The sequence below is a fragment of the Piliocolobus tephrosceles genome, chromosome 8, assembly GCF_002776525.5.
Source record: "Piliocolobus tephrosceles isolate RC106 chromosome 8, ASM277652v3, whole genome shotgun sequence".
NCBI lineage: Eukaryota > Metazoa > Chordata > Mammalia > Primates > Cercopithecidae > Piliocolobus > Piliocolobus tephrosceles.
Genome location: NC_045441.1, coordinates 113182006 through 113254094, shown reverse-complemented (window position 1 = coordinate 113254094; position 72089 = coordinate 113182006). Strand labels below are relative to the sequence as shown.

General features: G+C 37.3%; 1 protein-coding gene across 3 annotated transcripts; it reads right to left on the bottom strand.

Annotated features, from left to right (window-relative positions):
• Positions 1 to 17160: 17160 nt before the first annotated feature.
• Positions 17161 to 67108, bottom strand: SPAM1 (sperm adhesion molecule 1). 3 transcript variants are annotated; one of them, XM_023223534.1, is made up of 7 exons: positions 66988 to 67108; positions 39280 to 39390; positions 34721 to 35880; positions 34160 to 34249; positions 28973 to 29416; positions 18272 to 18370; positions 17161 to 17560 (listed from the first exon to the last, which is right to left on the bottom strand). In XM_023223534.1, exons 3-6 carry the CDS (start codon positions 35672 to 35674, stop codon positions 18320 to 18322), a joined length of 1539 nt encoding a protein of 512 aa, XP_023079302.1. In that variant the 5' UTR covers positions 35675 to 35880; positions 39280 to 39390; positions 66988 to 67108; the 3' UTR covers positions 17161 to 17560; positions 18272 to 18319. The 3 variants fall into 3 exon arrangements, with proteins under 3 accessions (XP_023079302.1, XP_023079304.1, XP_023079303.1); XM_023223536.1 differs by lacking the exons at positions 17161 to 17560; positions 18272 to 18370; positions 66988 to 67108 and adding exons at positions 42034 to 42118; positions 66246 to 66459 and having other exon boundaries at positions 28851 to 29416; XM_023223535.1 differs by lacking the exons at positions 17161 to 17560; positions 18272 to 18370; positions 66988 to 67108 and adding an exon at positions 66246 to 66459 and having other exon boundaries at positions 28851 to 29416.
• Between the last annotated feature and the right edge of the window lie 4981 nt (positions 67109 to 72089).

Below are 72089 nucleotides of genomic sequence, written 5' to 3'. Positions count from 1 at the left end.
CAACATAGCAAAAACCTGTCTCTCCAAAAATACAAAACTTAGAGGACGTGGTGGCACATGATGTAATCCCAGCTACTCAGGAGGCTGAGGCATGAGAATTGCTTGAGCCAAAAGGTAGCGGCTGCAGTGAGCTGACACCATGCCGCTGCACTCCAGCCTGGGTGACAGAGTGAGACCTTGTCTCAAAAAAAAAAAAAAAAGGAACAACTTAAACAGTTAATAAAGGGTTGTTAATAAATAAATTATTCATAATGAAATAAATAAATACATTCCTGGAGAAGTGTTATAAACAATTGTTCTAGAAATACTGCAGGTAACTCATTTTTTTTTTAAGTTGAAATGATCTGTGATACATAAACCTGATTGGACTGAAGCCATGGACCCCAAAGAGCAAGACTCCACTGAAGAAAACAGTCCCTACAACTTTACATGATATAAGCAAATCAAGAATCTTTACAGAACTTTTAAAAATCTGTGTCTCTAAGGGAATTTTAAAATGTAACAGTGTACCAAAGGAAATTGCAAAGCAATTTGTAAATATTATTCTATTTTTGGTGAGCTAAATAAAATTATATATGTTTATTTATATGCTTAAAATGTAGTCCAAAAGAATTTTTTGATTTACTTATGTACTTCTACCCTGCTTACATTTTTTTCAGTATCTACTATTTTCATACTTAATTTTTAAATTAATGTTAAATCAAATTTAAGTTAGTCATATACAAGCATCAAATGGTAAATTGTTTTTATAACAGCATAAACTTATCTGTTTTAATATCTACTCTGTATTTCTAGTAAATAAAATTTTAAGCCATAGCACACAACCGGAGAAGCCCAACAATTCAATCTTTTCCTTATCTGAATTTTGTATTAATAGACTCTTTCTTATCTACAAAGAATGCCAGATGCATTAAAAAACAGCTAAGATTAGAATCGCAAAACATTAGTGTTTGAAAAGAACTAACACCACTGAGCAATTATTGTTTAGTATTTACCATCCGTTGTTCTAAGAATTTTTAAATTATAAGTTATTTTGTCCCTAAAAATCTTATTGTTATCTCAGTTTTACAGTTAAAGAAACTGAGAAACACAGTTTGAAAAACATAACCAAGGTCACAACTTCACAGTGGTGGAGCTAAGATTTGAACCAAGCAGATACAGTACTATTAACCACTCACCTACCAGCATTCATTCCAGGGTAATTTTTAGAGAGTTTAAACAATGGACAGAAATCATAACAGGGTCTATTTTATAGCGGTAGTTCTAGGTATTTGATGGTTGTTGGTTTTAATCATATTGAGTCAAAGTCCGCTTCCCTGTAATTTATACTAACTGGTCTTAGTACTTTCATCTAGAAAAAATATAACAAGTCAGAGAATCAGTAAACAATGAGCTGAAAAAAAACCTTAACAGTTACATTGTCCAAGTATCAAGTGCTCCCTCATCTAAATGGAATTTGAGGAGAGCTATCATAAGCTTCTTTTTTCTTTTTTCTTTTTTTTTTTTTTTTTTTTTTTTTTGAGACAGAGTCTCACTCTTTTGTCACCCAGCCTAGAGTGCAGTGGCATGATCTTGGCTCACTGCAAACTCTGCCTGCCGGGTTCAAGCAATTCTCCTCCCTCAGCCTCCCAAGTAGCTGGGATTACAGGTGTGTGCCACTATTAATTTTTTGTACTTTCAGTAGAGACAGGGTTTCACCATGCTGGCCAGACTGGTCTCAAGCTCCTGACCTTGTGATCTACCCACCTTGGCCTCCCAAAATGCTGGGATTACAGGTGTGAGCCACTATGCCTGGCTGCTCTCTTTTCTAATTTTTTCAATCTGGCTCTTTGGGAACCAGATTGGGAACCACAGTTAAGATGTACTTTGGGAACCACAGCAGTTTGTCAAAGTTTCTCCTGGGTTTTGATATGCAGAATTGAATATAACATTTTAGTATAAAATTTGTATACCACAGAATGAGAGATATTATATTATATGTAATATATAATGAAATTATAATGTGTTGATGATATGGTTTGAAGGAGAAGACATCCCTGCTCTGCCCACATTTGTATAACTCATGCTAATGTTAGACTATTGCATTATGACACAGTTGTCCTAAGGAGGCCACAGTGTATTGTAATGCCAATCGTATGAGTAGAAATTGGGTCTCACTGTAATGAAGTAGTCACTCCCAGTGCCAGTTATCCATGGAAAAGATAAATCCTGGGAATCGAATTATAATTTGGAAGAGAGTCTACAGTGAGGAAAAAAAAAAATGAATCATGTTCTTCACTCTATCTGAGTCTTCAGAAGTGTTTGGAGGGCTCTTGGGTGATGGGGAAAACCATCACCCCATCAAACCAGGTAGTTAACAAGGAGATACAACCCTCTCACCAGGCAGGGGTCACACCCACAGTGGACTCAGAGGACTGCTAGGGTTCTGTTCTTAAAAAAAGCCATTCCCAGAGGCCAATTGTATATGATGATCCTTATGTAGAATTCTCTCCAGTTTCCTGAAGGTTTTAGTTAAATTACAGTCATAAGACCATCCTATCTGCTTATATTATGATGACTGTGCCAGAGTAAGAATATACAAGGTGCAATTTGTTGGTGCCCATGAAGTTTCTTAAAAGATAAGAGAAGAGCTGTGAGGTCCAGCTGCCCCTCCCTATCTGGATACTCTCTGTCCATGACCAAGCCTGGAGAATTGGAAAATTATTCTATTAAGGGAGCTGGCTAGTTTCCTTGTAGCATGCTAATATGTTTAGCTTTTCAACAATCACATTACACCTTATAATTACAGTAAACTTTAAATCAACTAAAATGCTCAAGATATTGTCAGATATCTTAACTGTACATGTACCATACACTTCGAATTATTATTATTATTATTACTTTTTTTCTTTTTTTTTTTTTTTTTAGGTGGAGTCTCGCTCTGTCGCCCAGGCTGGAGTGCAGTGGGGCGATCTCGGCTCACTGCAAGCCCCGCCTCCCGGGTTTACGCCATTCTCCTGCCTCAGCCTCTCGAGTAGCTGGGACAAGCACTCGTCACCACTCCTGTCTAATTTTTTGTACTTTTAGTAGAGACGGGATTTAACCGTGTTAGCCAGGATGGACTCGATTTCCTGACCTCGTGATTTGCCCGCCTCGGCCTCCCAAAGTGCCGGGATTACAGGCATGAGCCACTGCCCCCGGCCTCGAATTATATTTTTAACATAAATATGAGACTTCATAGTTTTCAATTACATAGGGTTTGTTTTTGCCCTAATATCCCAGCATGTCAAGATCATATAGTCAAACTCCGTTTGGATTGTTTTAGTACTAGTGAGCCCTCCCAGCCTTGGCCATATTCAAGTTGGATAAACATGTGTTATTAATAAATAAGGCCAAGGATGTAACCTTCCTTTATTTATTTGCCCAGCCTTGAAAGTTGAAATTGCTTACTATTAACTAGTACATATTTCATCATCAAGTACTCAAGGATATCACAGGAGGCTTGTCAAATGCCTTGCAGCACTTAAAATACGCTATATTTATATCATCCCTGGATAACTTAGTGACTTTACCTGCAAAATAAAAACAAATAATTGTTTAATTTAGCTGTTATCAAATCTATCTTATGGTTCTTGCAATTAACTTATTCTTTTTTAAAATACCAAACTATCTGCTTAATACTTTCTTTATGCTTTTTGCCAAGAATCAATTTCAGCATTAATAGAATTCACATTTCCAATTTTTAAAAAATATGAAAAGCATTATTCCATCAATCCATTTTCTCCTTATGCAAGATTTAAAAAGCAGCATACCAGGTATCTCTTCTGCTAACTTCCCCTTTTGCTGGTTCTAGGTATTAGGCAACAGAGGCAGAGCAATAGAGATGTAAAGCCAATTATCAGGGACGGGCTTCCTCTGTTCCAATAGTTTTCAAATATGAGTGACCATCAGAACTAAGTGAGAAATGTTTTTTCAATTGTCGGCTGGCTTATTTTCATATACATTCCTTGGACCCATCCCCCAGTATTCTGACACAACAAGTAAGAGGAACCCAGAAACTCCCAGGTGGTTCTGTTTAAGAGCCAGGTTTGGGGACTACCATGCTCATATCTATATTTTTTTCTTGGATATGATGGAACAAATTATTTTGATAGAGAAATAATTATTACTGTATTTCATAGATTCCAAGACACTTTTTATGCATTTTAATACTTTCTAAATGGGGACGTATTTTACAATTGGTAGTGGTACAGTTTAATTGAGAGCATCTTCTTTTGCTGTGCTTAAAATGTGGTTTATCTTACAGTTGATGGCATATTTGATTCAATGACATATGGTTGGTACAAGTTGTCAATTAATTTCACTATGTTTTATAGTCACACCTTATCTTTAACCTTTAATCACGTGGCAGATAAATACAAGCCTTTGGTCACGAGGTGGAATTAGTTGAGAATGCCTAGGGAAAACTACACATTTCCTTAGGACTGCTAGAAAAGTCAGCAATCATCTCTGTGTTGCAAGAAAAGCTAATAATATCTAGGTCTTTTTGGTAACAAAAATTGAGGGGGAAAAAAAGAAGACTCATGAGGAGTTATAGACAATTCTAAGCTCTCAGCTTAATGTGGCCAAGAGAAAACTTTTAGGAGTGATAACTTGCCTGTAATCTCAGCACTTTGGGAGACTGAGGCAGGCGGAAGGTCAGGAGTTCAAGACCAACCTGGCCTTCATGGTGAAATCCCGTCTCTACTAAAAATACAAAAATTAGCCGGGCATGGTGATGGGCACCTTTAATCTCAGGTACTTGGGAGGCTGAGGCAGGAGAATCACTTGAAACCAGAAGGCAGAGGTTGCAGTGAGCCAAGATTGCACCACAGCACTCCAGCCTGGGCAACAGAGGGAGACACCATCTCAAAAAAATGTTATTAATCAATTAGAGAGAATAGCACTGCATTGCTACATAGGAGCCTTTTATTGTCTTGCTTTCAGGAAAGCTTCTTTGAGATAGAGGTAAAGCTGGAAATGAAACTAATAAATAGGGGTCAGACTGTGATCCATGCCAGCACATAGGGGTAGGCTGCATGATGAACCATGTGTGACAGTCATAGCAGGAAAAGAATTCAGGACTATAGATCTGGCCCAATTAATTTTAAAAAATAAGAAAATGAAGAAGAGTTGCAAAGCTGTTTAGTGACAGAACAGGAAGAGGAACCCAGGAGCATGGCTCTGAGTCCAGTGTTCTTCACATTATGTTACATCTCTTGACATGTAAGCAGAGTGTACAATTTCCATGAACCTTAGAAGTCAACACTTTAAAAAATATGTTTATATTATTTCAATAATCTATGAAACTTAAGTATCTTCCAAATATATGTTGCTAACTACATTTTGGTGACTAGACTGCTTCTTTTTTCTTTATATAGAAGTCCAGACTTTTTCAACGAAAATATACTCTATCTTAGGAAAAATATTTGACCTTAAGCATTTATCCATTTTATTTCTTGACAATTACTCAAAAAGAAAGAAAAGCAAAACAAAAATCAATAAAAGTCACTTTCTCAAAACCATAGTCAGACCTTGCTGTCATCTTGGTTTAAGAATCATTAAAATTTAAGACTGATTAGTCTGCATTAGAAGAAAATAAAAACTTTAGAGAAATCTTTTACCATAGATTTCAGATACATAAGCAAAAAGATACAGTATAAGTGATGAAAAAGAACATTTTTCTCAGCTTTTACTTCCTGTGGTAGTGTTATTTAAAACCAGTTGATTAAGATGATACTGAAGAACAATGGTCTTATCAGTAAGTGGCGCTGATTAAATTGGATATCCATATAGGAAAATAAATTAATTTCCACTGTATATTCCATGATAAAAAACAAAAATTCTAGGTATATTCCAGGTATAAACATGAGAGGTAAAACAATAAAGTTTCTTGAGAATAGCATAGTGATATGGTTTGGCTGTGTCCCCATCCAAATCTCATCTTGAATTCTCATGTTTTGTGGAAAGGACCTAGTGGGAGGTAATTGAGTCATGGGGGCAGGTCTTTCCTGTGCTGTTCTTGTGGTAGTGAATAAGTCACAATGAGATCTGATGGTTTTATAAGGAGGAGTTTCCCTGCATAGCACTCTCTCTCTGTTTGCCTGCTGCCATCCATGTAAGACATAACTTGCTCCTCCTTGCCTTCCACCGTGATTGTGAGGCCTCCTCAGCCATGTGGAACTATAACTCCATTAAATCTCTTTCTTTTGTAAGTTACCCAGTCTCAGGTATGTCTTTATCAGAAACATGAAAATGGACTAATACACATAGATATCCTCTAGATAGTATTAATGGCTTTGGTTTAAACAAAGATTTCTTAAGCAGGACATAAATATACTATCCTTACAGAAAAAACGCTGTTAAATCAGGCAACACTGACATTAAGAACTTCTCTTCCTTTCTTTTTAGGAAAAAAGAGGGGGATCTTCCTGTGTTGCCTAGGCTGATCTTAAACTCCTGGCCTCAAGTGATCCTCCTGCCTCAGACCCCAAGTAGCTGGAATACAAGCACGTACCACTGCATATGGCAGAACTTTTGTTCTTTAACATAGACTATTAAGAGATAAAAAGGCAAGCTGCCAGAATGGGAGAAAATGTTGAGTAGACATTTAAGTTGGACTAGTGTTGCTATGGACACTCTTAAACCTCTTCTTTGGTGCACATTCTAAACATTTCTCTTAGGTATAGCCTAGGAGTGGTTTATTATATAAATCATATATGTGTGTGTGTGTGTGTGTGTGTGTGTGTATTTGTACGCAATCAAATACTAAACAACAATGAAGAGGAACAAACTACCATCACAACAGCATGAATGAACTTCACAAAAATAAGTCGAAGGGGGAAAGGCAGGCCCAAAGGGCTGTATACTATTACGATTTTATTTATATCAATTTATAAAACAAAAAATCTAGGGTAATAGAAGTCAGACAGTAACTGCCTTTGACGGGGAGGGTGGTAACTGGGAAAGAACACAAAAAGATTTCAATGTAAAAATGCTTGACCCTGCAGATGTGTAATCTGTATACCTTATGTATGCTATACTTCAATAAGACTATTGTTATAAAAAGAATAAAATAAAAACATAGTAATCATTATGAATTGTAGAACTGATTGTGAATTAATAGAGTTGTGAACCTCAAATGATCCAAAACAATCAATAAATTTTAGCTAAAACAATTACTGAAGGTGACTGTACACATTTCTGGTTACAGAGGATATTTATTAGTATGTTAATCTTATTCTAGAAAAAAATTGTTTTATTTTGAAGTAATGAATAAGTTTATCGGTGATATTTTTAATTTTTTAAATTTATTATTATTATTTTTCTTTTTTGAGATAGGGTCTTGTTCTATCACCCAGGCTGGAGTGCAGTGGTGCAATCACGGCTCCCTGCAACCTTGACCTTCCAGGCTCAAGTGATCCTCCCACCTCAGCCTCCTGAATAGCTGGGACCACAAGTGTGTGCCACCATACCTGGCCAATTTTTTTAATTTTTTCTAAAAATTAAGTCTTGCCATGTTGCCCGGGCTAGTCTGAAACTTCTGGGCTTAAGTGATCCTCCCACCTTGGCCTCCCAAACTGCTGTGATTACAGGTATGAGTCACTGCACCTGGCCTATCATTCTTATTTTTATTTAGTTTTCTTCTGTAACGTAGATTAATCTGGAGCAATTTGATGCATTGCAAATTTTCTTCAGAGTTGCTTTTTTCCTGGTAAATTCTCTAATATTAGGCTTTCAATAGAAATTACATTCTGTAGTTTTCTCTGATCATAAAGATAAAAAATTCAGTAGTTCCTATGTTTAACAGACTATGGAACCTTTTAATCTCATTGTTCTAGAGAATACATACTTGCTATGGTCTGTGTATTTCTGTCCTCGCAAAATTCATATGTTGAAGTCCTAATCCCCAAGGTGAAAGTAGACTTTTGGGGCACTTCTCTCATGAACAGAATTAATGTCTTTATGAAAGAGCTCCCAGAGAGCTGCCTTGCCCCCTTCTTCCATGTGAGGACACAACTAGAAGGTGCTGTCTATGAACCAAAAGGGGACCCTCTCCAGGATAGCACAGTGATATGGTTTGGCTGTATCCCCACCCAAGTCTCAAGACACCTTGATCTTGGACTTCCCAGCCTCCAAAACTGAGACATAAATTTCTGTTGTTTAAAAGCTACCCCAATTTATGGTATGTTGTCAGAGCAGCCTGAATAGACCAAAACACACTACTATATCTACTTGACTTTGACAGGCAAAGAAAGAAAACAAAAGTCTTCAAAATAGAAGTACTAGAGGCGTGGAGACCAGATAGGAGGCTGTGGCAGTCAACCAGGCCGGAGAGCATAGTGACTCACACTAGGTTAGAAGCAGCAGAGGTGGTGAGAAGTGGTCAGATTCTGGACATATCTTGAAGACAGAGCCAACAGGACTTCTGATAAATTGAATGTGTGGTGTCAGAGACATGTCAGGAGTGACTTCAAGGACTCAGGCCTGAGCAATCAGAGGAGTTGCCATCAACTATGTGGGGAGAAAAAGTATGTGAATAGAAGGAGGATCAGGATATCAGTGCTCCAGGAAGCCTACAAGGAACCCACCTTTGTGGAGTGTTCTATTAATCTCAGACAAAAGAAGGGATCAATGAATAAACTATCAAATTAGAAATGATCACTGAGAAAGAAACACATCTGTCATCAAGACTGTTCCTCCTGTGGAGTAATTTTCTCAATTTTCTCGGGGGTTAGAATGTGGTTAGCAGCTTCCTAAATATGGATGACATTCTCATCAAAATTTAGAAGGTGGGTTGCAACTTCTTCTACCCTCTGGAGACTGAGGCCTAAGAAAAATGAGTATCTTATCTAATAATAGTCAATAGTAATTTCCAGGTATACTACTAACCCTAAAATAAACACATCTTTAATCTTAAAACACTTATTTTTTGTCCAATGAGAATAGCAAGCCAGACACAGGAAATTTGATTCGAAAAGATTTTTAGCAATGATAAAGCAGAAGTTATATGTAAACTAAATTGGAAATTATCGGTTGCAATATTCCCAGTAATAATAATAAATTCAATAATTAGTAATTTATCATTATTATTATGAAATACTTCTTCTCTGCAAGGCATCACACTAAGTTCTTTTATGCTTTATCTCATGTAAACATCATTACAATTTCCTGATTGTACAAATGAAAAAACCTTAGAGATGTGTTCACAGCTCAGAAGCGTGCATCCAGATCTTAAATCTACACCTATCTGATTCCACAAACAATGCTAGTTAGTTACACTGCAAGAATAAGTCTAACAATTTAGAATTAGGTATGTCTCTATCTCTTCTTCTCATATTGCTTCATTTTCCATAAACACATCTTAAAATAGAAAGCGTTAATTTGAGTTGGCGTGGTCACTTTTCCAGTATCATGTGATAGCTACCAAAGGGCTGCTTTATCTTGAGCAGAGCCTCCTCATGACAGAATAGGGTAGAGGAGGGGACTTTCTGGGAGACCTTGAGGTCCTATTCCAGAAAGTGACATTCTTTCATTCTTAAGTTATTTTCTCATCTAGTATTCATTATCTTAATTTGTCCTTACAATAATTACATGTGTTAGATAAGACTTTTATTAGCAATCTCATGTTAGAGAAGAAAATTGTTGCCATAAATATTGAGGTGATTTGCCTAGGGTCTGAGAGCATGTTGGTTCTCTCTCTGGGACTAGAACAGTTAGATTTATTTCTTAAGTGAACTGTGCATTATTTTTCTCCTTAAAAGTAGATTTATTAAGTTTTATTTTACAGGTAAGAAAATTCATCCATTCTAAATGTATAATTCAATGAGTTTTGTTAAATGTGTACGGCTATGTGACCATCACTAAAATTAAGAAACAAAACAGCTCCTTCTTACCCTCTATAGTCAATTTCCCCTCCTGACTCCCAACACCTGGAAACCACTCATCTACTTTCTGTCACTAGAGTTATGTGTTTTCTAGAATTTCATATAACTACAATCCCATATTCTATAATTTTTTGTGTCTGCCTTCCTTTGATTGCCATAATGGTTTGGATATTTACCCATGTTATTACATATATCAGAAGTTTGTTCTTTCTTATGCTGAAGAGTATTCCGTTGTGTGGATGTACCACAACTTGTTTATACATTAATCAGTTAATGGACATCTGGGTTGTTTAGAGTTGTTTGCTGTTATGCATAAAGCGTAACATAACACAAATTAATATGAACATTCACAACAAGTCTTTGTGGGGACATGTTTTTTCACTTTTTCCTCAGGAAATGCCTAGGAGTGGAAAGGCTGAATTGTATGGTAGGTATATGTTCAACTTCATAAGAAACTGCCAGTTTTCTAAAGTGATGGTAGCGTTTTTAATTCTCACCAACAGTGTGTGAGAGTTCTAGTTTTTCTATCCTTTCACCATCATTTGGTATTTTGGCCATTATAGACAAGTTACTTAGTGCTCTCTAGGCCTGGTTTCCTCAGCTTTAAATTGCAGCTGATAATAATACCAACCTCATAGGATGGTTGTGAGGATTAAATAAGTTAAGCATAGTCATATGTCACATGACTGCATTTCAGTTAATGAAAGACTGCGTATACGATGAGGTTCCACAAAATTATAATGGAGCATATATAGAAACCTGATATACAGCACTTGATATTGGCATTGCAGACCAAGGTGTGGAAATGACTGACATTCAGAAGTGGCATTGGAACATTTGGTTTTTTATATGAAAAAAACATGTAAGTACAAATATGAGCCGGGTGCAAAGGCTCGTACCTGTAAGCTTAGAGCCTTGGAAGGCAGAGGCAAAAAGATCACTTGAGGCCAGGAGTATAAGACCAGTCTGGGCAAAATAGCAAGTCCCTGTCTCTAGCCAGGGTTGGTGGCACACACCTGTAGTCCTAGCTACTTCGGAGGCTAAAGCAGGAGGATCACTTGAGCCCAAGAGTTCAAGGCTTCAGTGAGCTATGATTGTGCCACTGCACACCAGCCTGGGTGACATAGCAAGGTCTTGTCTCTAAATAAGTAAATGCAAATATACATATCATCTAGGTTTGTGTAAGTACATCCTATGATGTTCACACAATGACGAAATCTCCTAATGATGCATTTCTTAAAATGTATTCCCATTGTTGAGTGACTCATGACTGTATATGCAACACTTAGAACAATTTCTGAGGCTTGGTAAATGTTTAATAAAGATTAGTTGGTTTTTTTGTTATTGTTCTTACTATTATTATCATCTTAACTCAAAAAGGAATTGAAAACTTTTGCTATGTGGTCACACTGTAAATAATCTTCCTGGAGATGTGAAACTTGTTGCAACTGTTTTATAGCACTAGTGGGGAGAGTGTAATAAAGAATGGTTTGGGAGCATGTCCACTTCTTCCATCCCCACATACCCCAGATACCAAATCCATTGGCAAGAAGCAAGATGGTGGTTTACCTGGTTTCCATATGAAGAATGGGGAACTCATTTAACAATTCACACATAAAGGCAATACAATATTGGGATTGGAGTTTAAGATAAAAGACAGAGAAGGAGGAGAAAAGCACTTCAAGATAGATGCTCCAAGGACAAGAGGGGAAGGAAGACTTAGGGAGTAGAACCAAGTCAGTCAGTACAGGCAGATATCCGAGGTAAAGCCTGGGGCAGGCTAAAGAGGCTTCGTGGACAGCTCTGGGAATGATGGTTAGAAAGAGGAGAAGACAGGTAGGATGGAGAGGATTTCACAAGCAAGATCTAGACCCAACTAAAGAGAAGATCAAATTGGTGCTAGAGAATTAAATCAGATTTGAGAAGGGGTAAAGTGGTAGTTTTTGTAGGCTGAAGATAGAATCTTTCTATAGTTTCTCCACACTGAGAATTATAAACTCCATTATACCCCCAAGAAAGCCAGTAAATATTTCTACAGACAAAATAGCAAAACCCTCATGATAGATAGAGCACATCTACATCAGGGAAAGGATGTGAGTTCAAGTCTTTGGCGAATAACTTCCCACTCCTACCCTTGGCATGGTAGTCTCAAAGCATCATAGTCTGGATGATCTTAAGCCACATACCTACCCACTTCAACCTTTCTACCTTGACTCCTAAGCCAATCAAATCTCTTCTACCACCTTTCTAGATCTATTTCTGATGGATTTTTCTATCCCACTCTCCCCATCCTCATCACGTCTACATTCAGCTTCAGTTTCTCTCTCTACCTGCTGCTTATCCTGACACAAGGACTTTTGATCTCTGCTTTTTCCTCTTCACCTACACTGGCCCATCCTCATCCTACCCCGTTCTCTGAGTCTCTTCAGTCTAAGGAAAGGCACAAGGCATACATTTAGCATCCTTGTCTGCTTAATTGTAATACCATTACTGTGAAAAACACCAACTGCACTGCCAAGTCCCCTTGTGCTCATCTCCTTGACTTTGTTGAGCTAACAGAGCTAGGCTTCGCATCAGGCTCAGTTCTCGTTTTGGTCTTCTCTGGCACTTCCCCTCTCTCTCTGTGACCTTAAGTCAAATAGATGTTTTACGGCTTGCTTGGAGGCAGGTAAAAAATGTCCTACTTCATGGGAGAGTTGTGAGGACAAATTAAAAGCTCCTGAGGTCTTTTGAGAACTTGCTTCATTCTTAGGAAACCTAAGTTCTTGACAGCCTGGCTGCCGGGCTCCTTGTAAACATGTCTGGCTTTTAGGAGCAACTTCCTCAAGGTAGGAATGGACTAAAATGAAACTGCAATGTGACCAGCCATCACTTCAAATGCAACCCTAATGCAAGTATCCATTTGCATAGCACCCCTTTTTGTGTTCAAAGTGATTCAGATATAAATATTTTCTTTATTCTGATTTCCTCATTTAGAAGCTTTCATGTGGGAGACCCAATGGTTAATACATGCAAGAATATGTAGTAATACTTTTTTATGGTAAAGAAGGTAATCTTGGAGAGAGGTTTCAGGCCAAAGTTTCTCTTATGTTACTTGACTGAATGAAATCCCTTGCTAATTTATATCTACAAATATGCCTTTGAGGTGACAACAATCTAGCTCAAAATATATTGTATAATCAAAATGTGGGTGAGGGATACTAAGAGAAGCAGATGATGCCACCCAGAAAGTCCATCTGTGTGACTTTCAACGTAACTATCTTAAGCAGGAGGAAGGATTCTATCCACTGTGGCAGAAAGCCTCAGACATTGTTTTAGAATGAGAATCAGAATCAGAAAGCAGTCCAGGGGATTTATAGGGCTGTGGACAGCTGCACCCTTAGCCCTAATCTTCCTGAGAGTAATAGAGTCGGGGGCAAGCCCCATTTTCTGCTCTGTCCCAGTTTACTCTTTACCATGCTACTTCACAGAATTGACCTAAATAAATAAAAATGGCAGAAATCAACACTCCCTTTCTATAACCTTAAGCCAGATGGATAATTTTACAGGAAAAGATATGAAGGAGGAAATTCAAAAATATAAACAACAGATAAATGAAGCTCGATCCAGCTGGAATAATTTCCCCCAGGCAGAACAGGCTCCTCCGTTGATTGTAGCCTGACAGAATTTCTCAGAAGAAATGAAAAGGAACAGCATGTGTTTGTATGGACCCCAGAAAAGAACCATGCCCCGATGCTATGAGCCTCTTTTAAAAGAATTTGTTTTATTATTTGGTGTTCTTTTTCTTTCCTCTCTGGGTTTTGTTTCCTGATCATACATGTGAAATCCAAGGCAGTTACAATACACTTTCATGCCACACAGACCTATCAGGGGTACTACTGGATTTGTGCAAAAGTTACTGTGGTTTTGGTCATTACTTTCAATGGCCAAAAGTATTTTACTCAGGCCTGACAATAGCTCACTAGTCCCTCAAATTCCTTCTCCCAGACAAGCAGGGTCTTACACCCCTGGGCTATAGCTGAAGCTGTTTCCCTCAATTTCAGGTCAAGTGGGGGCATGTGTTACCTGCACTCAGACTGAGGTGTGGGCAGCCAGCAGGAGAGGATGATCTGAGAAGCATGGAAAGAAGCCAATCAGATGTGAGCAGACCATCCAAGGGAGGCATCAACCTGAGGGGCAGAGCATGAAGTTCACGGAATACAATGGAAAATCAGCCACCAGAGGAAATTTAAAACACAGCAGAGAGGAAAAAATCTGATTTCAGCCCCAGCTCTCTCACTGCTATCTGTGTAATTGTGGCTATGTCCCTTAGCATATCTAAGTCTTAATTTCCTCATCATGGACATAATGACAGCTTCTATCTCAAGTATTATGAGGAACAGATGTGAGGATACATGCAAAGCACTAATTAGAATACGTGGCATAAGGTAGAGGTTCCTTGTATTTCATCTACTAGAATTACTACTATTATTGTTATTGTTGCTCACCCTTAACAAAGAGGAGAGTTGGCTGTGTCCATATTCATAGGGCATTCATGCATTTAGTGTGGCAACGAGGGATTAAAGAAATCCTACCTGGGCAAACACAAGATGCCTAGCACATGTTGACCCCAACTGCTCTCCCATATCAAAAATGAGAAAACAGAGGCAAAAAAGAAATTAAATAATTTTTCCAGGGTCAAAAAAATAAATAGCAGAGTTAAAATTCAAGCCTGAGCAGTCAGCTGTGTCTCGATATCTAAACATTCCCACATAACCTTTTAGTTTCTTAGCATCATCCACACTCCCCGACATTTCCCAGATTACGACATCTCCCTTTTTAGTTTCTGCCTGGAATATCCTTTCTCCTCTTCTCGACCTAATAAACTTGTAACCAACCTTGAAGTTGCAGCTCAAATGTTATCTACAGGGTCCTTGTGAAGCCTTTTCTAAGGCCACCAGGAAAGGGGGTTTCTCCTTTCATTGGGCTCGCATGGCTTTTTGTCATCACATTTAATTTGGGGTCAGTTGAAGGGGCTGTCCACTCCTTTACAGCAGGGATCTTAGCCTGATGTCTGCAGAAAGCATCGAAGGGATGTCTGTAAATCAGGCATGTGGATATGTACCTGCATGCACACATACAGTCACAAACAGAAATGCACACAGATATGCAGTAGAGATTTTTATTTTATTTTGTCAAATCATCTTGCTGTACATGTTATTTTCATGTCTATTAAGGGTTGCTCCTGTAGACAAGCACTGTATACTCATCAGTGTTGTCATGATATGTCACAACAGCTTCCCACTGGTAGGAATTAGTGAATCAGTGTCCTGTGATGATTATCATGAGCATCTATCTTTACTTTAGGACTGGCTTAAGTTAGAAAAATGTCAAAAAAATAAAATAAAATAAACCTAACAAAAAATATCAAATATGCTTTGCCTTTGCTTTCTACTATGTATGATAGAACACCAAAGCCCAAGTGCTTTGTTTATGACAACATTCTTGCTAATGGAAGGAGCATCAAGCCAAAAATGCTGAAGTGTCATCTCATACTTTTTCTTCCAAAAATATATCAGCATAGATCTGTTTTAAGAAGGGAAGGCTGGAGTTGAAAAGGAAAAACTTCGCCAAAATTTGATCTGACTTGACACTAGGCAGCAGCACAGTGTCAAAATAGAAACAAGGTAATTGGTAAAAGTCATGTACCCAAGAAATAATTTACTGTGTGGTTTGAAGCAGAAGAAGCAGGTAAAAGTAGTGCTTATTTAAAATGAAATTATCGGCCAAGCATGGTGGCTCACTCCTGTAATCCCAACACTTTGGGAGGCCGAGGCACAAGGGTCACTTGAGGTTAGGAGTTCAAGACCAGCCTAGGCAACATGGTGATATCCCATCTCTACCAAACATACAAAGAGTTACCTGGGTATGGTGGCACGTGCCTGTGGTCTCAACTCCTCCGCATAGGCTGAGATGGGAGGATCCTTTGAGCTCAGGAGGCAGAGGTTGCAGTGAGCCAAGATCATGACACTGCACTCCAGCCTGGGTACAGATTGAGACCCCATCTCAAAAAATAAATAAAATAAAATAATTACATGACAACTGACGTTTTAAAATTAATATTTTGAGACATGTGATGGAGGAATTAGAAGATTCTTTATGCAGCCGGCTAACACCTTCAAAGATGATTTCCTATTTAACAAGCCCTTTTTGAAATTTAAAATCCATCAACATCTTCGGAATGTTGATAAGTTTCTGTTACACATAAACTTCACTGGACACTTTGTGAACAAACAGAACACCTGTGGTGCAGAGTAGCACATCTTGGAGTTTCACAGTTTTAGAGGAGGAAGTATCTTCATGCAGTAGATCTGACTCACTGCTTTCTATGGTCCTGCTTGTCTATAGCGAAGTGTCCACTAATGCTAGGGCCTTGAATCATTGCCTTTTGAATACGTTTTGTCAGAAAATGAAAACAGAACATGAACTATTTTTTTTAACAAATCTATGATATAGAAATATGCAGACAACCCAAAACTCAGCATAACTCTTTTTAAAGTACTTCTGCTCAGATAACCCTAAAATTGAAACATGGGCTCTTAATTCTTCCTTTGTTGACATCAACTTCCCCTTGCTGAAAATGAAACTCAGTGATATGAAGCCAATGGAAATTAAAGGACGCAAATCTAATTCAGATAGTCTTGAAATATTTTGTTATTTCCTTGTCACAAGCCCATTGTGTCATCTGTGAGCTTGAACTGATTCTATTTGCTACAACATGCTGTTGTGAGCCCAGCTTTTTAGAATGTGTTACCACTAAAACAGAAAGTCTGCAGGAAAGTGCACATACTGCCACGTCAAAAACCATTCTCCAATTTCAGATTCTCATTCAAAATAAGGTAGAGGAAGGGTGTGGTGGCTCATAGCTGTAATCCCAGCACTTCAGGGGGCCGAGGAGGACGGATCACTTGAGGTCAGGAGTTCAGGACCAGCCTGGCCAACATAGGGAAGCCCCATATCTACTAAAAGTACAAAAATGAGCTGGGCGTGGTGATGCACGCCTCTAATCCCAGCTACTTGGGATGCTAAGGCAGGAGAATCGCTTGAACCCGGGAGACAAAGTTTACAGTGAACCGAGATCATGCCATTGCACTCCAGCCTGGGCAACAAGAGTGAAACTCCATCTCGAAAAAAAAAAAAAAAAAAAAAAAAAAAAAAAAAAAAAAAAAAAAAAAATGATAAGGAAGAGATGCTTTCTCATTGAAATTTATTTTTTAGCAAAACCAAAGTTTATTTTTAACTTTATTTACACGTTATGGATTTTTTTTTTCTTTCCCCAATGTTTAAGCATGTTGCCTGAAATTACTTTTCCATGCTAACATTGACAGAAAAGGTGTAATTCTTTATAAACAGCATTTTAATCCAATGCAATAAAATAAGCTGTGTACATAATTTTTCTTATAATCTTATATAAATATCTTCTGGAGGAAAATCGATAGGGTTCATCAGATTTCCAAAGCCTCCATGATGTCAAAAAGGTTAAGGATACCATGAAATCTGACTATCTTGAGGGAAACTCTATCTTTGTAACTTGCCTTCTCCCCACAGCATCTAGAAGAGTGACTGCACTTAATACTCAAGGATGTTGGTGATGATAATCATGGTTTTTTCATTTCCTGAAGGATATTGATCATGAGACAGAGTTAGCTGAGTAAACAGAAACATATATGGATTTTAATTTTAAAACTGAGTTCAAAACTGTCTTCCTTATAAAGTCAAGGAAGAAAACCTCTTTATTTAGTATCTTACGAATTGGAAAAGGAAGACCAGACTGGGAGGATGTAGAACAAAAATGTATTTCCTTTGTTTGCTACCACAAAATTATGGAATAGAATATGTTTCTTTACTTGTAATGCAAGCATTTGTATACTAGGTTCATCAAAGTCAAAGTCTTTATCAATTAAAATAAACATCCTAAAGGTACTGATTTTGTTATGGACTGAACTGTGTCCTTTCAAAATTCATATGATGAAGTTCTTAAACTCTAGTAGCTTACTATCATTATCATTAGTAGTAGTAGCAGTAGTATTTGTAGAGATGAGGTCTCTCTGTGTTGTTCAGGCAGGCCTTGAACTCCTGGCCTCAAGCAATCCTCCCATCTTGTCCTCCCAAACTCTGGGATAACAAGCATTAGCCACTGCACCCAGCCTTAAACTCTAGTAGCTTAAAATGTGACCTTATTTGAAGACAGGATCTTTACAGAGGTAATTAAGTGAAAATGAGGTCTTTAGAGTGTTGTCTAATCCAACATGACTGGTGTCCTTATAAGGAGAAGAAACATGGTCACAGACAGAAACATATGGAAGACACAAGGAGAAGATAGTCACCTACAAGCTAAGGGAAGAGGCCTGAAACACATTTATCCCTCATGACTCTCAGAAGAAACCAATTCTGCTAATACCTTGATCCCAGACTTCCAGCCTCGACTGTAAGAAAATTAATTTCTGTTGTTTAAGCCATCTAGTCTGTGGCACTTTGTTATAGTACCACTAGCAAACAAATAGAGATATACAGAATAAATCCCAGGAGACTCCAGGTAAAGAAAGTGAACCCAGACTAAAGGACTTGAGGAAGCACTAAGCTGGGGCACAGAAGAAGATATGATGTATTAATTCCTCTGACCATCACCCTATGGAAAGGAGAAACCTCTCTTAAAATACAGAGCTAGCTCTGAGGTTCCAAGTTTTCAGTTCCTTCACCATACATGAAAGCTATTAGATATACTATCCAAGGCAATCTGTAGATTCAATGAAATCCCTATCAAAATACCAGTGTTATTTTTCACATAAATAGAAGAAACAATCGTAAAATGTGGGTGAATTTTAAAAAAAAAGCCCAAATAGCCAAAACAATCCTGAGCAAAAGGAACAAAGCTGGAGGCATCACACTACCTGACTTCAAAATATACTAAAAGGTTATAGTAACCAAAAGCGAGAGCATGGTATTGATACAAAAACAGACACATAGACCAACAAAACGAGATAGGGAACCCAGAAGTAAATCCATGTTTCTATGGCCAATTGATTTTTAACAAAGGCGCCAAGAACATATATTGGGGAAAAGACACCCTTTTCAATAAATGGTGCTGGGAGAACTGGATATCCATATGCAGAAGAATGAGAATGTACCCCTATCTCTCAACATATATAAAAATCAACTCAAGATATATTAAAGATTCAAACACAAGACCCCAAACTATAAAACTACTGGCATAAAACATAGGAGAAATGCTTCACTACTTGGCTTGGGTACAGAATTTATGGCTAAGACCTCAAAAACACAAGCAACAAAATCAAAAATAGACAAATGGAGCTATGTTAAATGAAAGGCTTCTGTACGACAAAGTAAACAATCAACAGAGTGAAGAGATAACCTGCTGAGTGGGAGAAAATATGTGTAAACTGTTCATCTGACTAGGGACTAATATGCAGAATATATAGGAAACTCAAACAACTCAACAGTGAAAAAACAAATAACCCCATTTTAAAAATGGGCACTCCAACCTTGGTTTGCATCTTGACCCTAGCCCTTGTTTCCCAGTGGGTTACTTTGGGAAAGTCGGTCAGAGTAAGATCTCAATTTCTTCAGATAATAACAGTGTCACCATCACAGGGTATTATGGAGATTAATGAGAAAATGCCTATAATCTTTTAACACAGGCCTGGCCCAGAGCGAGTAATCAAAAAATAAGAGCTAAAATAAAAATAACAGCAATACAACAAACAAGCATATGGTGCTTACTATGTACCAAGTACTGATCAAAGAGCTTACACATATCAATTAATTTCATTCTCACACAGATGAGGAAACAAAGGCACAGACAAGTTGTATAACCTGCTCAAGCTTGCACAGCCAATGAACAATGGGCCTAGAACTCAAACTCAGGTAGTCTGGCTCTAGAAACCATATTTTCAAACTATTAGACATATTATCTCTATTATTATCCATTGTTAAAGACACAGCCTTTATCTCTTTCTTGATCTTTGAAATCACATGGCTTTGAAGAGAAAATTATCAAGATACCCTACAGGCACCTCAAATACAACATGCTCAAAACCTAATCCCCCAAACCTGCTTTTCCACCTGTGCTCCTTTCTCAGGACTCGATGACATTGTCCTGGCAAGGAACTTGGTGTCAGATTGAGGTTAGGAGGCAAGACTTTACTCCAGACCAGATTGAAGATTGGCTGAAACATGAAAGAGGCACCAAAAGCAATTCTCCATAAGACACACCCGCCAGTATCATGACAGTTTATTATTGCCATGGCAATACCTGGAAGTTGCCTTCTCTTTCCATGGCAATAGCTCAGAAGTTACCACATCTTTTCTAGAAATTTCTGAATAACCTGCTCTCAGTTTGCATATAATTATAAGTGGGTGTATATATGACTAAAGAACTGCCCCTTGGCAGCTACTCTCAAGCCCTGCTCGGCAGTAGCGGTCATGAAGCTCTAACACTGCCACCTCAATAAAGCTGTTTTCTTCTGCCACTGGGTCACTCTTGAACTCTTTCCTGAGCAAAGCCAAGAACCTTCCTAGGCTAAGACCCAATTTTGGGGCTTACCTGCCCTGCAAAAAATTAGGTTCCTTGCTTTCCCTTGACCCTCCCATACCCAGTCATCCAAGTATTGATTTCTAATTCTATCCTTTTCTCTCTATTCCTAATACTTCGCTAATTCAAGACTTTATCCTCTCTGGCCTAGATAATGGCAATAGCCTTCTAACTAGTTTTCCTGCCTCTAAACTCAAAGACCCAATTTCTCCACAACATACTTTCTTCGCAGCTTTAAAATACAAAGCTGACCATTTCAATCTGGGCTAAAGGATTAATTGCTGTTTCACTAACATCATCCAGAAGACACTTCATATCTGACACCTACCTTTCCAGCCCCAACTCCCATCTTCCACCATGTCCCCCTTCCTTCTTGCATTTCAGCAATCTCCAGAGGCTCTCACATTCTCTCCGTCTCTCTCACACACACATACATACACCCACACATGTGCACACATGCACACACACATGCACAGACACTGTGCTGTTTCACAAATACTATATTGGGGTCTATGTTTTAAAATTATCAGCATAACTCCTAAGAATATATAAAACAATCACAGGGAATATATAATCACTTACTTCCTACCCTACCATTTCCCTCACTGACAAAATAACCACAAAATTAATTTACTTGTAGAAAAAAAGTTTAAATCAGTTTTATAAGTAATTTTTAAAAATTATCTTTCAAGGACACAGAAGAACTTGCAGACAATCACCAAACAGTGACATTATTCATATACCGTTTTTACATTGTAATACCAGATTTATCTGAAATATAAGCTGACTGACTTCCTTCAGGATACATACTGTGACTAGCACTGTGACTAGCTATTATTTCTGTTTGTTGAAACCAAAAGGCTTCAAGGACACAGAAATGTTACTGTTGAAGAAGCACAGGGGACTTGATGCCATTATCTTACTGCCCCCTGCTGCTATTATTGTGTGTTATAAATGAGGCCCAGGAAATTGTAAAGTGATGCAAACTTCTAATAACCTAAGCGTCCTCTTTTCTCAATTGCCAGTGTCTCCTTTAATCCATAAAAGCCATATTGAAAGCATATAAAAAATTAACAGATGACCCTTGATAACCTATTCCCTATGATACAGCACCCAGAAAAAAAAATATATATTTATTTTTTCTTCAACCTTTAAGTTTCAGGGTGTATGTGCAGGATGTGCATGTTTGTTACCTAGGTAAATGTGCGCCATGGTCCTTTGCCACACAGATCAATCCATCACTTAGGTATTAAGCCCAGCATCCATTAGCTATTCTTCCTAATGCTCTTCCCCTACACAGGCTCCAGTGTGTGTTTTTCCCAATGTGTCCATGTGTTCTCATTGTTCCGCTCCCATTTATAAGTGAGAACATGTGGTGTTTGGTTTTCTGTTACTGTGCTAGTTTGCTGAGGATAACAACTTCCAGCTCCGTCCATGTCTCTGCAAAAGACATAGTCTCATTCCTTTTTATGGCTGCATAGTATTCCATGATGTACATTTACTACATTTTCTTTATCTAGTCTACCACTGGTAGGCATTTAGGTTGATTACATCTTTATTATTGTGAATAAGGCTGCAATGAACATACATGTGCATGTGTCTTTATAATAGAATGATTTATATTCCTCTGGATATATAACCAGTAATGGGATTGTTGGGTCAAATATTATTTCTGCTTCTAGATCTTTGAGGAATAGCCACATTGTCTTTCACAGTGGTTGAACTAATTTGCACTCTCCCCAACAGTGTAAACGTGTTCCTTTTTCTCTGCAACCTCACCAGCATCTGTTGTTTCTTTCTTTTTTTTTTTTTTTTTTTTTGAAATGGAATCTCACTCAGTCACCCAGGCTGGAGTGCAGTGGTGCGAACTCGGCTCACTGCAAGCTCCGCCTCCTGGGTTCATGCCATTCTCCTGCCTCAGCCTCCCGAGTAGCTGGGACTACAGGCACCCGCCACCTCGCCCAGCTAATTTTTTGTGTTTTTCGTAGAGACGGGGCTAATTTTGTGTGTTTTTAGTAGAGACGGGATTTTACCGTGTTAGCCAGGATGGTCTCAATCTCCTGACCTCGTGATAGGCCTGCCTCTGCCTCCCAAAGTGCTCGGATTACAGGCGTGAGCCACGGCACCCGGCCCGACCTCTGTTGTTTCTTGACTTTTTAATAATTGCCATTCTGATTGATGTGAGATGATATCTCATTGTGGTTTTTATTTGCATTTCTCTAATGATCAGTGACACTGAGCTTTTTTTCATTTGTTTCTTGGCCACATGAATGTCTTCTTTTGAGAAATATCTGTTCACATTCTTTGCCCACTTCTTAATGGGGTTGTTTGTTTTTTTCTTGTGTATTTGTGTGAGTCCCTTGTAGACTCTGGACATTAAATCTTTGTCAGATTACAAAAATTTTCTCTCATTCTAGTAGGTTGTTCACTTGATGATAGTTTCTTTTGTGTTCAGAAGCTCTTTAGTTTAATTAGATCCCATTTGTCAATATTGTTAAAATGGCTGTATCACCCAAAGTAACTTATAGATGCAATGCTATTCCCATTAAACTATCATTGACGTTTGTCACAGAATTAGAACAAACTATTTTAAAATTCACAAGGAATGGAAAAAGAGCCCAAAGAGGCAAGACATCCTAAGCAAAAAGAGTGAAGCTGGAGGCAACATGCTATCTGATTTTAAACTATACCACAAGGCTACAGTAACCAAAATAGCATTGTACTGCTACAAAACAAGCACATAGATCAATGGAACAGAATAGAGAACTCAGAAATAAGACCACATATCTTCAACCATCTGATCTTCAACAAACCTTACAAAAATAAGCAATGGGGAAAGGATTCCCTATTTCTTAAATGGTGCTGGGAGAACTGGGTAGCCATATGCAGAAAATTGAAACTGGACTCCCTTCCTTACACCTTATACAAAAATTAACTCAACATGAATTAAAGACTTACATGTAAAACCCAAAATTATAAAAACCCTAGAAGAAAATCCAGACAATACCATTCAGGGCATAGGCAAGGGCGAAGATTTCATGACACAAACGCCAGAAGCAAATGCAACAAAAGAAAAAGTCGTTTCTTTTGTTTTACCCATGGTCAGAAGCTACTCTGAAGCCTGGAGTGAAAAGAAATAAGAACTAGTTCCTTTGTGTTATGATGTTACTTGACTTCACATCCTTGCAGGAGCAGTATTGTATAATGGTGGAATGCACAGGCTTGGGAGTCAAAGTCACCCACTCCGATCTTTTTTCAGCCTCTAGGACTTATTAGCTGTCTGACCCAGGGCAAGTCACTTATCTAAGGTGTAGTTATTTCAACTGGAAGAAAATTTATTAAATGAGAAGTTGTATATAAAGCATATGATTGTTGTATAATAAACAGAAGCTCTTCTTATTTATGAAGAATTGTAAAGTGGTGATTAACAATTTCAGTTAGACTAATTGGCAGCATCACGTGGAAACAGAACATCACTAAAAGTATTCGTCACTAAAGGCAACCCTAACTATTCGGGAATTAAGGTTTCTACAGGATACAAAAATTATATATTTATTTTTGGCTGCTCAGCCCTCAAAAACATTTGTATAATACATATTGCAGTTTTAATGGTTTTTCCTACTTTTACAAAGTTATAAGCACAGTGTATTGAACCCAGAAATGTCTTTACCTCCAGTCTTTAATTAAAACCTAGCAGTGCCACATGTGGTGGGTCACAGCTGTGGTCACACCTGCACTCTCAGCTACTAAGGAGGCTGAGGCGGGAGGATCACTTGAGCTCAGAGTTCAAGGTTACAGTGAGCTATCACCATGCTGGTGCATCCCAGCCTGAGCAACAGAGTCAGATGGCAAAATATCCTGTCTCTTAAACTAAAAATTTTTAAAAAGTCAAAAATTTAAAACCTAGCAGAGAAAAATAAAATCATTTATAATGATATAGTCTAAAAATTACATAATTGTATATTTATCCAAACCAATCGTTGTCCTTATATCTGTTATCTAGGATTAGCAAATTAGAATAAAAGAAGTGATATGCTTCAATAAAAATTATATATTCTACCTACTACTTTGAGGTTTATTATTAAATATATCCTGTATTGAAATGATTAGAAAGCAAGTAAGTGAACAAAGTTGTATTAGCATAATGTTTTAAACGTTTATAGAGTCTAATTACAGATGTAACACATCAGTCATAAGATAAACACCTTCACGGAGGTCCCAATATTTTTCTGATAATTGACATGTACATGTAATATAGTACTTAAAAAATGGCACATAGTGCTTAAATGAGATAATTTGTAGTTTTCAATCAAATTAAAGATGTTATCAATAAATTTTGCTTAATATACTAACTTACAAAATAAAAATATTAAGTCAATTTTATATTTCAGATGTAAACCTTGAATCATCTAATAGAGGAAAAATTTTGGAAGATAGACACATTCTTCAAATAAATAACCATTGCTATGTATTGAGCACCTACCATTCTTATAACAAGCACTGTACTAGCTAACTTTTGTTTACTTTTTCTAGTCTTCTAAACAATTGACCTAGTTGAGGAAAGAAACTCAGAGAAGTTAAGTTTCTCAAAGTCAGCGGCTTGCAAATTGCTAAACTGGGATTAGCTTGCTCTTTCCCCTATATCCTGCTGCTAAGAATTAGGCTTTCCATGAAAAACTAACAGCTCATGAACTTTTGAATAACTTTTGAATTTTGTTTAAATGATATTTCTTATAAAAGAGTAATTTGCCAAAACTTTGTGTAGTCCTATACCCTTATAAAAGCAATGAGAGTCAGTAGATAGATGAATTTGTAATTCCTTGTAACTGACGTACTTTAAAAATATAATGATGATTCTCATAGAGAAATGCCACATATAAAATAAAAATAAAAAGGGATAAAAAATAAAATGTTCTTTTTAATGCTAAACTTTGGCTTCTGTTTTCATACTATAATCTACAGTTATCTAAAAAGCCGTATCTTAAATTTTAGAAATGGCAGCAGTCTACTAAAATAGAATTTAAGTATAAATGAGAAAACAAAGTTTGCTCTGAAAAGAAAAATAAAAGATATCCATAATAAACTATGAAAAAAATGTCAACATTACTGATTATAAACTAAGTTAAAACAAGATGTCATTTTCACCTATCAGGTGAACCATGACTGCAGAATTCTATAAAGGCCAGTGTTGTTCATCTCTATTAGTGAGATCATTAATTGGAACAAAAGTTTTTGAAAGATAATTTTGCAATATCTGTCTAAATTAAAATGTATGTACCCTTCACATCAGCAATTCCATTTAATCCTGGCAAAAGTACACCATGGTATATATGTACATGATATTAACTATAAAATTTTTGGCAGAGAAAAAAATTTCCATAAAATAAATATTCACCAACAAGAAATTTCCTTTAAAATTATCATATAGTGGTATCACAGCATGATGTGGTCAGTACAAAATGTACTGATAGGGACAGACACCCAAAATATATTGCTACATGGAAAAAGCAAGTTACCAAAAATTATGGCACCAGAGCCCAATTTGTTATTTGTGTATATATACGCACACATTTGCTTCCATATTATTAGCAAATTTCCAGAATTATATACAAAAAACTGAAACCAGGAGTTGCCACTCGTAGAAGGAAGAGAGAAGGAAGCATTTAGTTTTCCACTTTGTATTGTTTCATAAAGAGCAGCAGTGACTTTATAAGAATAAAAAAAAAAAATACAACTCAAAATGGATTAGAGACTTAAATGTTAAGACCCAAAACTATAAAACTACTAGAAGAAAATACTGAGAAAACACTTTAGGACATTGGTTAAGGCAAAGATTTTATGGGTGAAACTATAAAAGTACAGGTGACAAAAACAAAAATAGTCAAATGGGACTATAGCAAGCTGAAAAGCTTCTGCATGGCAAAGGAAAAACAATGAACAGAGTAAAGCAAAAATCTGTAGAATGGGAGAAAATATTTGTAAACTGTGCATCTGGCAATTGACTAATATAGAAAATATACAAGGAACCCAAATAATTCAACAGCAAAAAACAACCTAATCAAAAAGTTGCTGAAGGATCTGGGTAGACATCTCTCAAAACATACAAGTGAACAAGAGGTCTGTGAAAAAAAATACTCATCTTTACTAATCACCAGGGAACGCAAATCAAAACCACAATAAGATATCCTTCACCCCAGTTAGACTTGCTATTATCAAAAGACAAAAAATAGCAAGCACTGGCAAGGATGTGGGAAAAGGGAACTCTTGGTGAGAATGTAAATTAGACCTGCCATTATGAAAAGCATTACGAAGATTTCTCAGAAAACTAAAAATACAACTACTATAGTGATAGGGTTTGGCTGTGAGCCCACTCAAATCTCATCTTGATTTGTAGCTCCCATAATTCCCACGTTGTGGGAGGGATCCAGCGGGAGATAACCAAATCACGGTGACAGATATCCCCTGTACTGTTCCTGTGGTAGTGAATAAGTCTCTCAAGATCTGATGATTTTATAAGAGGTTTCCCCTTTCCCTTGTCTCTCATAGTCTCTTGCTGCTGCCATGTAAGAAATGGCTTTCACCTTTCACCATGATTGTGAGGCCTCCCCAGCCACGTGGAACTAAGAGTCCATTAAACTTTTTTTCCTTTATAAATTATCTAGTCTTGGGTACGTCTTTATCAGCAATGTGAAAATGGACTAATACACATAGGATACAGCAATCCCACTATTTATCCAAAGGAAAAAAAATCAGTATATCAGAGAGATATCTGCATCCCGTGTTTATTGCAGCACTATTCACAATGGCCAAGGTATGGAGTCAATCTAAATGTCCATCAACAGATGAATGGATTTTAAAAAATGTGGTGTATATACACAATGGAATATTACTCACACATAAGAAAAATGGAGTCCTGTCATTTGTTGCAGCAACACAGATGGAACTAGAGGCCATTATCTTATGTGAAATAAGGCAGGCATGGAAAGGCAAGTATCTCATGTTGTCACTCATATGTGGGAGCTAAAAAAATTGAAATCATAGACAGCGGAATTATTGTTATGAGTATTAGAGGATAGGAAAGATGGGAGGAGAGAAGGATAGGGAGAGGCCAGATAATGGGTACAAAACAGCTAGAGAGGAGGAATAAATCCTAGTGTTCTAAGCACTGGAGGGTGACTATAATCAACAACAACATTGTGTATGTTCAAAAAGCTAGAAGAGAGAATCTTACATGTTCCCAACACAAAGAAATGTTTGAGGTGCTGGGTATCCTTATTACCATGATCATTACGCATTGTATGCATGTATCAAAATATCACTCTGTATGCCATAAATATGTACAATTAGGACATGTCAACTAAAATTAAAAGAGAAAAAAGAATAAAAATGATTTTAAGCTAATCTAATGTAAAAAACTGTACAAGTGGTTCAATTTTAAAAACTTCAAGCTTAGGAATGCATAATAATTTTTTTAATTTTTAAAAAATGCATAATCATTTGAATTATTTTCATTGCTTTTTAGAGCTCAGTCTCAATTCAGATATTAAACAAAGCTTAAACATAAAGAAATGAGATCTGTAACAAATAAAACATTCTCCTATTTTCTCATGAAAAATGTAATGCCTCAAAAAAATTAAGATCCTGAAAACTTGTGCCATCATTTGAGAGTATCTAGCCGACTGGATTTGGAATATGTGGTTTCATCTCTTTTTGTTTCTAGGGAGGCATGTGGAAAGGAAGGAGGCAGTAGTAATATTTGTACAGATCAGACTAGGCAAGAAATTCAAATACAACTGCTCTGCGCTTTAACAGAGTCAAAGGTTAATTGTATACACTGAAGATATTCCTTTCAATCCTGTGCAAATTGGAGTCTTCAATGGCACCAGAGAAAGCAAAAAATACTAATTATTTTCCCTTATCTCTTTCCTCCTTTTGTTTTCTTCTTTTCCACCCATCCTTTTTCCTTCTCCCTCTCTCTCGATTATGAGCAGAGGAGAAACATAAATATCCAAGCACTCTAAGTCTTATTGGTGGGTTGTATTGAAAGGCTTTTCACTTTCAAGTTCTTAAACACTCTATATCAAGTTTTATTTATCAAAATGTCAGTGTCTTGTGCAGAATGATAGTATTGAAACAATCCTGGAAGCTTTGCAAGTGAAATGCATAATATGAGTTTCTGTACTCTAAACTGGAGTATTTACATAAGCTATTGATTCCTGGAATACAAATCCCTGAACTCATGGTTGAGAATTCATAAAATATAGCCGTGTTTGTCAAGTTCAAAGGAAATTATCATTTTCTAAGTATAGTTATTCAGACAGATCTTTCCAAAAATGATCTTTCAACAAGAGCTGTTCTTTTCAGAGATTTAATTAGTTGAAAAAGCACCCTTTAAGATGGACATATTGTTCATTTCAGCTAACCTGTGCAATTACAAACTCACTACAGATGAAATGGTAAGAAACAAAATACTAACAATGAACATTGTGGTAGATAGTGTGGAGGGTGAGGCATTGTAGAAAATTGGAGGAGATCCTTCTGTCTCCACGGGAGGCTTTAGAGAGGCATCTATACAGACACCATCAGCAATACATACATCAACAGCATCAGTGTCTTTTACATCAGTTTTCTCCTTACAACTCAAAGTGGTATAACAGCTGCAATAAAATTTTTCAGAAAATTCCTCCAGGTCTTCAGGTGTTGGTTTTCCACGTACTGTGAACTTTCCACCTTTCTCCATTTGAATAGCAAAATTGTCTGGGTTGAGGTGAAGATAGTCACTTGAATTCCAGTCCTTCCTTATACACACTCCTTGCTCCTGGCAAAGCACTTGGCTGCACATTTTGGCTGCTAGTGTGACGTTGATTATGTAAGGATTCAGTATAGTCTCCATGTAATTGTCTAGGAGCAAGCAAGATTTCTGTAAAATTATAAGACAGAATATCAAAGGACAAGTTAGTTGATATGTGAATTAATTTAGTGTATTAAGCAATTTTTACAGAAGAATGCAAAACCAGAGGTAGCAAGAAGTAGAAGATAATTTCTTTTTTACCTTGACCAACAAGATTATTCCAACTGCTTTTTGTAAGACTTACAAGTTTCACATGCCACTTCATTCCACTGAATTATTGACTAATTGAGGCTTAATATTCCTTACCCTTGCTCTTCCTCCATAATTCATAACATTATCAGGGGATAGAATGTTACAGCTGTTACAGTATGTTAGAGTATGGTCTCTAGGATCCATTTGCCCTGATTGGAGTCCCAGTTCCATTAGTGACTAGCTGTAGGAACTTGGGAATTTCTTAAGCTTTCTAAGTCTTAGTTTCCTATCTGGGTGACTTTGGGCAAGTTGATTAACTTGATTATGCTTCAGCTTTATCATCTGGAAAATAAGGATAATTATGATGTCTACCTTATAAAGTTGTTATGAAAATAGATTTAAAAAGAACAATACATATAAATGTGCTGAACACAGGGGCATACCATATCTTCAGTTGACCCTCAATAAATTATAAATAAATGTAAGAAACACTACATTTGTCAGACAATTTTTTTTTTCCTGAGACAAATTGTCACTCTGTTGCCCAGGCTGGAGTACAGTGGTGCAGTCTTGGCTCACTACACCTTTGATATCCTGGGTTCAAGCAATCCTCCTGTCTCAGCCCCCTGAGTAGCTGGAACTATAGGCAAATGCCACCAAATCTGTCTAATTTTGGTTTTATTCTGTAGTAGAAGTGAGGTCTTACTATGTTGCCCAGGCTGGTCTTGAACTCCTGGGCTGAAGCAATCTTCCCACCCCATCCTTCCACAGCGTTGGGATTACAGGCATGATCCACCATGCCTCGCCTGCCAGACGGGTTTAAATAGCATGGAAAAGGTTTATAATTTGGCTTATAAATTGCTGGCTCAAATACATTAAACAGGTTCAATTGAGTATACTTTCTACTAAATGTTATATATAGTCAAGTTATGGGTGAATAATGACAACCCTTTTATAGATTTGGCAGAGTATGAGTGATTATTAACTAAAATGATTCATCTTGAGACTGACATGTTCTAAACCCTGGACACTGTCCTCTGAGAAATATTGAAGTTGATCACTTTTTTTCATAATCAACAGTTCCATTGAATGAGGTAGTTGTGCTAGTCCTTTATCAGGCCAAAGGAAGTGGTGGTGGTAGATATGCAGGCATGTGAAGGAATCTTGGCAGCTTCCATCTGAATATATTTCTCTTCATCTTCCTTGAGATGATGTCATCTATTGTTGGCAGAATAACTGATTCCCAAAAATGTCTGCATCCTAATTCCCTGGAACCTGTGACGATGTGAGCTTACGTGGCAAAAGAGACTTTGCAGATGTGATTAAGGAATGGATCTTGAGAAGGGGAGATTATCCTGAATTATCAAGATGGACTCAGTGTAACTCATTAGTCTTTGAAAATGTAGAAACTTTTCAAGCTGGGTTAGAAACATGAAGTGAAGGAAGGAGAAATTCAAAGTGTAAGAGAGATTCAATGCGCCTTGGCTGACTTTCAAGTAGAAGAGGACCATGAGCTAAGGAATGTACTGGCCTCTAAAAGCTGGAAATAGCCATTTGCCAATAGCCAGCCAGATAATGGGGATCTCATTGCTACAAGCACAAGGAAGTGAATCTGCCAACAACCCAAATGAGCAAGTATCTTCTCCTAGAAAGGAATTCAGTCCTGCTGTCACCTTGATTTTAGTCCATTGAAACTCATATTGGACTTCTGATCTAAGACTACAAGATAACAAATTTCTTCTGTTTTTTTAACCCACTATGTTTGTTGTAATTTTTATGAAAGCAATAGAAAACTAATATACCATCCATCTTCTTAACAATCCAATAGTTTTGAATGGCATTTAGAATGAAATTCAACTTCTTCTCTTGACTTGTGCACAATGTGACATGGTATAGCCCTTTCCTCCTCTTGTACAACTGTCCCACATCCACTCTACCTTAGACATAGTAGCTATTTCACTAGCACGGCAGGTTCATTTCAAATTGCATTTACTGTTCCTGCTGCTTGGAATGGTCTTTCCTTTAATTTTTACCACAATTGACTTCATCTTGTCATTCAGATGGCAGCTTCAAATTAGACAACGCCCTTCTCTGATACCTTTCTTGTTAAATTCTCCACATCTCTGTTTTAATTCTCTGTGTAGCACTTACCATATCAAATATGTTTCTTACTTGTGTACTTTTTAAGTACTCATAAGTTCCAAGAGTACATAGACGTTGTCAATATTCTTCAACACTATGTTCCCAATATAAGGGAAATGAGAATTTATACCAAGTTCAAATAACTTTGCAGCTGCTTTCTCAACTCCACAGAGACAAGGGTTACACAAAGAGGAGTAAAAGGGTGAGAATGACTTGAGAATCATTAACCTGCATACTTTGTAGTCTATGGAAATACATTAAAAGTGGCTCTGTAACAGGTAAGACCTGGTTCTTATCATTTGTGTGTATATATATACATATATAAATATAAATATGTATATCTATATCTCCATGGTGTAAATCCTCCTGCCATGGCCAATTTCAAGCTACCTCTCAAACATTACTGAATGCAGATCTGGGAATCAAGTATACCACCATTACACATTATGGTAGCATGGCATGAAGTAGCACATTATTACATAGTATTTCCATTTATAAAGGTACAAAAGATGTAAATAATCTCAAGAGCATGGACCATGGTAAAATGAGGTAAAATAATTGATATATTGAAATGTGTCACCTGTTTTTAACATGATTTTTATTGTAAGTTTTTGTCATTTAATTTTTAGTAATGGCAGTGATTAACAACTGGCTCAGAAAACCCCTGAATATTTAACAATTAGGTCTCAGTTGGGACCGGTAGGGCTGACTCTGTCACACCACCAGATCTAATAAAATGGAATGAAAAGAAATGGCTCATTTGCATTTGTTTTATGTCAATTCCAATAACTGCAAGTAAACCTGCAATTATCGGTTTCTTAAGTTGTCAATGAATCAGAGAAAACATGACAAGTAATCCATGACTATTGATTGCAAATGACATAGAAAAAAGGGGAAGTAACGATAGATCTATTATTTAAAATGATCAGAAGTTGAGAAAGGTAGCAGAAATATATACAACAGAATCTATAGGGGACAATTTTGGGACAATGCCACTAAGGAGAAAATAATCATATAAAAGTTGAAGGACTGTCTCTGGTATGGATCATACTGAAGATGATTTGAGAGACATAGTAGTTGAATTTGAGTCTAAGCTTAAAAGGCCACTAAAAACAAGTGTGACACTTAAATAGTATGTCATGTCATCCTATTCATTGAGGAATGCCTGATTCACTCCTCCTCAGAGTAAGAGTGGAATTTTCAGTTTTTTAAAAAAAGAAAAGAAAATAGTACGGAGAATTTATAAATATGTGTAAGTTTTTAAATAATAGGACATTTGAGAAGAGAGTTTATGGATTTGGGGAACAACTAATAAAAATTAAGAATTTACTTCAGAAAATTATCATTTTACAATGATTTTCTGACACATAAAATACTTTACCAAGGGTCATATACCTTTTTCTGAAATTACATTTTCTGTTATTCCTTTATATTAGAGATCCAATTAGAGACAAGAGTTATACAAAATAGGCAGATGGGCTCAGATTACCTTAAAAAATTCTCATAAATGTAACTGCTGTTAAGTTTTTTTTTTTTTTTTTTTTTTTTTTTTTTTTTTTTGAGGCAGAGTCTCGCTCTGTCGCCCAGGCTGGAGTGCAGTGGCCCGATCTCAGCTCACTGCAAGCTCCGCCTCCAGGGTTTACGCCATTCTCCTGCCTCAGCCTCCCGAGTAGCTGGGACTACAGGCGCCCGTCACCTCGCCCGGCTAGTTTTTTGTATTTTTTAGTGGAGACGGGGTTTCACCGTGTTAGCCAGGATGGTCTCGATCTCCTGACCTCGTGATCCGCCCGTCTCAGCCTCCAAAAAGTGCTGGGATTACAGGCTTGAGCCACCACGCCCAGCCAAGTATTTTTAAATAAAGACTATGTCTATTCTATCCAAATAATAAGAGATGAATACAATGCTTCTCAAAGGCTTTCTTAGACTACTAGAGTATAGACTATTTGCTAAGGTCCTAAGATAGGACCCTTGGGCCATGAGCTTCATCTGGTATTCTTCATGGCACGTTCATCATTGGTATTTCCACATCCACCAGAGAAGAAAAAATTCAGCTTCAACTCAGCAATGTCCATAGGACAGCTTTCCTCTTAGGTCAAGAAGGTTCATGAGGTGGGGGATAAAGATCTGATATACAGAATTAAACAAGAATGAAAATAAAGGAACAAGGACGTGTCTTCTTATACCAAACACCATGCCAGAAAATTAAGATTGTAGTCTTGTTTTTGCTACTTAATAGTCATGTAGCCTAGAGAAAATCAATTATTCACTGAATTTCTATTTCCCCACTGGAAAACGGGTATACTATTTTCTGCCTTACAACCACCACACAAATATATTTTGATTCAGCCAGTATTACTTGAGCACCTCTTACTGCCTGCTAAGCATAGTACTATTTATTTTCTTGTTTAATACCAAAACAATCCCCAAAGACATTAAACACAGAAATATTTTCATCTATTTTCTACCAATTCAACTTACCATACTTCGCATTATACTGAGGCTTCCCCATATTACAATTCCAGAAGCACCCAGAGCAACAGTTTCGCCAAGCGTATACACAAGTTCATCCTGGAAAATGTGACAGAAAGAGTTAGCAGATAAAAACGAAATGAAAGTGCTATACATAGGACAGTAACACCGAAGCTAAGCATGCTGACCCAATAATAATAATTTTAATATTTCCCCACTATTTCCATCTCTTACACAGCAATTGCCTTACTATAAAACAAATAAGATACTACTATTGTTTCAATCACTTCTATTGAAAAGACAGCAGGCCTAAGAAAGAAAAAGAAAAAAAGGAACTGAGTTCATACACTGTCTATGCTATCTAATTCTCCCTGCTTACTAAGAGATAAAGACATTACATTAAAGATTAAGCATATTCTTATTTTGCATTCATAAAATAATGTAGAACTACTTGTGTACACATTCCTAATATGAAAAACTAGATTTCACTCCCTTCGAAAATAATATTAAATTTCAATAAACATATTTTGTGAATTTCATTTCATAGCCCTCATACCTTGATTTACTTACTCGAGAAAGGAATTTCAAAACTTGATCAGTAAAAACTAGGCGGGCATATACAAAAACCGGAAGTGGATTTTTTGCATCAGGTATTTTGGAAACCCTGATGGCTTCCTGAACTCGATTGCGCACATAGAGTGTAGCAACTATAGGAGACTGCTGAGTGTTCAGATAAATGGACGGGTAAAGGGCAGTGCTTTCATTCCATAACCAGCTGAGATCATCATTTCTTTTTATTTCTACATCCAAGCAACTTCCATTGTAACCGGGTTTGTTATAGTGATGGTTGTAACAATCCGGAAAAAGATAATAACCCCACAAGTGATTTGGCCGAAGTGATTTTCCCAATTTTATAGTCTCTAGCATGAAATCCTTCCCTGCCTTTTCAAATTCTTGTTTAGCTTTGTTAGTGGCCTCTGGGAGACTAAGTTGTACATTTTGTTGCTGAACCAATTCAATAGACCTATTCTTGTAAACATCTTTAGGTTTCCAGTTTCTTGCCCAAGTGGGTCTCCATTCTTCCCAGTCAATAACAGCCATTCCCATATTGTCTACTGGCATATAAAAAAGAATGTCTTGCTTAGCTTTGTCCAGATGGTCTTGCAAGGAAATCTTCTGGGGGATTCCTCCATGCACAGTTACTCCTGTGGTTAGGTCTATATATGGATAGTAGCCAAGTCTATCAACATAAAATATTGTAACACCTTGCCCGGTGATGTTTATTCGGGGGCTTCCTATTAAAGAGAAGAGGCTCATATCTAGTGGCTCATCAAATTTTCCAAGGCAAAATTCACTTGGGGCATTCCAGGCCCAGAGGAAAGGCACATTTGGAATAATAGGGGGTGCTCTGAAATTCAGAGTCAAGCAACACGGAATCAGAAGGAAGGTGAAAACTATCTGGGATACTCCACTTGATTTAACAAAGCTTCTGAAAAAGATGTGCTTGAATTTTATCACTCCCATTGTAAAGAGTAATCACTGTGAAAACATTTATTTCTTCCTACACACTTTGGTTTACCCAATATTTGATGCAAAGTATGAGCACAGATGAAAGGGAATGGAATGAATTCACTTTGATGGATAAAGAGGTATAATGATTAAGTTACATTTAAATATTATTATTCTTGTTTCATGTTTCAGGATGGTTTTGCAAGTTGCGTCACCTATAACTGAAAAAAGAAATACAGAATACATTGTTATGATGCATTTCATAATAAAGAATGTAAGCTTCACCAAGTCCTCAACTTTAAGTGCAGGGGGTTTAATTTCATCTTAGAAGATAGAGGACCCACTCCTGTGTTTGAATCTACGAAATTATTTCCTCTCATGTATGATACCAACTCTATACTAGTTAACATTTTTCTCATCTTCCCAAATCACTACTGGGCCTACAGAAAGGGGACTGTAGCTATTTTCCTTTTGCCTTTCTGGCTGTACAGAATGCTGTACCAAGCAATGCCTTAGCAAAAGCCCATTGAAGGAAAATAAATTCCAAGTTGATCTTTTCATTCTATTTATTGCTTCCTGAAAGACCACTTTCTAGCTGTCTTCCATATACTGAAAACAACCTTTCATAGAATTCTGAAATTTCATCTTTCTCTTTCCTCTTTCTTTCTTCTTTTTTTCTCTTTTTTCACATTTTTTTTTTTTTTTTTTTTTTTTTTTTTTATCAAAGGGGAGCAAACTCACTTCTGCCAGAAGTAGTAAATCAACAGTTTGGCTGAATGTATTGAATAAACCAAAAACTTCTGCCAAACAAGTTGAAAGGCTCCTTGGTACACTCCTCAATCGCATCTTACAATAATGTACTCTCACGTCTAAAGTTAATAAAACATTTTACTACTTTCCATTTTCTACTAAAAGGATTGGTTCTAGCCTTTTATATTAAGAAAAGCAATATATAGATTTTGGTCTTTTTATAGTGTTTGATAAGTAAGATTGTCTTGTCATTCTGATTGTGACAAAGCAAGGTGTTATAGCACATACTTTGGCTGTATTAAACCACAAAAGTGGAAAAGTGGTACAATAAAATGGTCTGGGCTCAAGAAATTAAACTATGTATATACTCAGCATTTAGGATTTGCAAAAATTACCTGCAAGAAGATATATTTAAATGTTCTGTGATTCTAGGAGGGAATTGGAAACTTTCTTTTTAATTAGATTAGTAGTATACTGCTTTATGAAAGTATAACAAGAATTATACTATTCTTCCCAGGAACATGTGTCCTTACCATAGCAAATTATCCAGTGATTTCCATTGCTGAAAAATATATGCCTCTAAAGAGATCACCATATCAGAATAAAATAAAATCATAAAGACTATTATAGTCTCATGTTTTGAAGATAATGAATTTTTCCCCTCATGTTTAGAACATACAAAGTACCTAAAGATTTTTGTAGCTTAAATATTTATAAATTTCTTTATTCAGGACCTAGATAATCTTCACCTAAAATAATATTAGGGAGAAAAGCAAATTGCTTTTAAATACCAACTGTCAATACTAATGCCTGAATGGCAGGGACAGGGAAAAGGAAATGGAATAAAGGATTAACTTTCCCTGTATCTCAGGGAAGGAGTAAGCTAACCCTACTGAAATTAACATTTAAATCTATTTACACATGTTCATTTTATGTAAGAAAAAGATGGGGGACCGGGCGCAATGGCTCATGCCTGTAATCCCAGCACTTTGGGAGGCCAAGGTGGGCGGATCAGGTGAAGTCAAGAGTTTGAGAGCAACCTGACCAACATGGTGAAACCTCATCTCCACTAAAAATACAAAAATTAGCCAAGCATGGTGGTAGGCTCCTGTAATCCCAGCTAGTCAGGAGGCTGAGGCAGGAGAACCACTTGAACCCAGGAGGCGGAGGTTGCAGTGAGCCGAGATAGCACAACTGCACTTCAGCCTTGGTGACAGAATGAGACTCTGTCTCAAAAAAAAAAAAAAAAAAAAAAAGGAAAAAAGTAAATGAAAAATATGCAGCAGAATGAGCCTATTGAGGACGTCTCTACCCATAGAAGTCTTCAAAAAAGAATGGACACTTCTATGCTTAAAATTTTAATCAGTGAAATATCTTTTCCTCGGCATAAATCTAAGGCAAAGTCTTGGAACAGAGAATTGGCACAAAATTGAGGATAGACCTAGAAGTTAGCATCAAGAATAACACCTTTTTGTTTAAAGTATCGAATAGAGAACTTTACCTGTTTACAGAGAAAACCTGACATTGGCCTAGACAAAGAATTTATGACTAAGACCCCAAAAGCAAATGCAACAAAAACAAAAATGGAACAAACTAGACTTTATTAAACTAAAAAGCATCTTCACAGCAAAAAGGATAATCAACAGAGTAAACAGACAACCTACAGAATGGGACAAAATGTTTGCAAATTATGTCACTGACAAAAGATTAATACCCAGAATCTACGAGGAACTCAAACAAAATTGAAGAAGAAAACAAACAACCCAATTAAAAAGTGGGCAAAAGACATTAACAGACATTTTTCAAAAGAAGACATACAAGAGGCCAATAAATGTATGAAAAAATGCTCAACATCACTAACCACCAGAGAAATGCAAGTCAAAACTACAATGTGATATCATCTTACACCAGTCAGAATGGCTATTAGGAAAAAGTCACAAAAAATGTCATGGATGCAGAAAAAAGGACACACTTATGCACTTCTGGTGCAAATGTAAATTAGTACAACCTCTATGGAAAACAGCGTGGAGATTTCTCAAAGGACTAAAAATAGAACTACCAATCATCCTAACAATGCTACTACTGGCTATCTACTCAAAGGAAAAGAAATCATTATATCAAAAAGACAACTTCATTCAAATCTTCATTGTAACACTATTCACAAGAGCAAAGTCATGGAATCAACCTAAGTGTTCCTCATTGGTGGATTGGAAAAAGAAAATGAGGTATATATACACTATGGAATACTATTCAGCCATAAAAAAAATAAAATCATGTTCTTTGAAGCAACATGGATAGAGCTGGAAGTCATTATCCTAAATGAAATGACTCAGACAGAGAACTGCATGTTCTCACTTTTAAGTGAGAGCTAAACAATGAGTACTCATGGACATAAAGATGGAAACAATAGACATTGGGGACTCTGAAAGGGAGCAGGTTGGGAGGGGGATGAGGATTGAAAAATTACCTGTTGGTTACATTGGTCACAATCTGGGTGATGGGTACACTAGAAGCCCAACCCTACCATTATGCAATATATTCATGTTACACATTTGAACATGTAACCCTTAATCTAAAATAAAATTAAATTTAAATATGTTTTAATGAAAAAGATATCATTAAAAAATAAAATTAAATACATAGATACCCTAATAGAGAACCTCATCTTCCTGGAAAATCTTAACTAATTTAACTCCAGGTAATAATGCCTGACCTTATCTCTCCACTAGTATTCCTAAGCTCTATATTCAATTTATACCTATTAAAGTTGCATTTTTAAGTGTCTTCCTTGCTCATTGTGTAGATAATTGCTTCTTAAAGCACTTCTGTTAAGTCTTTGCTATCCCCTAAACCCAAACAATAGCACTTACCCAGAAGTCTGCTTTCAAAGTCCAGCCACCCAATGTCTCTTCAGTAGTATCAAGGCAAGAAGTTGGCTGGTCTCAATGTCTTCCTAGAGCATTGGTTAGTCATTAGCATCCCTTTGAAAAAAAATAAAAAAGATTATTTTCTCTCAAAATAGATTTAGAAACTTTAAATTCTGAATATATCTAAAATTCTACTTAAACTCTTATTCCTGTTGTAAAGGCATTTTATCACTGGAACACATGCTAGCTAAATCCTTTGAACTAGGAATCCCTTGTCTAAGGATAAGTTCAAAATGATTTTGTAATAAAAATTATGTAGCTACGTGTAGTTATTCACACATCTAGTGTTCACCACTATGTATTGTAGCATCTATGAAATGAGAAAAAAATAAAAAGCAAGTTCAATAGCCAATGATAAGAAATGATTTAATATGGTATTTCAACCTGAAAGAATGTATGCAGATATCAGAACTAGTTACAAAGATAATGATGCAACATGTAAATATGTTTGCCTAAAATACAAAGTGAAAGAAAGTACAAAACTACACACTGTTGAAGTATGCAAAAACATGTATGTGCATGCTTAAGGAATTAAAAATATTCAAAAATGTGAAAGAATATTTGTATTTTCTGAGTGTCCATTATATATTTCTGATCTTCTAATTTTCTTTCATCCAACAGTCATACTGTTTCTCAAATAAAAAGTGAAAACGAATAAAATTTTAATGTTAGAAAATAGTTTGCCAGAACAAATTTGAATCTCAGCTTCCCTTCAGTGAGGAAAGACAAGTAACCATAAACCTCTCCACACATTATCTACCAGGATGTGAAAGAACACATTCCTCAGCCCTGGGCCCAGTACAAACATATATCTCAACTTCCTGGGCCCAACACAAACACATTCACACATTCCTCAGCCCTGGGCCCAGTACAAACACATTCCTCCATATATCTCAACTTCCTGAGCCCAGTACAAACACTCCATATATCTCAACTTCCTGGGCCCAGTACAAACGCACCATATATCTCAACTTCCTGGGCCCAGTACAAACACACCATATATCTCAACTTTGGAAAAACACCACCTGGAGAGACCCCCAATAAGGTCACAACCGTTTATGGCTTTACTGAAAGTGCAGGAACCAATAGAAAACTGCTAAAGGTATAACTTAAAATATTAACCAATTGTAATGCTGTAACCAAAAGAATTCCCTTGTTCCTCTATAACCTGTTTATATTGGGCTATAAAAAGCAAGCACATGCATCGTTCAGGGCCCTCTTGTATGCTGTAGAGCGGAGGGACCAAGTTCGAACTTGCAGTAAAGATCCTTGCCGCTTGGCTTTGACTCTGGACTCTGGTGGTCTTCTTTGGGGAATAAACGGTCTGGGCATAACAGATGCTTGTACAGGGGATTCTTGTTCTTGTAAGAGGAAGAGGAGTTGATGATTGCGAAACTTTTTTTCGAATAAATTTTACTGTGTATATTTAAGGTATACAACATGATGTTATGGGAAGATTAGGATTTTTGAGGTAAGGAGAGGAGAGTATCAGGAAAGAAAAAAAAAGAGCCAAATTTCTTGGCTTAGTCCTCTGCTTTACTTTTCCACAACAAATGCTTTATTTCCATGACAAATGCTTTCTCTCTAGAGAATCATAATGGATGTAGAAGTCAGTCAAGACACTGCCTTCAGAATCTACCTTTTGGAGTTCCCATTTCCTGTGAGTTTATGTATACATTATCTCAATGGAATTAAGAACTGAATTTAGACACAATCCTCTTACCATTAAAATTGTTATAGATTTTGAATATAAATTATGATCATAAATATTTTTAAAAATTCAGATATATGGACAAATATTGAAAAAGGCAAGACTATAATTTTGGTGAAAGCAAGCCATAACATTACCAAAGGAGAGGAGCAAAGAGATTCCCAACTCTAAGTCATTCACAAGGCACCTCCTCAGTTTCCATTTCTCTACAGACCTCACTCAAAACTACCAAACTTTGTTACAATACTGAAAATGGCCTCCAGCCTCAGGAAGCCTGAGGATACTGAGATAACTTTAGTGTTCTAAATTACTTCTGTACATACTGTGGGAATCATTCTTTAACATGAAAAATGAAAAGCAAATTTCTACAAGAGTGGTAGGTCCCAAGCTGATTGCCCTTGTATCCTCATCACATTTGATAGGATGTGTGGCATTTCCAAGGTACATAGTTCATAAGTCCAACCCAAAGGCTGACTAATACCTCCAGTTGCAAGTAACAGTGACTCCAAGCTAAGAGTTTTAAAGAAACTTTTAAGAGACCAGCATAATATCCCCGAAAGCGTAATTTTTCTCCTAAAGTAAAAATATTTACAAGTATTTTCACGAATGAAAGGAGCTTTTGTGTAAGATTACTTTCTAGGAAACTTCTTAAACTATTGTATTTTATAAATAAATTGACCAGAAATAGATTATCATAAACTTGATTCAACAAGAGAAGTTAATCCCATTGTAGGTGGCATTTCATCAACTCTGTTTTCCTTCTTCTTTATTATTGTTGTCATAATTATTCCTCTCCTTTGGTTCTTTCAGCCTCATCTGAACTTTCTCAGTGTCACTCAGATATGTTTTGAACAAGCCAGAGATTCTTGAGGTTAAGGAAACTGCTTAAACTGTGGCACATTACAGAACTTTGTATCTTTTTTTACAAAACCATACCTGCTTTTTGCTACAAAGCTGTGCAGTAGAAAGAACAAAAAGCAACTTACTTTTCAAGTAAAAACTGAAAAGTTTTCCTTTGAGATGTGATTAGGTCAGAAGTCACTCCAATCTATTATCTCTGCAGTATTTAACCTGTTGGGTGAGAAAAAACAGCCCTTTGCCCAGTCAATTAAAGGAAGATTTAATCTTTTGAAATGTTACTGTGTAATGTGGTAGAGAAACCTGTCTCTGTGTGTGTGTGTGTGTGCGTGTGTGTGTGTGGTGTTTTAATCTCAGCAAATTCAATCTTTGAGACACAATCTCGGTCTGTTGCCAAGACTCGAGTGGAGTGGCACAATCTTAGCTCACTACAACCTCCAACTCCCAAGCTCAAGTGATCCTCCCACTTCAGCCTCCCAAGTAGTTGGGACTATAGGTACACACCATCAAACTTGGCTAATTTTTAAAATTTTTATAGAGATGGGGTTTTGTCATGATGTCCAGGTTGGTATGGAACTCCTGGGCTCAAGTGATCTCACCACGTCAGCCTCCCAAAGTGCTGGGATTACAGGCTTGAGCCATGCACCTGGACTTATTGCTCAGCTTTGGTTAAATTAATAATATATTTCTATAGTGTAATACAAATGAAGCATACACTTCATGGAACTGTTTTCAAGAAAATGTAGCATTTATTATAAAAGAAAAAGTAATTTATCCTTTAAAAATTAATAAAATAAATTAAAATTAACATTTTCAAAATGATAAAGCAGGTTTGACATTTTTTTATGACAGAAAAATACTACTTTTATGAGTTTTGAAAGGAAAATAAATCTCAGAATCACAAAATCACTAAGCTAAGGGAAATGTCAACATAGGCACTATGTCAGGCAAAACTCCTTCCCATTTTATTCCTAAATAAGCTAGCTACAAAGTTTAAAAAGCTACACACCCACCTCACAATTTGCCAACAAGAAAATGCCTCCTGGACAAAGGACAGACAGAATTCAGAATCATCCCACTGAGGCTCACCTGAGACATGCATATCTGATTGCTTCCTCTACCTTATTGTTTATATAAAAATGCAGATTCACTGAACCAGACTAAATTTTGTATTTAGTGGAAGGCTGATCAAGGACTCAAAAGAATGCAACATTTTGTCTCTTATCTACTTACAATCTGGAAACCCCCCACCTCAAATTGTCCTGCCCTGCTGGACCAAACCCATGTACATCTTACACATATTGACTGATGTCTCATGTCACTCTAAAATGCATAAAAGCAAGCTGTACCGTAACCAACTTGGGGACCTTTTTCAGGACCTCCTGAAGCTGTGTCACAGGCACGTCCTTAACCTTTGCAAAATAGACTTTCTAAATGTATTATCACATATCTCAGATACCTTTTGGTTTACAATTTGGTGATCAGTGGAAGGGACTCTACATGGAGGTGGCCCCTGACCTTTGACAAATCTCCAACTGGCTTGGTACCAACTTGAACTTTAATGGCTCCAACCAACAGGACAATTTGCTGAGGCCTAGAAGCTTCCCTCCCTCCAGAGAATCCCCAATCACCCAAAATTTGGTTGAGATCTAAACTTCATTTCGCTGTACAACTCTTTTCTGAGTTTTACTTTCTTCCAACAAGGAAGGCAAGTTTTTCTGCTTTCATGACAATGGAAGGCAGGTAACTCATCTCTGGAGTTTGAGCTTGCTTTCCAACAGGGAAGGCCAGTTTGAATTTTTTCCTGCTTCTAGGATGGTAGAGAGCTGTCTTCAGCCTGAGACCAACTCCTAGGTAAGTAGCTGAATTGGGATTTTGTCTTGGATAAAGTTATGATTAACAGTCAGCTGGTCTTAATTCTCCTTACCATTAGAGTGTTCAGTAATGATACTGTGGGGTTTTTTGTTGTTTGTTCTGGTCTTTCTCTCTGGTCTCAGGGTTGACCAACTCTACCTGACTTGGTCAAACCTGAATGAGAATTCCAAATTATGGGGAACAAGACCTGTCTGAATTGGCTAAAATTCCTCATAACTGCAAAAGAGAGGGGGAAAAAAAGTGCTTGGTTTTTATGTTTCCTTTCTTAAAAAAACAACTATTCTTTCGTTTACTTTTCTTCACCCTATTCCTTCCTCTCCTTTCACCATCTTCAATACCACGGAAAATCTAAAGAGGCTTCTAATGACTCAAACCCCCGAAGGAACTCAGAACGTGGGCACCACTTGCCCCTTTTTAGGGTGTTCTGTTTTCTTTGTAGAGTTTCAAAAGTCATGGGCAGATTCTTCCTAGGTCTAAAGGCCTACTTTCCTGTATTTGCATTATCTGACCTCTTTGGCTTTGGAGGGTACCAAAGATTACCTTGTACTGTGAAAGGATTTGACCTTGGCATGTGTAATGGTGGACAAAAGCTAACAAAGTTAAAGCTGGCTGAGGACAGTTACAGGAAGTAGCCTTCACTGATTTTTTTTTTTTTTTTCTCCTAGGAAGTTGTTGTTTAGGATCCTAATTCTAATTCAGAGATGCATTCTGAAGAATCTTTTTCATTACCTTTACTCACAAAATTAGTCTAAATTGGCTTGACTGTGCTTTTCCGTGAGAACCTGAACTGTCATTGTCACTGATAAATGAGAGACTGACTTTTCTCAGCTCTGAAGAGAAAGGGCATTTTGCTCTCTCAAGTTCCCAGACAAAAAGCACCTCTGGGTACCAGGGGCCAAGTTGGAGTGTCTAGGGGTTAACCCCCTGTGACATGTAGTGGCCTTATAGGGAACCACCAACAAAATTAGTTTAAAAAGGCTCATCCAGTAAGTGCACATGGAAGCTGACCACTTCACACTTTGAGCTCACGCAGAGGTGCTAGACCTCTAGAGAGAGAAATTGCAACAATAAGAGGGCAGAAATGACTCAGTAGTGGTACAATGTGGAGTCCCACCCACAACCAGCACACTTGGACTCCCACATGCCAAACCTTAGGTCACAGCTAAGTTCCTCCTTTTAAGAAAAAAATGCAAGAAACAAATCATCTAAGAATGAGGAAAGACAAGGAGGTGACCTCCTCTCAGGCACCCTGTTTGGTTTTATGATGTCTCTACTTGCAAGGGGCAGTATAAATGGAAGGGCATGCTAGGTTTTCTAATACTCAAGCTGGTTACACATTAGGACTGTTCTTGTGCACATTTTATACTTACAGGCAAATTATGTCAAGGAAAATTCAGAGCCCTAAGGTCAACCTGCAGCTATAAAGTTCCTAAATTCTCTATCTCTGTTTTTTTTTCCTGCCTGCTTTGTCTGCTGTTACTTTCCTACTGAGATGAAATCCACTGTTCTCATACAAACATTTTTGTTATTGTTTTGCAAACCAATGGGTTTCCATTAATATCTCATGGCTAGATTTCTGAAGTAAAAGCTGTAGGATCTTTGTGTGTATGAGTGTGTATGTGTGTTTGTGTGTATGTACACATATTTTGTTACGTTTTTGGCCACAAGTTACCAAATTGGGTTTAAAGTTAAGGAGTACTTATAAATGAAACAATAATTCCAAATGCTTTTCAAGTTCACATGACTTAAGTAAAACCTTTCATAAGCTAGTTTTAAAATTATTAGTAAGTAGTATTAGAAATGTCTTAAAAATTGTCAGTGTATATTTTTGTTTGCATTTATTGGTCAAGAGATTTCATACTTATCCCTTATCCCTTTCAGAAGGTGTCAACATTGTCCTAAGGGTAATTAAATGATAAACTCAGCCCAAAATGGAATGATCTTTGCTTGTATAATTTTGCATAAATAAAATGCTAATATTGGTTTAATGAAAACAGCTAAATCTTGAATTAGTTAGTAAAATAACCACATATTTACTCTTAAGGTTCTTACTTAGGTAAACTCCTGAAATTCACATGCTGTAAATTGATGACAGGGAAATAACCTTAAATGATTACTATCACAGTTTTCATGAATAATCCAGGTAAACTATTAAAATAAAATAATTGGGTAGATGTAACGGGATAAATACTTGTAGACAAATATCATAATTTAGAACCTAAAGTTATATTAAATTAAATAATAGATATTTTATTAAATGGGTATTTTCCAATTAAAAAGTATGTAGAGTAGGAAACATTCTTTCTAAAAAAAAAAAAAAAGATGTGTTCTTGTTAAAAGATGAATACTTTTTGTCTAATTCAAAGCTTTTTTAAAGGTTATGTATAAAACAAGGTAAAACTAACCTGGAAATAAGAGAGATGTAAAGAAAGTTAAAGAAATAAAGTAGTATTTTTGGTAAGAAAGCTTAAAGAAAAATAATTTTATATGCAAAACAATCTTGTATGCTAAATTTTTGTGCCAGAATAAAATGACTGGTTGTTAAAGAAAGAGGGATGTTCAGGACAACCATGTTCAAACATGTCATGAATGGTCTGTGTAAGTCATAATAAGAGGGTTTATGAAAAGAAAAAACTTTTATATGATCAAGTTGTCTATATTCAATATTTTTAAAACCTCATTTATATGCTAAATAATTAGTTAGAATAATGAGATTTTCTTAAGGTACTGCTTTACTCAATAAAATTACAAGACTTTATAATTTTTTGTATGCAAAGTTCAACTTTTACTGCATCTCGGTGTTTTCAGGTCTCTCTCCCCTTTTAAATGGACTGAAATAATAATTCTTTCCTTCAATTCGTTTTCAGCTACTGTAAGTTTTTTCTTTGGGTCATAATTGTTTTGGCCTGATGCTAATAATGTTTTATCTTGAAGGTCTAAAGGAAAAGTTTTCTTCCAACATAATATTCTGTGCTCTTGGCTTTAAACTGCTCAGGAAGCACCTCCTATGTCTAATTAATTGAAGTACTGTTCTCATTAGGTCTGACGTGAAGATTGTCTAAATGAACAGCAGTCACATTGCTGAAGGTCTTTTCTTTTTTCGTTGTTGTTTTTTTTTTTTTTTTGAGACGGAGTCTCTCTCTGTCGCCTAGGCTGGAGTGCAGTGGCCGGATCTCAGCTCACTGCAAGCTCCGCCTCCGGGGTTTACGCCATTCTCCTGCCTCAGCCTCCCAAGTAGCTGGGACTACAGGCACTTGCCACCTCGCCTGGCTAGTTTTTTTGTATTTTTTAGTAGAGACAGGGTTTCACTGTGTTAGCCAGGATGGTCTTGATCTCCTGACCTCCTGATCCACCTGTCTCGGCCTCCCAAAGTGCTGGGATTACAGGCTTGAGCCACCGCGCCCGGCATGCAGAAGGTCTTTTCTTTTGCCTTTCGGTAACTGGGCCTAACAAACAGATTTTACATTTTATCAAAAAAATTTCTCTGTCATTATTATTAAGTTTGGGTTTGCTTAGGAAAAAACTGAGATTAAATTTTTATTTAATTAAGGTTATTACATCCCTGTAACTTTCTGCATGTGCTTTTACAGTCCTTGTGTCATTGAGTACAGAGCTTTGACTTCTGACTCAAAAAAGGACCCCAAATCTTGCTAAATCTTAAACACTGACAGCAGTTAAAGCCTCATCTTCAGACCCAGTAGAAGATGCCAATCAAAATAAACTGTGTTCATGAGACACAGGGCCAGAAACTAAAACTATTCAATTCAAGTGCTAGGGACTACAGCAGAAGAGCTAGGCATGTGAGATCATAAGGGCTGATTTTGAGAGAAAATCAGTTCAGTTTCTCTATAAATTAACCATTAATGTTGAAGGCACGCTGAGGCAAGATCAGAATATGGACCTCTGTGTTAGATTAACAAGATTTTCTTATTTTTTATTTTTTTAATTTTTTTTTGAAACGGAGTCTCACTCTGTCCCCTAGACTGGAGTGCAGTGGTGTGATCTTGGCTCACTGCAAGCTCCGCCTCCCGGGTTCATGCCATTCTCCTGCCTCAACCTCCTGAGTAGCTGGGACTACAGGTGCCCGCCACCTCGCCCGGCTAATTTTTTGTATTTTTAGTAGAGATGGGGTTTCACCATGTTAGCCAGGATGGCCTTGATCTCCTGACCTCATGATCCACCCGCCTTGGCTTCCCAAAGTGCTGGGATTACAGGCGTGAGCCACAGCACCTGGCCAACAAGATTTTCTTGGAGCATTAATCCACTTCTTAATAAAAGATTATAAAGGTTACAAAAAGGCTTATGGAAATCATATCTTATGGTCAAGATAATTAAAGTTTTATAGGCAGTTTATAAGATTTGAGAGACATATTTAATTGACCTCCTTCTGTCTTCATTAAGGCTTACTGTTTGGGAAATTAAGTCTCCTCTCTCAAAGACAGAGGTTTCTGCTTTTGTTTTTTTAATCTTTGAGTTATCATTTTGGCTAAATAAATGACTTACTTTATAATGACTGTGATCCTATTTTGTAATATCAAGTGTTCTAAACATTTTATATTTAAAAAATTTTCCAAAATCAAATTCTAATTTTGGTCCTCATAAATTTATTGATATTAGTTCCCTAAAGTTTATAAGAGATATTTGGTTTATTTGATATAATAAAATCATACAGGAAGCATTGTCAAATATGAAACAATGTTTAACCTTCTTTGAATTATATTTACATAAATGTGTTATTAGTGTGTGTTCTGGAGTTGTATGAAATTCCTGTGCTTCTAATACATCTTAGCATATGTTATCAGTAATAATTATGATTTTTATGTGAAATTGTTGTATTTCACAGAAGTAACCAATTTTTTTGTAAACTGTGTATTTAACTATGACTGTTCTAAGACTTTTGTCATTCAGTTTTATTTCTATCCTTTTCAAAAGGTGGCATTATAACCAGCACAGGACTCTGACAGGTGCTCTTGAAGACAGGTTTCTGATAACTATGGAGATTGTGACACTAGAATAGAGGAAAAACTTCCAAGATTCTTAAGGAGAGCTGAAATGTTCATGAATATCAAGCAGAACAGGAGTTAACTGCATAGACTAAACCCCATGGAAGACTGAAATAAATCCTTTTATTACTTTTTGCTTAAAATGTTGCTGATCCTTCATTTATCAGAGGTGAGAAAAATTTTTCTTTTGAAATATTTACAGCTTTTAGTAATTGAGTAAAGTACATGCCTATAAACAAAATTTGGAGCATATTTCTCTCTACCAGATTTCTCCAAAATTTGGAAACTAGTTGCAAGTATGCTTAACTTATAGCAATATAGTTATTTGCATAAGTATAATAAGAATCTGTTTTCTTTTTCTTTTCTTTCTTTTTTTTTTTTTTTTTTTTTTGAGACAGAGTCTCACTCTGTCGGCTGGAGTGCAGTGGCCGGATCTCAGCTCATTGCAAGCTCCGCCTCCCGGATTCACGCCATTCTCCTGCCTCAGCCTCCCGAGTAGCTGGGATTACAGGCGCCCGCCACCTCGTCCGGCTAGTTTTTTGTATTTTTTAGTAGAGACGGGGTTTCACCATGTTAGCCAGGATAGTCTAGATCTCCTGACCTCGTGATACGCCCGTCTCGGCCTCCCAAAGTGCTAGGATTACAGGCTTGAGCCACCGCGCCCGGCCAAGAATCTGTTTTCTTTTGTAACAGGACATAATTGTAGACACTAGTTATTTTACCAAAGTTTTTTTACTGGAAGTGAATTATTTTAGATACAGACTCCTTTAAGGAATCAAAGTTGAATTAAAGAGCAATAAAGCTCCTTCAGAAAGCTGGTCTTATATCTTGTCTACACAGTCCCTGTACAGGTTCCTGACCTATGGCAAGTAAAGAGTGTCACTTTCTGACAATCCCAGGAGCCCCAAGATTCCTTGGGACCTAGAGGTGAGGAATTTACTCCATTAATACAGATATTTGTAGGCATAGGCTGGGCTTAAGGCATTAAAGTCAAATCTGAGATTCCCTATGGAATAAAGTTTCAGCAAAGCCAATTTTTTTAAAAAAGAAACAATTATTCTTGCCGATTTTATGCATATACTGTCAGGCCTTTATGGTCAAGTATAATAAGACTAAAACTTATTTTGCAGCTGAATTTTTCTTATAACTTATCTTTAGTGAAAATAGGACTGGAGGAAGAAAAAATGTGTTTCAAACTATCTCAGAGACCTTTGTTTTAAGCTACACTTTAGAAAAAAGGTCTCTCAGGCAGTAAATAAATAACTATAGTACACCTGTTGTTAGATTTTAGTCTTGCCAAATATTTTTCAATTTTTATTATTTGGACTGAACTTACAGTTTGGACTGAATTCTAAAATTTTTCTTGACTACTGGTCTACAAAATAATCTATTCTCTTTTTTCTTCTATTCCTTTTTTTCCCCATTTTTCCTGATTTGAAATCACTAAAAATTAAGCTGTGCTTTCTTAAAGTCCTGCAGACTGAAGCTAGACAACTTAAACTTTAGAAGAAAATGACAGGAACCTATTTACATACATAAACCACTTTCATACCAGCCTACTGATTCACAAACTTCAGAGTAATAATATCTGTATCAATTTTCCAGTATTGCTCACTTCTTTGTTTTTGTTGTTTTTCTCCCTTCCTCTCCCTATATTCTTTCTGTAAAACGTGAGATTTCACAACCTGCTAAAAATGAGCTTTCCTAATAATGTGGGACCTTCCTGTCTAGGAATAAACTGTTCTAGCCACAAGGGATGAGACGTAACCTGACACTAGGGGCCCATTTTCATCTAAAATGCTTTTTCTGAAAGACTTTTAAAAGAAAAGGGGAAAATGTGAAAGAAAAATAAACCTTGGGAGGCCCAAATTACGAAGCCAAGGAAAAAGTCAACCTGGGAACTATGTCAGGCAAACTGCTTCCCATTTTATTCCTAAATGAGCTAGCTACAAAGATAAAAAGCTACACACCTCCCTCACAGTTTGCCCACAAGGGAATTCCTCATGAACAAAGGACAGATAGAATTCAAAGTCATCCCACTGAGGTTCACCTGAGACATGCATATCTGATTGCTTCCTCTGACCTATTGTTTATGTAAAAATGCAGATTCCCTGAGTCAGACTAAATTGTATATTCAATGGAAAGCTGATCAAGGACTCAAAAGAATGCCACCTTTTGTCTCTTATCTACTTATGACCTGGTGGCTCCCACCTCGAGTTGTCCCGCCCTGCCAGACCAAACCAATGTACATCTTACACATACTGAGTAATGTCTCACTTCTCCTTAAAATGTGTAAAAGCAAGCTGTACCCGGACCAACTTGGGAACACGTCAGGACCTCCTGAGGCTGCGTCACAGGTGTGTCCACAGCCTTAGCAAAATAAACTTGCTAAATGTTTTGAGACCTGTCTCAGATACTTTTTGGTTTACAGAATCCTGCTTCTTTTCCTTAAGATGGGAAGAAAGAGGGGAGGGAGAAAAAGAAGAACCAAATAATTAAATCCTTCAAGAGCAGTTCCCAAAATAAAATTTTATTTAATTACTCTTTGGAAACATAGAGATATAATTCACACATGTCCAATTTGTACAGTAAACTTGTCCTATTGTAATGGTGTAATTAGGAATTAATATATCTAAGAGACTAGAAAAATCACAGTCTGATTAAACATGAATTGGAAATATTGAATCCTTAAGCACTGACTCAATATTTACATTGATGTGTTATAAGAAATATTAGTACTTTCACATTTTAAAAATGCATTATAGGTCCAAGCACCACCATGGCTCATGGCTGTAATTCCAGAGATTTGAGATGCCAAGGCGGAAGGATCACTTGAGGCCAGGAGTCTGAGGCCAGTCTGGGCAACATAGGAAGACCCCCATCTTTACAAAAAATAGAAAATAAAAAAGTTAGCTGGGTATGGTGGTGTGAACCTGTAGTACCAGCTACTGGGAAGGTTATGGTTGGAGAATCATTTGAAGCCAGGAATTTAAAGCTGCAGTGAGCTAGGATTGCACCACCACACCCCAGCCTAGATGACAGAGTGAGGCCCCATCTCTTAAATTAAAAAAAAAAAAAAGTATGATAAGTCAATACTAATTATGTTGTATTAAAAATAAGAAAATAATTCATCTTATTCTTGGAAGATAATTCCTTTGGGAAAAAAATGTGAATAACATTTTATATCCAAAATATCTTTGTAGGTTTCAGAGCTTATTAAAGAATATATATAATACACCTTTAATTTTAGGATTAGTTTATTGTTAAACTTTCAGAGCTACTCATCAATTGGTACTCAATTGATGCATGCTAAGTGAGTGAGTTAGTAAATTATATAAATGAACTTGATATACTTTAAATTTCACTAGACTCAAAATTATGACCAATGGTGACACTTTAAAATGATGATGTTCAAACACAAACTAAATCCACCAATCAAAAGCCACAGAGCCGTCAAAAAGAAAAAGAAAAAGAAAAAAGAAAAACAAAACAAAACAAAACAAAACAAAAAACCAAAAGAGAACTAAGCAGTAATTCCAGCAGTAAAAACAGATTTAATTCAGAAAAAAACAATTGCAATAGGGGAAACAAAACCTCAATATAATACTGGGCTCAATTTCAAAAACAACAAGGAAAAGTGATAATTTGTAGCCAAAATGCAGGGTGGGGATCAGCAGGATAGAAAATTACTAAGAGGAAAGATCTCAGGTGAGGCAGGTTCTGGTGAAAACAACCTAACAGTATTCTTACTGAAGGCTGGCCGGGGTGATCAGACATCTCCTGGGGGATGATGGAGGATGAGGAACCCCCAAGAGTAAATCTGAAATAGAAGATGGGGAATTCTTGCTAAACTGACTTTCAGGTTCTTGCTAGAACTGGACTCCGAAAGGAAGGACACCTAAGCCCAGAGTTTGAAACTTAGACAAAAATAATGCACAAATGAGCCTGATTAGAGTTTGATTAGCAGAAAATCTTTGTCTCTCCTCTTGTGCATGCTAAATTAGTTAATTAACTAAATGAATTTGATGTCTTTTGAATTTAAGTAAACTCAAAATTATGGCTGATGATGAAACTTAAAGTCAAAATATTCAAAGAAAAACCAAGTATGTCATCCAGAAGCCACAGAACACAAGCATTATTCAGAAGACTAGCATGTCTTTCATAGGCAAGCATAAGGCTGACGCACCCAAATATGACTGAAATGAAGTAATTGAATAAAGACTTAAGGCCGGGCATGGTGGCTCACGCCTGTAATCCCAGCACTTTGGGAGGCTGAGGCGGGTGGATCATGACATCAGGAGATGGAGACCATCCTGGCTAACATGGTGAAATCCCGTCTCTACTAAAAATACAAAAAATTAGCCGGGCATGGTGGCGGGTGCCTGTAGTCCCAGATACTCGGGAGGCTGAGGCAGGAGCACGGCAAGAACCTGGGGGGCGGAGCTTGCAGTGAGCCGAGATCTCGCCACTGCACTCCAGCCTGGGCGACAGAGCGGGACCCGTCTCAAAAAAGACTTGAAGAGCATCTAAATGCAAGATGCTAATTAAAAACATAATAGCTTTGCTGAGGGTGCTGTCTGTCAAATGTCTCTTGTCAAACCCCAGGCTGAGATCAGTGATACTTGACTTTCAGTCAACCCAACATCCCAGTAAAAAAAAGAAAACCTAGGACCAATCCCGGTTCTGTGATTACAGTGGTTCAGCTGCCTAGCACTAAAGCAAAGGGCTCGGTCTCAAGTTAGGCTAAAGTTTAAGAAGAATGACAAACACCTTTATTACTACTGGTGCATTGCACAATGATGTTCACAAAAGTATAATAACCATAATGAGGGCTATGGGTTTGCAATTAACTGTCTATTAGCAATAACCAGTGTTTCTCTTCTCTTGACCAGTCAGATGACTTTTGGGTTTTATTTCTATGATTTGCCAAAGTCATAGTTACTAAATCTTCTACATAAGGGATTGTATTAAAGATCCAAATAGCCACTGTAGACAGACACAAACAGAAAACACCTTTGTCCAAAGGTAATAGGGACCCAATCTCATCAATTGTAACTAAGCATATTAACCAATGCTGAAGGTAAATGCCAATAAATATATATTAGCTCATCTTCAAAAGATAATGCAACAAGTATTTTTCCTGTTATCTATTTAAGGTATCTGATGCCTACAGAGATATCAGGCCTCTAAATGGAGCACTTAGGATGCAGACTGAATTTTTCCTTGGGCTAGGTGACTTGTTTAAAAATCTTGTCAGAGTGTTAAGTGGCTTTTTATTTATCTTCCTAAAAAGCTATGTCCTGAAGTCTATCTTAAGAATGCACATTTTGTACCACCAGGCATGGTGGTATGTGTCTGTAGTCCCAGCTGCTTGGAAAGCTGAGGCCAGAGAATCACCTGAGGCCAGGAGTTTGAGGCTGTACTGTGCCAATATCATGCCTGTGAACAGCCACTGCACTCTAGCCTGGGCAACACAGTGAGACTCCATCTCTTTAAGAAAAAAAAAAAAAAAAGCACATTTTGTGATACAAAACTATGACTAAAGTCTTACATAATCACATCTCTTCCCAGCACCAATTGCCACCATTCTTTCTAACTAATGTGATATAGTGCAAGATTAGAATATACTTGTGCCATAAAACAACACTAGAAACATTTATTAATGTCTTTCTTGATAATGACTTTTTTTCCTGTCTTCTCACATCCTCCTTTTACCTTTTACTTTCTGTCTTTACTGTCCTCCACCTGCCTATGGGAGGTGGAAGCTGATGAAACACATGTCTAAAAAGACTAGGGAACTCAGATCCAGAAAAGAATTGAGGCTTTATTTCCATTTGTAGTTCTATTATGGAACATCTCAAAGATCCAAATTATTCAATCTTTAAGCATCACTTAACTCTTCAAAAATACATCAGTAATTCCTAAATCTATCTAAATTCCAGGAGCGCTGGGATAATGAGTAAAATGATCTGTAATGAAGTGTCTGGTGTTTTTTTTGAGACGGAGTCTCACTGTCGCTCAGGCTGGAGTGCAGTGGCCTGATCTCAGCTCACTGCAAGCTCCGCCTCCCAGATTCTCGCCATTCTCCTGCCTCAGCCTCCCGAGTAGCTGGGACTAGAGGCGCCCACCACCACGCCCGGATAATTTTTTTGTATTTTTAGTAGAGACAGGGTTTCATGGTGTTAGCCAGGATGCTCTCATCTCCTGATCTCATGATCTGCCCACCTCGGCCTCCCAAAGTGCTAGGATTACAGGCGTGAGCCACCGCACCCGACCTGAAGTGTTTTTTTAATAAACTATGTAAATCTAAAGTGTAGTGTTATTTCCCCTTGGACTACCAATATTATTAAATCTTGCTTATTATGATTCATTTGAATTTATTCCAAACTATGAGAAAGATAACTGTAATAGGTATGGAGAGGATTCTTTTTGACATTTTGGGAGCCATAAAAACCAATATATATAATTCGAATAGGGGTATCTCTATAAAAATTTACAGATTGTAAACCCTCACCCTAAGAACATTAAAGAAATATTTGCCATGGATACTGATTTAGACAATACAGAGATGCTTGGGGGTAATCACAATAATCTAAGTCTTCTGTAAAGAATGTGGTTAATAAGAAAGTGAGGTGGGAGGAGGAAGAGTTATACATAGCAAAATTCATTTTGAATTGTAGAAACTCGGAGCAAGATGTATTTACAATTGTCCCTTTATCTCCACCAATAAACTGAGACACTGCTGGTGTTTTGCCTCCACAGAGATCACATGCTTCTCATTAAAAGGGAAATTGGAAAGGTAAAACAACACTTCCACAGCAGAATTCAGTCAGCCCCTCCACTCTGAGACCATCTGTAGCTAAAGTCTATTTAGAAAGCATGTGAACCCATTGATCTTACAACAAAGCCACAACTAAATTTCACTTAAGTAGTGCAATTCATTTTAAGCACAATAGAGAGTAATTGAGAACAAAGTAATACAAGAAAGTGATATTAAGTAAGCCTATACCTAGCATTTTTTCCAGATTGAAGATCACAACCTATTAGTGAGTCATGAAGTAAATTTAATTGCTTGTAATAAGACTTTTTAAAAGCCCATAAAATAGACTATAATAGTGTAGAATAGGATAGAATGAAATAGGTAGGATAGAATAAGAAATACCAGAGTGTCATTGCATGAATAAGGGTGAGTATTATTTTATGAATCTTTTCTATCAGTTATATATTTGTATGTGTATGTCTACTGAGTAACAGTATAAAATGTATTTTTAGCTGAGGAATGGATTAAATCACTTGAATACACAAAAACTTTGGAGGTTGATACACTTGGGTTTTAAATCCTAAGGGCAGCCACCTTCTAATTAATTAGCCTTAGCAAGTTACTTAATCTCTTTAATCTCTTCAGCAACAAGAAGAGAATTCTTTATCGTCTGAGGATTCCTTAAATAATGTCTGTAAATACCTAAACTACTGGACTAAGTAATTTAATTTTCTAGATTAGGATCAACAGGCCTAGAATCTGGTTTCTTAATGTAGTAGCAATGTGATCTTGCCCAAACTATTTCACTTCACTGTGCTTTAGTTTTGTTTGTATTTTTAACTGTAAAATATGGGCAATAAAGCAATTATCTCATAGGTCCCTTGTGAAATTTTGATGAAATAACACATATAAAACACTCAGCACAATGCTTATGAAAGGATTCAGGACATGCTACCCCAAAATATGCCACTTTGGCATATTAGTTATTTTGAGTTGAGAGTGATTGAACATGCAAGAAGGGCACAATGCTTTCTTCCTTTCTGCCAAAAAAAAGACATCAAATTTCCCATGTACGGGGACCCTCTCTGTATTAGGAAGAAGAGAACACTCTCTTTTTAAATCTTTAATTGACAAATAATAATTGTACCTATTTACAGGGTACAGTGTGTATTTCAATACACGTATACAATGCATAATAACCAAATAAGGGTAATTAGCACATCTGTCATCTAATTCATAATTTATATTATGAACAATCAAAATCTTCTCTTCTAGCTATTTGAAAGCATACAACAAACTATTGTTAACTATAGTCACAATAAATTGTTAACTATAGTGCTATAAAACACTAGAACTTATTCCTCCTGCCATGCTGTAATTTTGTATCCATTTACCAACCTCTGCCTATTCCCCCTCCCTTCTCTTCCCAGCTTCTAGTAATCAGTATTCTACTCTCTGCTTCTATAAGATCAGCTTTTCCAGCTTCCACATATAAGTGAGAACATGCAGTATTTATCTTTCTTTGCTTAGTTTATTTCACTTAATGTCCTCCAGGCTCATCCATGTAGCAGCAAATGACAGGATTTCAATCTTTTTGTGGCTGGCTGAATTGTATTCCATTAGGTTTATATACCATATTTTCTCAGGTTGATTCCATATCTTAGCTGTTGTGAGTAGTGTCACAATAAACATGCGAGTGAGGATATCTCTTTAACACACGATTTCCTTTCCTTTGGATATATAGCCAGTAGTGGGAGTTCCGGGTAATATGAGAGTTCCAATTTTTAGTTTTTCGAGGAAACTCCTACTGTTTTCCATAATGGCTATACTAATTTACATTCCCACCAACAAGACGTGAGTCCTCTTTTCTCCATATCCCCACCAGCATTTGTTATTTTGTGTCTTTTTGATAATTGCCATTCTAACTGGAGTGAGATGATATCTAATTGTGATTTTGACTTGCACTTCCCTGATGATTAGTAATGTTGAGCACGTTTTATATACAGTTATGCATCCCTTAATAACAAGGATATGTTCTTTAAAATGCATTTGTAGGTAATTTCCTCATTGTGGGAACATCATAGAGTATACTTATACAAACCTAGATGACATAACCTATTACACACCTAAACCATGTGGTATAACCTGTTATTCCTAGAGTATAAATCTGTATAACATATTACTGTACTGAATACTGTAAGGAATTGTAACACAATGGTAAGTATTCGTCTATCTAAACATACTTAAACATAGAAAAAAAGTAAGTCATTGCACTATGACAGTACAATGACTATAACATCATTAGATGACAGGAATTTTACTATAATCTTATGGGACCACAATGGCATATATATATATATATATATATATAGTCTATCATTGACCAAAACATTATTATACAGAGTATGACTATACTTCTTGGCCATTTGTATGTCTTCTTTTGAGAAATGTCTATTCAGATTATTTGCCTACTTTTTAATCAAATGATGTATGTATTTATTATTCATTGACGAGTTATTTGAGTTCCTTGTATATTCCAGATGTTAATCCCTTGTTGGATGAAAAGTTTGTAAACCCTTTCTCATAAGAAGAGAACATTCTTATGAAGACTGGGAGTCAGTGCTCAAATGGATCTGTATAAACAATCCTATTAAAATAATTCTTCCATTAGTTCCCCAATATGTTTCCTAGTCATTTTCTACAAATTACTAGTCCTAGAAGGTTATACCCCTTTCCCTTTTTGTTACTTCTCCACAATTTATCATTTTTGTTTTAAAAGTATGTAAGCTCTCTATTCTAATTGTTTCTTTGCATTTTCATTTTTTTTTATGAAGGCTTCAATGTGCATGTGAAAATAATAAATAAAAATTGTTTGCTATTCTCAACTAATACAGGAACAGAAAACCAAACACCCCATGTTCTCACTCATAAGTGGGAGTTGAACAATGAGAACACATGGACACAGGGAGGGGAACATCACACACCAGGGCCTGTCGGGGGTGGGGAACAAGGGGAGGAAGACCTTTAGGACAAATACCTAATGCATGTGAGGCTTAAAACCTAGATAACAGGCTGATTGGTACAGCCAACCACCATGGCACACGTGTATCTATGTAACAAACCTACACATTCTGCACATGTATCCTGGAACTTAAAGTAAAATTTAAAAAAAAGATATAATAAATAATATTTTAAAAATTGTTTGCTATTCTCCTGTTAATCTGTGTTTTTGTCAGTTCAATTCATGAGCCTCAGCCACAGAACTTCAGGAGTAGAGGAAAGTTACTTTTCTTTCCCTACAGTTCTGGCAATGAGAATGGGATATCATTGGCTGGGACACCCTGCACACTCCAGAGGTTACCATTGAGATCTTGGGAGCACCCAGCAATGTTAGCAAAAGGTAAACATTTTTACCACATCAACCTCCTCATCTCTGCCTGTAGAGTCTGGTCAAAAGAAAATGGCAAGAGACTATCCTTGTCTTTCCCTTTTCAAATTCAGATTAGGAGGAGAAACCATTTGTGTGAACTAGTTCTTTGGGTATAGATACTTATGATTTTTTCGCGTGTGACCAATCAAAATTTAATTTCTTTAAGCTACATTTTGCTACAAGCAAAGAGATGGCAAATCAGTTTACTGGTCATCATTTTATACAAATAAAGAAGGTGAGATTAGGGTCCTGTACACTTTTTCTGGTCCATGTGCAGAGTAATGGTTCAAACCAGTTCTGTGGTTCCCAGTAGATTTGTAATGGTTCAGGTTATCTTTATTCATCTTCATAAGCAGTTAGAAACAGATTCACATGAAGGTTATGAAATAGAGTATGGTTACCATCTCCTCAAGGAAAAGGCTTGGATCTAATGCAGAGATGGGGGTAAGGAATCAACTCAGGTCTCCTGTGCTCTCCATGATGCAACTTCAAGAAGACAATTATCATCTTCACTCCCATCCGAGGGAGCACAACGAAGTAGGTGAGGGTCTTCCACATACTAGCTGAGCCCTCTTAGCCATAGACACCACTTGATGTGGCTGCCCCAATTTGGGATTGGACTGATCCCATAGCCAAGGAACTCAGAATGCAAGTGGGTTCTGGCAATGAGAATGGGATATCATTGGCTGAGACACCCTGCACACTCCAGAGGTTACCACTGAGATCTTGGGAGCACCCAGCAAAGTTAGCACAAGGTAAACATTTTTACCATATCAACCTGGACATTTTCAACTTGGACTCCTTGTGATTTTTATTTGAAGTACTCTTGATTTTAATTCATCATTTCCCTCCCAGAGATGGTCATTGTTTTCCTATGTCTCCGTCTTTTATGTAATTTTTCAAATGGAAGGGAATCACAGGCATATGTCCTATAGGCATGTTGTTAAAACTGGCTTTATAGACTGATGGGTTTACTGTCCTCGTTGGGCAGGTGTTTGGACAAACTTTGCTGTGGGTCATCAATTTAAAAAAAAAGATGAGATTCTCCTTTCATCACTTTTTATGTTCTGAGATCTCAGCTTGTAACCAGTGAGGATATGCTCTTTGGTTTCTGCCAGCTGATGGGTACGGGTTATCAGGGATGCATCAAGTGGCTACCCTAAGGCTAGGAACCCTAGACATTGGAGGGTATGCTGAAAAATCAATTGGAGAAAAGCAGATTAATTGGAAAAAAAGGCATGCAAATCTATTTAACGTGTACATACAGGAGCCTTCAGAATGAAGTCCCAAGGATAGAGGGGAAATTGTCTATTTTTACGCTTCAGTTCAGCAAAGTATGAACAGCCATATAGTAATATGACTGGACAAAAAGGGTAGGATCTAATGCTAATAGACTGAGGGAGAGAAATCCAGCCAGGCCTACCTGTCTAGATTTTTCTTGGCCTCTCTGTGCATGCATTCCTTCCTTCTAGGTAAGGGACAGGAATCTCTCTGGAATGGGGGTCTTATGACCTACAGTCAAACCAGGTAGGTCACATAATTTCTTTATGGCCAGTTTTTATATAGAAAGACAGAGGGAAAGTTAGAGTAATATTTTTAGGTTTTATGGCTGACTTGGGAAAAGGGGGTTCTGATATCTATGACCTGTTCAGGGGAAGAGAAATTCTAGTTTTTATGGTTAGCCTTGGAGGCAAATGGGACTGAGAGACAGGAGGGCAGAAGAAGGTCAGATAAAAACTTTTGCTTCTGAGGTCTTCATTATGGGGTATTACTTTCTGAGTCCCAACAAAATGAAGTGTGCAAGCAGCATTTTCATTGTCCAACCATGCCAGCTTTCAAGAGAGTTTGTTTTAATGAGGAGTCAGTATGGCAGATGCACTTGAGAGTAATGATTTAAGAACACCCTGACAATGACCCTACGGTCTAAGAATCCAGGAGTAGCCAACCCAGGGTTTCACTCCTTAGCTAGGAAGGACATCTGAACCCCTGACCCATCCCTTAGAATATAGGCCATACAGGGAATCAAGGCCCTTTGCTTTGGGTTAGATGGAGCTTGCTAGGTGGCAGGTGCTAAATAAAAATGTTATATAATCTGCATGCTTTTTACAAATGGGAGCGGTTCTCCTGTCCAGCTCTCCATGACCAGACCATCCTTGTATGTAAGTTCCCCCAGTAAATCCTATGTCTCATTTGCTCTCAAGGTCCCACTCTATATGGAGTCTTTGTTGTCTCTACCCTTATTGCTTTGCCAGTGTGGGAAGTCCCATCCAGCATCACCTGTCCAATATCACAGATTAGAGAGTCTGTAATTGGATGCATCTCACTTGTGTAGGACACCAGAGACACTAATTTTCACAAACATTATTCTTACTGCCTGTGACAATGAGGGTTTTTGCTTTCTTAGGCTATTTTGGGGAGTGTTTTTTGGATCACTGGAGCTGCATCTTCTGCACCTCTTTGGGGATACCTCTTGAATTCATGATAAAAATGTATTCTAAGCCTGGAAAGTTACCTCCAGTTTTTTCATGAAAAGATTTATTGGATTGAGTTGCTGTTAGAATGGATATATGCTTGGAGATCCTATTTGCAATGGCTACATGATGAATTCATGGATTTAGAAAAACTTTTAGAAAAGATTTTTAGAGAACTCTCATCCTAAACAAATGATTTTTTGGTACCTATGGGAAGTTGAAATTGGAAGTAGGACAAAAAAAGAGCATTATGGCTAGGCTTAGAGATTCCCTCAAGATTAAGAACAGAAATCAGACTTAGAACAAAAGTTAAAAATCCACATCTACTGTACATGTCCCTTTCCCCTGCAACTGTGCTCTTCTTTACTCTCAGTTCCCTATCCCTAACCTTCCAGAAGGTGTTCTGAATCTCCAGACCCTGACTTATGTTTCTCTCCCTCAAATCCAGCCCAGACTCCTAAGCAAATTCCTATAATCCCTGAAGCTCCTCTGACTTCTTAAAAAAAAAAAAAAAAAAAAAAGTCCCTAAACACCCAGCTTCCTTCTTTAAATTCTTTTTCCCTGCAAGAATAGCAGAAAGCACTCTGGCCTAATCTCCAGGCCAGGGAATACAAGTTACTTATGTAAATGCTGATAGTCAGAAAATAACTTTGTCAGAGGCCCCAGGGATACACAGCAGGGCTCATTTCATTGTCCCTTATAATTCCATCTACTTTCTGGGTCGATATAATCAGATCCCATCAGCTGTAAGTCTTCCCATGAAATTCCTTTTGTGGATGTATCCTTAATGCCCACGGCAAAGAATTCATGTCCTCTGGACAGCAGCAGATCTTTTAAAATAAAAAGTCGTTTTATACCACACCCCACCCCACCCCCAAAATACACACCTTTCAGAAGATCCTATCAAACTTAAAGAGAAGTTAGAAAAGTTAGAGACAATGTACAACTCCCCTCATAGGGATTTTGATTGGCTCTTCCTAACCAGGGTGATACTGTGGTTACCAGACAAGCCAGACAACCCCCTAGGGACAACTACCTCTCCCCAGCAGCAAACACACATAAAGAAAACAGGTAGCCAGAACTTCTCCCAGGCCTTCCTGCAAATGACCAGGAAATGACTCAGCTGGCAGCTGATATTTAGGGCCTCATAAAAGTGGTAGTAGAGACCTTTCCCACCAAAGTGAATTGGTCTAAGGTTGAAAAGTACACTCAGAAAGAAAAGGATGCCAAGGTTTTTGTGGAATGCTGTATACAGACTTTCCAAAGGCATGCTGCATTTAACCTCAAAGCCCCAGAAAATAAAAATCTTATTATTTCCACCTTTATTGGAAATCCTCTGTCTGGAATAAGGAAGCAAATCCACAGTAGCTTTTTTGTCTGGGCAGGACAGTCTCTTCAACATTATGATTGAAGCTTCTACCCCATTCATTGAAAAAAGGCTTGCAGGAAAACAGGAGGGGGAAAAAATTAACATCAACTGTCCTTGCCTTGCAAGTTTAGTCTTTATAAAAACACACCTATGACTCTAGGGGCAATTCAAGTCCCACCCATTTTTCTTACCAGCCCCAGAGCCTCCCCTATTCATTTCAAGATGTTTGCAGGCACTATATACAAAGCCAGACATTGAAAAAAACAATTGTCCTGCACTTAAAAGAAAGGAAAGCTTAAACAATCTCTCCAGACCCCAACTTCCTCAGAGGATCCATTTTTCTCTTTCTGAGAGAGGAAGCATATCCTCCATCCTTAAAATAGAAGATCAAGAACTGAATTTTTAAATTGACACTGATGTGACTTTCTCTCTTACTGGCTCAAAGTATTCATCTCTATCTATCATCTCTAATTCTATTCAGCTGTTGGAACTCCAGGGAAGCCTGTTTCATTGCCTACATCTTAGGCCACCCAATATTTGTAGGTCCTCTTAACATCCATCATTCCTTTCTAGTTTCTGACTTCTTACTAGCAAACCTTTTAGGAAGAGGTTTGTTATGTAAATTTAATGCCACCATAGAGTATAATTATAAAGATGTTTTTTATTTTCCTACCTTCAGACCAAACCTCAAGCTTCCTACCTTCCCTAATGGAAACCCATATCAATTTAAAATCTTCTGAAGAGGATGCAGACCTAAAAGATATCCCACTTAGTATTTGGGCCTCACATATAAATGAGATTGGATAGCTACTGAGTGCACAGTCAATGGGCGTTACCTGGAAGAGTAATAAACCTTTCCTATAAGTAGCCCAATACTCTCTCTTTCAAGATGAAAAATAAGGAATTGAACCTATAATCAACTATTTTATAGCAGGGTTTTCTTATACCTTCTTACCCTGCAATACCCTAATCTTGCCAATAATAAAAGTAAAATTTGATTTAGAGGGGAATCAAATCCATAGATTTGTACAAGATCTAAGAGTCATAAACTCTTATAATGCCCCATCACCCCATAATTCCTAATCCAGCCACTATTCTGACCTCAATTCCTGCTGATGTAGTCTGGTTTATAGTAATTAATCTCTGGTCAGCTTTCTTTTTAATTCCATTACTCTGGGACTCAAAATTTATCTTTGCATTTATGTTTAGAGGAAGACAATCAACATAGATGCATACCTCATAGATATTATGAGTTCCCCTCAATATTTTTCTAAGTCTGTAAAACCAATTTCAACCCTGTAGCTTTTACTCAAGGCTTCACTGTTTTTCAATACATTAATAACCTCTTTCTTTATAGCCAAACTAAACAGAGTGATCTTACAGACTCCCTCATTCTCCTAAAATAACTAGCTGAATGAGGCCTTAAATCCTTCATATCTCAACGTCAGTGGATGCAAACAACTGTTACCTGCTTAGGACATGAGATATCTCAGGGCACTAGAAACAGCACAAAATGCCTTGAATCAGCCTTGCCCATCTCTCTCCCAAAAACAAAAAGCAGCTGCATAAATTCCTAGGGGCAGCTAACTATTGTCACCAATGAATTCCTGCTTTTGCTGCCCATGCTAAACCTCTATAGATGCCCTCGTCCTGATGCTACTTCAGAGTTCATTTCCTGGCTCTTGGAGCCATTGAACTGCAAAGCCTGAAAATGAGCACTTCTCACATAGCCAGCTTTTGGCTTACCCAACTTTGGCAAACCGTTTCACCTATACTACCATGAAAAGAATAGGATTGTTTGGGGTATTCAGAACAACCTCTTGCCTCTTGGATATGAGGACTAAGCTCTGATTTTTTTATCTTACCCAAATTTCCACCTAAGGGGTCTAGGGAGTCATGCCCTACAAACTGTAAATTCTCATCAGATGGGTTTTATTGGACCCTATATATTGTGGCTTACTTTTCAATCTGACTCTGGCATAACATTATGAGACAAGGAAAAAAAATGTTTAACCCCAAGATATATGTCCTTGCCATACCTTAAAATTGCCCTGCAAAGTGTCTTGTGGGAAGAATCCACATTCTATAGAGAATCCCTTTCCCTTTTGTTTTCCTTTCTTTCTTCCCAGATCCAGGAGATAATCAACTAAGAGCCAGGCACACTTTTAAGTCCTATAAAAAAACTATTTACAACCTGGTCTCTCTAAAATCTGCTATCTAAGAGCTTCCTCTGCACAATAAAACTTGGCGTCCATAATCCTTTATCTTTAACCTGAACATTCCACTCTGCCGATCCCAGGTCTTCAGACAACCTCAACCAATTGTCAGCCAGAAAATCTTTAAATTTACCTACAGGCTGGAAGTCCCCACTTTGAGTTTCCTGCCTTTCTAAACCAAACCAATGTATTTCTTAAACGTATTTGATTAATGTCTCATGCCTTCCTAAAATACATAAAACCAAGCTGTACAAATAAGGGAGGAGACCACCCCTCATATTGTCTTATGCCCAATTTCTGCCTCCAAAGAAAGAAAAAGTAAAAACTAAAAGGCAGAAATGAAATCCACAGGCAGAGAGCCCGGCGTCACGCCCTGGGTCTGGTTAAAGATTGACCCCTGACCTAACTGGTTATGTTATCTATAGATTCCAGACATTGTGTGAAAAAGCACTGTGAAAATCCCTGTCCTGTTTTGTTTCAGCACCCAGTCACATACCCACTGCTTGCTCAATCATGACCCCCTCACGCGGACCCCCTTAGGGTTGTAAGCCCTTAAAAGGGATAGGAATTACTCACTCGAGGAGCTCAGTTTTTGGATACATGAGTCTTGCCAAAGCTCCTGGTTGAATAAAGCCCTTCCTTCTTTAACTCAGTGTCTGAGGGGTTTTGTCTGTGGCTTGTCCTGCTACACCCCAACCACCTTGGACACATGTTCTCAGGACCTCCTGAGGACTGTGTCACTGGCCATGATCACTCATATTTGGCTCAGAATAAATCTCTTCAAATATTTTACAGTTTGGCTCTTTTCATCAACAGATATCCTATACTATATTTCTTGTAAAACAGAAAGTATCAGAGACAGGTCTCAATCAATTTAGAACGTTATTTTGCCACATATGCCCAGAAGAAATAAACATGGAATCACAGAAACAGTCTGTGGTCCATACCTTTTTCCAAAAATGAATTTGAGGGCCTCAGTATTTAAAGGGGAAAGGCAGGCCATTGTGGAAAGAAGGAGGGCATGATAATCCACATGTTGTAAGGGAAAAGAAGTAGGTAGGGAATAGTCAATTATGTATTTATCCAGCGCTCAGTAAATCTGCACTTTACATAAGATAAGGTGAACACAGAGTAACTACCTGTGGAGTTATTTAACATTTTATCTCTAACTATCTGCTTAGGAACAAAAGAAAAGGCAGTTTCTTGCACAACTCACATTTCAGCTTAATTTTTTTTTTTTTCCTTTTGTCATGGTGAATTGGGGTCCTGAGTTTTTATTTTCCTTTCACATTATCAAGTCAATTAGACTCTATGGCATCAGGCATGTCCCCATTCCTGCATGAAGTAGTCACAGCTGGTACCTTAGTTGGCAAATTCAGTATTCTTACATTAGGTTCCCTTCTTTACCTCCACATTCCCCATTCCCCCATTCTGTGTCCATTCTCTTATGACTTAATAAGACACTGCACCTCTCAACACAGTAGCAGACCAGCTATACACAGGCCCTATTAACAAATTCCTTCATTGTAACACCTTTTTTTTTTTTTTTTTTTTTTTTTTTTTTTTTTTTTTTTTTTTGAGACAGAGTCTCATTCTGTAACCAAGGCAGGAGTGCAGTGGCGCGATCTCGGCTCACTGCAACCTCTGTCTCCCAGGTTCAAGAGACACCATGACAGTGGTAAAGAAATTAACAACTGAGGTTATTCCTCATCTTGGCATTTCTTTATAGATTGAATCAGACCAAGAAGCTCATTTTTTAGTAGAAATAACTCCCTTCCAAAATCTCTAGATTACTCATTAAAATTTCTTACTTCATACCATCCTCAATCATCAGGGCAAGTAGAACATAAAAATCTAGACGTAAAAAGAATTTATAGGAAAAAAATCCATCAAGCCATCTCTTTCAACCAGGAGATCAAGTATACATCAAGATTTTTAGAAAAAGTATGTACTGTTACCTTGCTAGGAAGGACTTTATGAAGTACTGCTAACCACCTACACTGCTATCACACTGTCTGAATTCATGTGAGCCACATCAAGGTAGAGCCAGTCATCACTCTCAGGACAACTGAAAGACCATCCCTACAGGTGACCTCATAGTAAGGATTTCAGAGCCAAGGCTCTAGAAGCAAGATGACACCACAAAGCAAACAGCTTTCCTCAAGATCACAGATCAAAAAAGTTTGCTTTCATCTATTTTCCCCCTTTAAGTTTCTCTCCTTCCTGGTGTGTGGGGGGAGTAAAGGGAGGATCTTTTTCAACAAAACCTCCCATTTATTGAGAAGCTCACTGGAGATTACTTGTCTCAATCTATCCTATTCTCTCTCTGATCCTCCACTATGGGCTTTCTTTCAAATGCTGCCTCTTTCATATTAACCTCATTCTTTTCTTCATAGGTTTCACACAAACCTGACACCACCCTTGCACAAGTTTCTCAAACCTTGGTCATGTCAACTAAACAATATAATTATTGCTTATGTCAACATCCAGATAGCATGAACAAACCTGAATTAGTTTTTATTCCTGTCCATGGGGCACCAGGTAGACCAACTATGGAAGATAAATTAATGAAAGAGTATGGTATCCATGGCCAGAAAAACAATGTCACTCTACTTTTACTTCTGGTGAGTTCATCGGGCAAGGAAAAACCTCTGTGCACACTCAAGAATTGTCCCTTGCTCAAGCAAAGATGTTGGGAAAAAAAAAAAGAAACTTTTCCAATTAAAAACAAATATGGTACTGATCTCTTCCCAAGTACCAGCCAAGACAATATTGCAATCAAACCCTGTAGTTTGACTCCATACACCACATCCTCAAACCCTTCATGGAGGTCATAATGAGGCAGGAGAATAGGGTCGGGAGACAAGAAGCCTGAGGACAAATAGGGTTGGGAGACAAGGCAGGAGAATAGGGTCGGGAGACAAGAAGCCTGAGGACTTCTTGGAATTGGACCAAAAGGAAAACCCCACCTCTCCATGCCCAAGTGAAAAGGGGCCAGAGTTCCTGCCCTCTACAAAACCCTACTCCCCTACCTCACAAATGAGAATTGCCTCTGATTGGTTGTGGGCCAACCTCCACTTCAGCCTCTGATTGGTCTCAAACCAAGCCTCCACTTCAGTCTCTAATTGGTCACAGGCCAATCCTTCATTTGCATAGGATATAAACAATTGGAAGCCTCTAAAGGGTACTTAGGGATGTTACCAAATTCTTTTAGTTTAATTTGAAACTCTGAAGAACATTGCAATGAGGCTCTTGAGCCACTTGCTCAAGCTTGCTCCTACTCTGTGGAGGCTACTTTCACTTCAATAAATCTGTGCTTTTGTTGCTTCGTTCTTTTGTTGCTTTGTTTGCGTGTTTTGTTCAATTCTTTGTTCAACACTCCAAGAACCTGGAAAACTCTCAGTCAAGACTTTCCATCCGGTAACAATAAGTGATTCTAGAACTACCTTTTATAGCACAAAGTTTTGCCAAATCACCAAATGTGTTGGCTGGTTCATAGGCCACTCTTGCACAACCTGGGTGCGGTAGCTCAGCTGCTCTCCTGATTAGGCTCCTTAACACCAGAAATTGTATATAAATAGATCAAAAACCTGGATTAACTTGGTCAGGTGACAAAATCAAGCCTTTTAGCTGCCAAAGCCAGATTGCAGGTCTCCTACGTCAAATATTTCACGACATTTTCTGCTTTTACAAACTGACAGAGGCACATGAAAATGAAGGTGTGGAGACATCAATACGACCAATAACAACAGTTGTGGAACACACTAGATCTGGAGAATTATAGGTTCCACTTTTTGTTCATGAACAACACTAATCATTTTATTCTGTGTGGTTGATGAAAATGCTGCCTCTTTGTGAGTCAGTTGGTATAAATATTGCCTGATTTATACCTTTGAACAAAAAAGATTAACATTCTCCATAAGATAATGAAGCTCAACCATTTTATTAGACTGAGCTATTCCCACAGTTGGGAGATTGGTTTAACGGGATATGGAGAAATGTGCTTAGGTTTGCACTTTTCTGGTTATTTATTCTCATTCTAAGCTGTATATTCTTCTTTTGAAGATCTATCACTCAGCTACTAAACTGATTCTTCTCTCCATAGCCATTAATTCAGATTTTATTATGAGAAACTTATGGTAAAGTTTCAGATGGGGGAAATGAAGGAATTCAGAACATGCTACCCCAAAATATGCTACTTTGGTATGTGGATTATTTTTATTATTTTATTTTATTTTATTTTTTGAGACAGAGTATCACTTTGTTGCCCAGGCTGTAGTGCAGTCGTGCAATCTTGGCTCACCACAATCTCCGCATCCTGGATTCAAGCGATTCTCTTGCCTCAACGTCCCAGGTAGCTGGGATTGCAGGCACGCACCACTGCACCCAGCTAATTTTTGTATTTTTAGTAGAGACGGGGTTTCGCCATGTTGGCCAGGCTTGTCTTGAACTCCTGACCTCAGGTAATCCACCCTCCTTGGCCTTCCAAAGTGCTGCTATTACAGGCATGCACCACTGTGCCCAGCCCAGCATGTTGATTTTTTTGGGTTGAAGGTGATTGAGCAACAGCAGAGGCAAGAAGGGCTCTCTGACTTTCCTCTTTCTGCCTCAGGTACGACTCAAAATTTCCCATGTGAAAGAGGCTCTCCCTGTTTCAGGAAGAGAGCATTCTTATCACTGGAGACTGGGGGTCAATACTGAAATGGATCAGAACAAACAAAACTACTAAAATATTCCTTATCTTCCATTAGATTTTCCTGTTTATTTTCTGTCACTTTCCCACAAATTACTGCCTCTAGAAGCTTAAACTCTTTTCCTTTGTTTTATCATTTCCCCACAATTTAGCATTCTTTGTTTAAAAAGTATATAAGCTCTTGGCCTGAGTTGCTTTTTTGGCTCTTCATTTTTCTTATAAAGCCTTATGTGTGCAGTAAAAATATTAAATATAATGTATATGCTTTTATTTTCTTAATCTGTCTTTTGTCAACTCAATTCATGGGCCCCAGCCCCAGAACTTAGAGAGTAATTTTTTGTCTTTATACCTGGCAAAAAGAAGGTATTCCATAAATGTAAGTTGTTCCTGTTATTATTATTAATAATATTGTCCCCTGTGACCATCCACTCCTGTATGAAAGGCAGTAAAAAGTATCAAAAAAGAAGGGCCACGCCCAGGACCATTTAATAATTCACAGAACTGCTAACATTAAAACTTTCCTGAGAAGTTAAACAAAAAGTAACCAAAATATGTGAACTATGAAGGAATTGTTCTGGTGGAAATGAAGTACTCAACAAATTTATACTGCAGTGGAGCCAGATCTGATGATGGTGCTGTGCCTCAATGATGGTGAGTATCACTACATATGTGCTTCTGAGAAGGAACCTCCTCAAGGAAGTCTTCATGGATCATGATTCTATCAGCATGTCAGATTAACCCAAGCCTTAGTGTACATTGCATTATTTTGACTACCTCTTTGCAACTTTGTAAGGGAGTCGACTAAAAATACTCTCTATTTAAACTCAGACTTCAAGCTTCCTTCCCTCAACCCAGTTGAAATATTTTTCTGACTTATAAAGTGTGATTTATCCGGAAAGTTTTCAGTCTTTTAAACTGAATTAATGGAATAAGTACATAACATTTGAGTAAGTGACATTTAAAACAAGTAGTGGCAAAGCACATTATTAATATAGAATCCAGATGTTTTTGCAGTTTTTGGTAGTTATACATTAGTCTGACCAAACAAGCTGGTTGTACTTTCATTGCACAAAATGGGAGGAAGAACAGTTACCAAAAATCAAACAAGCAATAGTTAACAAGATTATTTCTCAGTACCAAACGCATACCAACTTACTTTAGCTATTAGCATGTTTGTTACATCTATAAGTTACAAGCAACATTAATAACAAGTATTGCTTTTATTGCTATTATTAAATAATATCTAAACATCTAACATATAACATATATCATAAATGTATGGCGCATGCCCTCCAAAAAGAAAATTAACTGCAACTTCAGCTTTTTAATGACATTACAAAATGTATTAATATTTGTAGTTCTCTCTGCCCCCCTACACCATCCCATGATAACCTAAGCATATTAACACTTATGAATGAGAAGACCAGGTAATTGTGTTTGCCTCCTTACCAAGAACAGAGGAAAACAGGAGTGCTCTATGATTCTCACCTGAGACAAGAGAAACAGGAACTCAATGCTAAAGCAACAGGCAACTGAGCATCTGAGTAGCTGATGACAAGGTAACAGCGTCCCTGATACTCATCAACTAGGACAAGGCACAGAAAAAGAAGGAACTTTGAGGGAAATCAGCTATAAACAATACCCAATAAGGCCAGGCCTGGTGGTGGCTCACGCTTGTAATCCCAGCACTTTGGGAGGCTGAGGCAGGAGGATCACTTGAGGTCAATAGTTCAAGACCAGTCTGGCCAACATGGTGAAACCCCGTCTCCACTACAAATACAAAAATTCGACAGGCATGGTGGCACATGCCTGTAATCTCAGCTACTCAGGAAGCTGAGACAGGAGAATCTCTGGAACCCGGCAGGTGGAGGCTGCAGTGAGCCGAGATCACACCACTGCGCTCCAGCCCAGGCAAAAGTGCAAGACTCTGTCTTAAAAAACAAATGAACAAACAAAAACAACCCAAGAATATTTATTAGAATTGGGGGCTGTTCCACTTCAGAATTTTTGAAGAGTTTGGACCAAACATGAGGTTGGGAGATGGAGACAAGTTCTTTATAAAATCTACTCTTTTGCTTAAAAACAACACAAAAGAACCAGAGCAAATAGCAAAATAACTTTAGAGGGCCAAACAGAAACTTCAAAAGGCACATGCTCAGTTGTAAAGATAATTACAGAGTAGTGAGTCTCCCAAGGTTGCATGTAATTAGTACTTTAGCTACTTAATGAATGTTTATGGTTGACAAAAAATATTGTTGTTATTTCACTTGTGTGTGGCTTATTTGCTCTTAACATGCAATAGCTACAATTTCAAAAATCTAAGCTGCAAGTAACATTTATTGATGGACTAAACTGTTTTAATGAAAC

What these genes read in the sequence shown, in the direction of transcription:
- SPAM1 (XM_023223534.1), bottom strand. Translation starts at nt 35,674, where the DNA reads ATGGGAGTGATAAAATTCAAGCACATCTTTTTCAGAAGCTTTGTTAAA. An exon ending in TTTTGAAATTCCTTTCTCGA is followed by an intron (nt 34,250 to 34,720) that starts GTAAGTAAATCA and finishes CACATTTTCCAG; the next exon opens with GATGAACTTGTGTATACGCT. An exon ending in TCAGTATAATGCGAAGTATG is followed by an intron (nt 29,417 to 34,159) that starts GTAAGTTGAATT and finishes ATAATTTTACAG; the next exon opens with AAATCTTGCTTGCTCCTAGA.